Genomic DNA, 72,089 nt, shown 5'->3' on the forward strand with positions numbered 1-72,089 from the left:
GTGCTGAACCTGTCAGTTAGGATGTTGGCAATGTCTGTGGGTTTGGTGTATTTTTTGTCATTTTGGACTAATTCTGAGCATATCTGGGAATTCCCACCCAGGTTCCTAACATAAGTAAAGAAAGCCTTGTGATTATCCTTAGTGTCCTGTGCAATTTTTCTCTCGAAGCTGGCCTTAGACGATTTCATTAATGCCCATAGTTTTTTGCTAATACTGATCAGAGATGCCTTCCCTTTTTGGGATTTTGCTCTATCATGTAGTAGCTTCCTCCTTCTATTGTATAGTTTATTTATGGCTGGGGTCCACCAGACAGGACGTCTGCCTTTGGAGGATTGGGTCTTGGTTTTATTTGGGATTGCATGATCCATGCATTCCTGAAGGTGTTCATAGAATGCATTTATAAAGGATTCTGCGGTCTGGGCTGTATTTTCCACATGCCCAGGGGCTTTGAAGGATTCCACCTCGGTTTTGAGGAGTGTGAAATTTGCTTTAGAGAAGTTTTTCACTGTAGTTTTCGGGGCAGGGGCTGGAGTCAGGATGTGAATATCCAGTGAGATTAGTTTATGGTCTGATCTTACCAGTGAGGGATACACTTCTGGTCTGGAGCATAGAGTCCCCATGTTGGTGATGATCAGGTCCAGTATGTTTTCCCCTCTTGTCGGAGTGGTAACAAGTTGCTCCATAGCATTTGAGTTTATAAATTCTAGGAACCTTTGGGCTAGGGTGTTGGAGCTAGAGTAATGCTCCCAGTCTATTTTTGTGTAGTTGAAGTCACCCAATATAATGGTGTTTGGAGAGACCTTCATATTTTCCAGTGTTCTCAGGAAATCCAAGTGGAGTTCCTGGGTTTGGGAGGGTGGTCTGTAGCAGGCTATAAACTGGAAGGCAGTTTTACCCACTGTTAGTTGCACATGTATAGTCTCTGATGCTTCATGCTGTGCCACCAACCTGGAAGTGTGGGTATCTTTGACGAATATTGATACTCCCCCTACTTTTGTGGTTCGTTCCAAGTTTTGTGGCCAAAAAGCATGGTATGAGTTATAACCTGGTAGTGCTGGGGTGCTCTCGGGAGCCTTGAACCAGGTTTCTGTTACTGCACAGATATCGATGTTCTCCATGCTAAGGAGAGTTTTGAGTGTGTGCATCTTGAGGTTTAGACTTCTGGAGTTGAGTAGCATTACTTCTTAGTTTCTTATCCCTTGTGATACCTATGGAGGTGGGTTTGTCTTTTGAGACTTGCCTGAAAAAGGCACTATGGGGGTAGCAAGAGCCTTTGCCAATATCCAAAAGCCCAGGGGTAACAGGTGCAAGCCGTCCCTAGTGAAGCATTGTGGCTTGTCGAGCATGTCATCCCAGGCTTACAGGCATTGGATCCCCTTTGAATGACACCAATACTTAAGCCAATTGTTGAAATTGATCATCTTGTCTTCATATTGTGGCATCATTCTTGGTGAGGGTAAGATGCTACTCAAGGTCAGGGTCATACTGGCCTGGGCTACATGCTCAGAGAGCTCCTCTATGTCTCTTTTCATGTAGTCCAGGGAGGTACGTCTCAGGTCATTCACACCAGCATGGACAATGACTGAGTCATATTTGTACTTGCCTTGGAGTGACCTGAGTGCTTGTGTTATGTGGCGGATCCTAGCACCCGACAGGCAGCTCACCGTGACCTTCTCCTTGTTCAGCCTGGTGAGCAGGACGTCAGTGTGCCTGACGATAGAGTCACCTATTACAAGTGTATCAGGTGTGTTGTTTAGCCTTAAGGGCTGTGATTGTTTGGCACACTGGCTTTGTGAGCTATGTGCTACACGTGTTTTGTTTTGAGGTAGCGGTTGCTTGGGTGTCTGCTTTGGTGGTCTCTGCTGCTTAGGCAGATTTTTATTTAGAGCCTCCGAGTATGTTTTTGTGTGTTTATATGTTTGGTTTGCTGTCGTGGTAGGTCTATGTGAGACTGGAATTGTAGTGAGTGTGGTTTCCTTCTCCCCCTGACTGGTTTCGCCAATACTGAATTGAGAGAGCTTAGCCTCCAGTATGGCTATATGGTTGCATCTCTCACATGTGTTGGAATTTGTTGGGAGGAGGAGAGGATTGTCTGTGTACATGAGGCAGTTGTAACATTGCCTCAAGATTCCCAGATTCACCAGCTGGACCAGAGAGGAGATTGACAACTGACCTTTGGACATGCTAGAATAGTATTGGGAATTCCTTTATAATTGAAAAAAAAAGGCCAATGGGGAACAAGGTACTCAAGGGGAGTTTGTGAGGGTGTACTGCTTTTAATTTTTTAGTGCTGACTTATATAATGGTTTTAGTGAGCAAGTGCCAGGTAACTTAAATGCAATGTGTTACAGGTAACTTAAATGCAAAAATGACAAACAGTAACTTTCTTTCAAGTGAAACAAGGAAATAAGTACAGTAAGCAATGCAGATATCACTAGGGATCCACAGAAACACTGAAAAGCCGCGTTTTAGGTGGAATTAGCATTTCAGGGAAATAACAAGCAAACAAACAACAAGCATACAAACAAAGCTAGATTCAGCAGGCCTGGATCTAGTCTATGCTACAACAAACAAGGTGTACCAATTTCAGTAAGAAACAGTTCAAATATGCAGGCAGTATAAGCCTTTAACCAGAAATTCCCAGCTCAGAAGGGCAGAGTCCAGCCTCTCCTCCCACAAGAGTGCAGACCACAAACCCTTTTAATGTAAAATAACTGGCCTGAAGCCCAAGTGCTTAAACCAGAATTAATACACTTTTAGAATAACAGACACTGAGCCCTCAATCAGCAGTTCCCAACTTAGAAGGATGTAAGCTACCTGTCCTGCCTCTACAGTGCAGACCACAAACCTTCTTAATGTAAAACAACTGGCCTGAAGCCCAAGTGCTTAAACCAGAATTAATACACTTTTAGAATAACAGACACTGAGCCGTCAATCAGCAGTTCCCAACTTAGAAGGATGTAAGCTACCTGTCCTGCCACCACAGTGCAGGCCACAAACCTTCCTAATGTAAAACAACTGGTCTGAAGCCCAAGTGCTTAATCCAAAAGACTTAGAATGATAGCTACACTTTAATCAAGTTACTGCCAAGCAGTAATAAATACAATTTAATACTTTAAATTATATATATATATATATATATATATATATATATATATATATATATGTGTGTGTATATATACATATATATATATATATATATATATACACACACACACACACACACACACACACACACACACACACACACACACACACACACATATATATATATATATATATGCCCCAGTCATAGCCCCAGCACTGCTCGTATATCTTTCTTGGAGACACTCAGCCGTGCTCGAGACTCAGAGTATCTTATCTCCTCATTATTTCTTGACTTTTCCAAAGGATTCGATATTGTCTCCCACACACTTCCTCTGACCAAATTTTCCAGTTTAGGCTTATCTCCCCCTACCCTAGGCTGGCTTTCCAACTACCTTACAGATAGGCAACAAGCAACCAGATGGCACCAGTCCCTCTCTCCTTTCCTCAGTATCAGTACTGGAGTCCCACAAGGGTCCATAATAGGTCCACTGCTCTTCAGCATTTTCATTAATGATTTCCATACCAGCATACCCCACGCTAATGTCATCCAATATGCAGATGACTCCACCATCATCTGCATGGGCAAGTCTACTTCAGAACTACTTATACTCACCCAAAATGCCTTTTCCTCCACTGAAACCTGGATGTATAATAACCATTTAGCCCTAAATGCTAATAAAACCAAACTCATGTTAGTCACACCCCAAAAAACAACACCTCTAACCAAAAATGAATTTACCATCAACTCACTCAACAACACTTGCCCTGAAGTAGTCCCATATAACAAACTTTGGTACTTACGTATTTTCGCAACCACATTTCCAAGGGGCAGAAATGTCCAAGGTTTTCATGAAAGTATGAATACTAACCTGAAAAGAGTTGGCTAAAGTATGAATTACTACTGCATCACATTGTTTATATGTCTGGAAGAGGAATAATGACAAAATTCCTCTTCCTGGCTAGCGCCAATTCGCTGTGTGACTTAATGAAGAATGCAATTCAGATGCCTGCTGCTTTTGAGTCCTGCAAAGAAGGACCTGTTTCTTTTTTACATTTTTTCTACATATTTCCTAAGCATCTCATATAAAAAAAAAAACACATTCCACAAAAGAACTATGCAGAAAAGTGAATAAAAAAATGTAATATTACAGGTAAAAACTGCTGTCTACTAAATCTCCCTACTCAGGCATGTGTTGTTTTGTTCCCAAGTGGGACTTGTGTGCTAGGGGTGTTAAAACCTTATCCCGCTTCATGCAGACATAGTTCTGTACATCTGAAGTTGTTGACTATCAACAGGCAGTTACAGTATGAACACTGAGGACTAATTCATTGAAATATGTACGAAATGTAACAATCGCAATTCACTGTGTGGCCACGTAAAGGGGTTTGAAATGGGCCGGTTGTCTTCTTGTGAGCATGCCAACATTTATGAGTTGTGACATAATGGATGGCTGAGAAGCAGCAGTCATGTGGATCGCTCAGGAAGGAACACTACTAGGGAGAGGAATTTTACCGTTATTCCTCTTCCTACACGAAAAACAATCTCACTGAATAAAAGTTAACTGACGACACACCCCTTCTTAGGTTAGCAGGCACAGTTTGTTGAAAACATTACAAATTAGGGTACTTTGGTAAAGTGGTTACGATAATATGTAAGTACCCAAACTTTTAGGGGGTCATCATAGAAGAACACCTCACTTTCAACCAACGTATTAACACAAACATAAAAAAAACATCAGAAACTAGGCATCCTGCACAGGCACAAAGACTTCCGAACCTATGCAGCAAGACTATCCCTTGCCTCTTCCTTTCTACTTCCATCCTTGCTCTATGTTTCACCTCTCCTTACTAATATACAGTCCTCTCTTAAATCCAAACTGGACTCATGCTACAATAAAATAGCAAAATTTGTAACCAGCACCAAACACTCCTCCCACCATTGGGTATCACTGCAACGTCTAAACTGACTAGAACTTCCCCAACATCTAACATATGTGAAACTAACTACAGCTCATAAAGTAATCTATAAACCTTCTAGTTGTCCTGCCCTCTCCTCACTATTCACCATGTATAACCCAAACAGACCTCTGTGATCAGTCAAAAAGGATGCTCCTTAATGTAGCAAAACCTAACCTTTCCGCCAGTCAAATGCGCTACCCATGTGCTATAGCAAAACTATGGAATGCTTTCCCTCCTTCTATTAGGTCTACTAGTAACCCTGAATGCTTTAAGACTTACACCTGTTCTCCCACTGGCTATGTACATGTACCAGCACTGACTATAAAAAACAATATTCCTAGCCTTCCTATGTTTCCTCCCCATCTCACTTATGGATCAGAATCCTGATATATACCTTCAGTGCTTCCAAATTACTAAGACCAATATGTGCCCCCAACCACACACAATCTACCGTATCAGTTACCTAGCATATCTTCACTTTTAATGCCTATATAACAACATCTCTATAACTAGTATTATATACTATTTTATGATGATTAGTGATCAGCAGTATGGTTTCCTGCTGGGAAAGAGCACTACAGATGTGATGTTTGCTCTGAGAGTGTTGATGGAGAAGTACAGAGAAGGTCAGAAGGAGTTGCATTGTTTTTTTTTTTTTGTAAACTTAGAGAAAGCATATGACAGGGTGCCTAGAGAGGAGTTGTGGTATTGTATCAGGAAGTTGGGAGTGTCAGATAAGTATGTAAGAATGGTACAGGATATGTACGAGGGTAGTGTGACAGCGGTGAGGTCTGCGGTGGGAGTGTTGGTTGTGTTTAAGGTGGAGGTGGGATTACATCAAGGATCAGCTCTGAGCCCTTTCTTATTTGCAATGGTGATGGACAGGTTGACAGACAAGATCAGACAAGAATCCCAGAGGACTATGATGTTTGCAGATGACATTGTGATCTGTTGTGAGAGTAGGGAACAGGTGGAGGAGACCCTGGAGAGGTGGAGATATGCTCTAGAGAGAAGAGCAATGAAGGTCAGCAGGACTAAGACAGAATATATGTGTGTAAATAAGAGGGAGGCTAGAGGAATGGTGAGGATGCAAGGAGTAGAGGTGGTGAAGGTAGATGAGTTTAAATACTTGGGATCAATAGTTCAGAGTAATGGTGAGTGTGGAAGAGAGGTGAAGAAGAGAGTACAGGCAGGATGGAGTTGGTGGAGAAGAGTGTCTGCTGTGATTTTTGACAGACGAGTACCAGTAAGAGTGAAAGGGAAGGTCTACAAGAGGGTAGTGAGACCAGCTATGTTATATGGGTTGGAGACAGTGGCTTTGACAAAAAGGCAGGAGTTTGAGCTGGATGTGGCAGAGTTAAAGATGTTAAGATTTGCACTGGGTGTGGCAAGGGTGGACAGGATTAGGAATAAGTATATTAGAGTGTCAGCCCAGGTTGGAAAGTTTGGAGACAAAGCCAGAGAGGCAAGATTATGTTGGTTTGGACATGTGCTGAGGAGGGATGCTGAGTATATTGGGAAAAAGATGCTAAGGAGGAAGCTACCAGGTAACAGGAAAAGAGGAAGGCCTAAGACAAGGTTTATGGATGTGGTGAAAGAGGACATGCAGGTGGTTGGTGTGACAGAGCAAGATGCAGAGAACAGTAAGAAATGGAAACAGATGATCCGCTGTGGTGACCCCTAATGGGAACAGCCGAAAGAAGATGATGATATACTATTTTATTGTATCATCTATTCTGTAATATAATGTAATGTTCTGCACCATCACTGCTTGATTTTTGTATTTTGATTCTGTAGGTTTATCATGTTTTGTAGAGCTTTTCTCCCCAGGCCTTTACTGAAAATGGGCTCAGCCTGGCCCAGTAGACCTACTGGTAAACAAATGCAAATAAATAATAAAACAAATAAATAAATAGCTGATTAATAAATAAATAAACAAAAGTCAATCATGTAAACACTAGCCAGACAAACAAGTGCAGCAGAGAAAGTAATTATCAGTAGTGATGACCATAGAAAATCATAGGTTCATAGGAGGTCACTAGGCTACCGGCCCTAGAGCCATCACAAGCCTACCCATGTTAATCTCAAGCATCTCCATTTGTTCTTTTTTTGAGTAGTGCACAGAACGAGCGCATGAACAGAGTGGGTCTGTGATCAACATCGGCTACTTCTGTCCATGAGGGACATGGGTGCCACCCTACGGGCAAATTTGCAGTCTGCTATCTAATTATCTAGGTGGCTTTTGAATAGGGTTAGTGAGAAGCTCTGTTTTACATGAATAGGGAGTCTATTCCAGAGAAGCATCAGTCTCTGGGAGACATATCTGTCTCCAGCATGTTCTGTTAAAGTCACAAACTAGGTTGAGATCCCTAGACCGAGTGACTCTTGAGCCATTTGACTTGTGGATGTGCAGCATTTCCATCAGGGCAGGGTCTGAGACAGCTCTGTATCCCAGACAGAAATCACCTATCAGCAGCCTATAAAATACAGAGTAAAGTGACAGGGCTTTCAGCCTGTCGACGTAGGTCATGGTTTGGAGTCCATGTATTTTCTTAGTAAGAAACCTCTGAGGTCTCACCAGATGTCTGGTGTTGTACATGCAAAAGGGTACATTATACTCTATTAGTGGTCTGATGAGGGCTGAGTACAGTGGTGTTATGAAATCCCTTGACCTGGATGCTATGCCCTTACTTATGAGGTGTGCTACATAGAAGGCTTTCCTTACCACTGTGGAAACTTGGTGGTAAAAGTTCAGATTGCTATCAACCTGTGTTCCCAAGTCTGGCACCACTGGGTTGTTGTCAATATTGTAATTTGAAGGGAATTCCATTTTGACAAAAGGAATAATAATGTATTTTTTTTTTTTGCATTTAGTTTTAGACCATGGCTTTGGCACCAATCATTTGTGTTAGCCCTTCTTTTGATATATTGGCATCATTGCCAGACTTAATGATTGATCCCAGTTTGGGCTTCGGAGAAATAGATGTAAAACAGTAAGAGGCCAGGCACAGACCCCTGTGGTACAACACTGGTGGCAGGTCTACTGGTGGAGGTGGAGTCACCAATTGTGACAGAGTGTGTTCTATCGGTGAGCCAATTGGCTATCCATCTAGTAATGTAAGGGTTAATCCCTATCTGGGAGAGTTTGTCAATAATGTCAAAGTGGGGAATTGTGTAGAAAGCCTTGGCAAGGTTGAGATAGACTGTGTATATTATCTTACCTTTGCCCATGGCTTTAGTGACATTCACAAAGAAGTCTTCCAGGTTTAATAAGCATCATCTACTCTTAAAGAAGCAAAGCTGGGTTGGGTCAAACATTTGGAGGTCGCCTATGTCCCTGTTAATATGGCCCATGATAATTCTTTCCATGGCCTTGCAGATTATGCTGATTAGACTTATGGGTCTGTAGTTCAGTTGATGGACCCCTTTGTCCAGGAGGATTACTGTTGCTGTTGTCTGTTCTGCAGGAATATATCCAATGCTCAAGCTATTGATTAAAGGGAATGGCAAGTGGGTCCACTAGGCCTTGTTTTTGATTGTTTAGTAAACAACCTAAAATATTATCTTGTCCTACTGAGGCTGTGTTTTTGGCCTTATTATTTGCAGAGATGACCTGTTGTCTAGAGATATTAGGTAGAGGGCTGGTGTCAGGTATGCTTTGGGATATGGTAGGTGGGGATAGTGAGGTGAAGTTTGTGCTGAATCTGTCAGCTACCAGGTTGGCGATATCTTCCAGTGTAGTATGAATGATCCCATCTGCAACCAGTTCAGCACATAGCTGGGCATTCCCTTTTAGACTTTAGACGTAGTTATAGAATGCCTTATGATTATCCTTAGCTATGGATGAGATTTTAGTTTTGTTATTTGCTTTAGAAGACTTTACAAGATTTCTGATTTTCTTGTTTAGGCTTAGGAGAGAACTCTTCCTCTGCATAGTGCTATCCCTCTTGCTTTTGGATAACAGTTTCTTCCTGTTGATATATAATCTGTTTATACTTGAAGTCCACCACAGTCATTTGCTTTTACGGGAAGACCTTGTTTTGATCCAGTCAGTTACAGCAGAGTTTATACAGTTGCTTAAGTGCTTGTACAGGGCATTTGCATACACTTCTGCATAGTGATCATTGATGTCTTTAATTGCAGTGATATGAAGCTTTTTATACCATCACTTAGTAGGTTGTAGTTAGCTTTGGTGAGGTTTTTTATAATTTTGTTCCTGTGAGGGTGTCAGTTCCAGTAGATACTTCAAATGAGACTTATTTGTGGTCTGACCTAACCAGTGAGGGCATCACACATGTGGAAGTACAGTGACCCCCCCATGTTGATGAGTACTATGTCCAGAACAGTAGAGCCCCTAGTGGGGGTGCAGACTATCTGTTCTAGAGCATTTGTGTTAATAAGGTCCAGTAACCTCTGGGTGAGCATGTGTTTGCTCATGTATGTCCACCGGGCTATGGGAAGAATTAGATGAAATCTCCCATGACTGAGGTGCCGGACTATATGGCAAGGGATTCCAGTAAATCAAGGTGGGCAGTATGCTTACCCTGGTTCATGGTGGTGGACCTATACCTAGCAATGATGTGATATGGTACTTTCCCAAAAGTTAATTGGACATGGAATAGTGCGAGACAGTCATGTTGTCTGACCAGTCTTTAAGTGTATTTGCTTTTAATGAAGACGGATACACCTCCACCTTTGGTTCCTTCATGCTCATTTTGAAGTCTGAATGTGTGGAAGGCATGTAACCTTGCACAGCTGGGGTGCTCTCAGCAGCCTTGAACCACATCTCGGTAACTGCATAGACATCAGCATCCTCCAAGGTAAGGAATATTTTCATGGAATGCAATTTCATGTTTAAACTCCTAGCATTAAGCAGCATAATCCTGAGTTTGTCTTGATTAGATTGTGTTATGTTGGAAAAGTTGTCATTTTGACATCGCCTAAAAAGGCACTATGGGGGTGGCAAGGGCCTTTGCTGGTATCCAAAAGCCCAGGGGGACAGGTGCAGACCATCTCTAGCAAAGCAGAATGATTTGTCTACCATATTCTCCCAGGCTGACATATACTGGATCCCCCTGGACTGACAACAGAACCGGAACCAATTGGTAAAGTCAATGATTTTTTGTTTATACTACGGCATCATCCTGTGTGAGAGTAGGCCTAATACTGCTTAGGGCTAGGGACATACCTATCTGCTACAATTTATACAATTACTTAGTGACATCAGTGCTTATATTTACAGTGATATTGTTTCTGTTGTATTAATTTTCTTTTTTAAGGCTGTAAAGGCTTGAACAGACAGTGGTCTCAGCAGGAAAGAGAACATGATGACCGGGAATGGAGCCGTACAGTACCAGAAAGGCCGAGTCTCCTAAAAATACACTATGGACATGAAGAGAGCACAAACAGAATAACTGACATACAGAAACTGAAATAAAAGAAGATGGATTTGAAGATGTTAAAATATACATTTCATGACACGTAACGGAGAACAGAAATTTACAAATGCAAGCATTACAGAAATCAAGACAAGCAGGTAAACATCTTGCATGTTGTTCTTTGCTGGTCTTTAAAACTGGACAGGAAACTGTACTGAATTTAACATACTATTCACTGTGCTCCCACTATTTAATTACTGTACCTCTGAGGTTGGCCAACTTTGGAGGAAATGTAAATAGCTTATTTTCAGTCAGATCTAACTATTCTCCATTTCTTCATAGTTTGGTGAGCTGGCTGGCAGAATAATTAATTAGATGGGATTGTGAGGCTACATGGCATTGTCTTAACTTCACCTCAATCAATCATTCAATCAATAAATGAATGGATAGAGGGCTGAATAAATAAATAAAGTACACATTTTTGTATATTTGTTCCTTCTCTTCCTGAGTCCATCAAATTATTGTTGGAGCTCTGTCTCACTCATTCCCCTCCCACGACTGACCATCACTTAAAGTTGTTCAAAAGGTAGCCTACTTGCCTTTGGTGTTGAATGCTGTGAGTTCTATTCTCACACCAAGTAGATGACTTGCAGACACAGCAATGAAGCATACAGAGGCAGTCCATTCCTGAGTGTACCACCCTAAGGTGAGATGTTAAACTGAAGCCCCATCTGTCTGAGTCGGTGGTCTCTTGGGTGATTTTAAGATATCTTAAGGCACCTATCAAAAAGGGTAGAGAAGTTCCCTGGTGTCCTGGCAAAATATCCCCCGTTCAGTATGAAAACTGCTTCAGGTCTCCCCTGAAAATTGTACACCAGTGAGACTAGCCAGTCAAGAAAGTGTAACTAAAAACAAATAAGTTAATAAAACAAAGTCTTATCACATACCCCTTGAAAGAGGGCTTCCTCCTTCCTGATAGAATTTGCCTCATTGCACCTTATCTTGTGGTCAAGAGTAGGTAAGAGCAGTCCAGCTCCAATGGCCAACTTTTCTGGGGAGGAGATAGTTCCTATTTTGTAATAAACCCTGAGCCCTCCTCCACATGTAGGGGGGAAACCTGCTGTGCTGTCCTCCAAAGTATGTGCACATTTCACCTATGGGTTTTCATAGGTTCATAGGTAGGTACTAGGCTATTGGCCCTAGGGCCTATACAAGCCTAGCCCAAAATGTACCCTGGCTTTCGCCACCCAAGAAAATTATTTTCATGTGCCCCTGTCAAGCAGAACCCCAGAAGTGATCCCCGGGGTGAATTTCCTATCACCCATCCAATCATCAAGATTTTTCTTGAAGAGTGCTAATGAGGAGCTCTGTTTGACATAGATAGGCAGTCTGTTCCAGAGTATGGGAAGTCTCTGGGACAGGAATCTATCCCTCCAGCATGTTCTGTTTATTGTGGTTTATTGTCATAAGCATGGGCTCATCCCTGACCCACAGTGCTTCATGCTGTGCACCCCGTCGTCTGATAAGTCCCAACACTACAGCTGGTTGGAATCCCTGTCTCATCCCAGAAGAAGTGAGCAGATTTAAGCTGGTCACTCCCACCCCAGCACTTTCAGTGTATTGAGTGCTTGTCAGTCCTGGGTGGTCTGTAGTGCAATTAAGGCATTATCTCCCTGTGCTACAAACTAGCACGATATACATGTACTTTAATTTTAAGTATTGTTGTCTATAAGTGCTGAAATAAAAGAGTTTTTAGTTCTGCCATGATATCTTAGCTAGAGTTCTTTGTTCTCTGTGTGGCTTCATATGAAATGCTGCCACCAATGTATCCCACAGTTAGCCAGTTCAACAACATGAAATAACTGGGTAATATAGCTTTAAGAAAATAATGATTTGCCATGCGGGTCATGTGACTTCCTGAGTCAGGGCACTTGCAAACAGTACTTTCAGGAAGTAGCAGCATGTGTCTCTGATGTCTGTGCATTGCTAAAGCCTCATTCCTACACAGTGTGCCTAATGATGCAACATACATACAACTGGGATGTGTAAATATATTAAAAGGAAACACTAATAAATGAAAAGAAATTATGGCAATGTTATACTGTACTGGTTCACCGGATGCCCAGTAGCAAGCTCTGCCCAAACCCCGCCCAACATCCAACAGGTTGACATCAAACAGTAGACATGAATAAACATTGTCACGTGTTTCTCGGCTGCATGAATATTCATTTAAACAAGGGGTTCAAGTGTAACTTGTGTTTTAAACTTTGCTATCTACAACCTTATATATAATCTCCTTTGTCTTTTTGATGGTAACTACTAGCTGTAATATGCTCCAGGTTTAGTTTGCCTGGCTGACTGCATTTTTGTCTTTGAACATTCGGCATGTTTTTTTTTTCTCCTTAGCTCTGAGTTTTCAATCCTGACCAGAACGACAGATTTTCTGACAGCCTTGGCAGTGGGGGCACAAATATTAAGTGGATCTGATCAGATATTAAGTGGATTTGATTTTTGTGGCAGTAGCATGCTGTTTGCAACCATTATTGGAATTCTTACTTGATTTGCGACTGTTGATCTTTCATTTCATAAATGCTTCAATGAAATATTGGATTTTTTTGTACTTTACAGCCTGCTTATAAATAGTAGGTTGCACGTTTTGCTGTTTGTGTTTTGAGTTTGCGAGCTTGGTAAGGCCTTTGTAAGGGTAACAAGTTTTCTTTCTTTCTTTATTTTCAGGAGTAACGTAGATGCTGTGATCTGTGTTTGAGACATTTACAGTTTCACACCACACACAAGGCCAAGACAAGGGTGTTGTAAGCATGCTAACACTTTACGAGACCGTTGCCTCCTCTACTAAAAACGGGTGAAATGATTCATGTTCAAGGAAGCGTGGATGTTAACACACCCCAATTATAGCTTCTAAGGCTTAACTTTATTTTGTACTATGAAGGTTAGTAGGCATGAATTGGGTACAGTAATGTGTGTGTATCTGCTTGCTTGCTTGTGGGCTCATTTACATTATGCAGTCATCTGTATAATCTGCAGGAGTTTAATGAACTGTGAAAATGAAACTGTACAAGTGTAGGTCAGCTGTGTTTCACTTGCCACTTTACGGGTTTTCTTCAATTACAAACAAATATTACATTTTCCCTTTGCTTTTGCAGGGGGGAGAAGCCCTCTGCACCCCCCTTCTGGAGGGCTGTGCCCCCACCCCCTGCTACTTCAATATACCAACTCCCAGACTGCACTACATTGAGGAAGAGGGTAAACAAAGATGACACAATGAATAATCCTGTTGTCACAGGCAGTCTCATATTCCATCCCTCCTCCTCAAGAAACACTCAAAAGTCACGTGTTAATCCGCCATCAATGTATGCAAGAAAAATCTTGATGATTGGATGGGAAATAGGAAATTCACCCCGGGGATCACCTCTGTGGCTCTGCTCAACAGGGGCACAGGCAAATAATTTTCTTAGGTGTCAAAATCCAGGGTACCTTTTTGGCTAGGCTTATATAGGCCCCAGGGCCGATAGCCTAGTACCTACCTATGAACCTATGAACCTGTGAACCTATGAACCTATGAACTTGTGAACCTGTGTCACTGCCAAATTTGCATTGCATGCCAGTCATGCATAATTTATGTAACACATCTCAGGCATTAGGCTTGTCAATCACTCTGACCATACCCATTCTTCCGCAAAACAGCTGGTGAGCCAACAAGATACAACAAAACCAAAACATAACCGTAACCAGGAGTAATTAATATTTTCTCAATGAACTCACAGTGCTTTCATCTTGTAAAGACTTCTGTAAGATATGTAAAAAAATAGATTGCATGATTCTAAAAGGTTCAGAAAATGTAAGAATCAATCCTGCAAGACTCTGTTTCAACATATTTTTAAAACTGATTATATTTAAATGTGAAGCATGTCTAGCATTCCTTTGTATCTAATTACTTTTCTGTTTCTTTTCTGCTGATTTTGTTTAACTTAGAATGTAACTTGTCCTCTTAGTTGCATGTTTTGTGATACATTTTATACTGGTGTTTGAAAGATGAAAGTGTGAGTTAATTAAAAAGGGATTCATTGTTCCTGGTTACAATACTGAGTCAACTTTTCATTGACAGATGCCAGAAGACAAGGAACTGATGCTAGAATGGGACTTAGCGATGCAAGAGAAGATTGAAGGCAAACATAGGCATTTGTTTTGTATTCGACTAGACAGAGCACCTGTCACACTGCACAGAGCACCTGTCACATAATATGGTCCACATTACTTTTACTACTCCGGTTATGCTTTATGGATAGCTAGTTAGTGAACGATTAAAGCAGAACTGCTTACTTATGCATTTATTTATTTTTACATACAGTCTCTCCCAACCCAGAAATTATAAAAACAGAGTTGCATTTTTGTCGTTCTGTGAGTACATTGCTACTCCATTTTTGTTGTTATGTGTGTACATAGCTACTCCATTTTTGTTATGTGTGTACATAGCTACTCCATCAGCCTTAGGATATATATTCTTCAGTTTTTGATTTGAATTGTCAGCTGTTAAATAACAAAGTGCTCTGAAACTGCAAGAAAGGTTGTAATACAACTGCAAGTCTTGGATTCAAAGATTTGAGCTCCTTCGTACTGTAAGGAGCCTTAGAAACAAACCAGAGTAAATCAAGTTTGTGACATTTCAGCAAAGTAAATACTTTTATGATAAGTCTGGTGGAAGAGGAAAGTAATTTGACAGCAGAAAGCTAAAATCTACCCATATAGTGAGCTAAGGAAGACTCTACCTTTTGTCACACATCTCTCTCTCTCTCTCTCTCTCTCTCTCTCTCTCTTTTTTACCGGGAATCAAGAGGCAGAGGATACTGTTGGGTCATATGTGACTAATTTGAGATATAGAGCAAATTACTAGGAATTTGGAAAGGCAAGTGATGTATTGGTCATAGATAGAATTGTTTATGGTATAAACATCATTACATAAGTGGGTAATGAGGAAACTCAAACATAACACTTAAGAAAGCTATATGTATAGGTACAGGTATAGCTATAGGTATAGGTATAGGTATAGTTATAGGTATAGGTATAGGTATAGCTATAGGTATAGGTACAGGTATAGCTATAGGTATAGGTACAGGTATAGCTATAGGTATAGCTATAGGTATAGGTATAGCTATAGGTATAGGTATAGGTATAGGTATAGGTATAGCTATAGGTATAGGTACAGGTATAGGTATAGGTACAGGTACAGGTATAGGTATAGGTATAGGTATAGGTATAGGTATAGGTATAGCTATAGGTATAGGTACAGGTATAGGTATAGGTACAGGTATAGGTACAGGTATAGGTATAGGTATAGCTATAGGTATAGGTATAGCTATAGGTATAGCTATAGCTATAGGTATAGCTGTAGGTATAGGTATAGGTATAGGTATAGGTATAGCTATAGGTATAGGTATGGCTATGGGTATAGGTATAGGTATAGCTATGGGTATAGCTATGGGTATAGGTATAGCTATGGGTATAGCTATAGGTATGGGTATGGCTATGGGTATAGCTATAGGTATAGCTATAGGTATAGGTATAGCTATGGTATAGCTATGGGTATAGCTATGGGTATAGGTATAGGTATAGTTATAGCTATAGGTATAGCTATGGGTATGGGTATAGGTATAGCTATGGGTATATAGGTATGGGTATGGCTATGGGTATGGCTATAGGTATAGGTATAGGTATAGCTATAGCTATAGGTATAGGTATAGCTATAGGTATAGCTATAGGTATAGCTATAGGTATAGGTATAGCTATAGGTATAGGTATAGGTATAGATATAGCTATAGGTATAGGTATAAGTATAGCTATAGGTATAGGTATAGCTATAGGTATAGGTATAGGTATAGGTATAGTTATAGCTATAGGTATAGCTATAGGTATAGCTATAGCTATAGGTATAGCTATAGGTATAGGTACAGGTATAGCTATAGGTATAGGTATACGTATAGCTATAGGTATAGGTATAGGTAGCTATAGGTATAGGTATAGTTATAGCTATAGGTATAGCTATAGCTATAGGTATAGGTATAGCTATAGGTATAGCTATAGCTATAGGTATAGGTATAGGTATAGCTATAGGTATAGGTATAGCTATAGGTATAGGTATAGGTATAGCTATAGGTATAGCTATAGGTATAGGTATAGGTTCATAGGTTCATAGGTTCATAGGTTCATAGGTTCATACTAAGCTATCTGCCAGAGGGCATTTACAAGCCTAGCCCATAGTTTTGTGGCTTACGCCACCCCTTTAGTATGGGGAACTATACCCATTATTTTGCTGTGCCTCTGTCGAGCAGTGACACTGAGGTAATCCCTGGGGTATATCTGCGATCTCCCATCCATTGGTCAAGATTTCTCTTGAACAAGGCCAGCGAGGTGCTCTGCCTCACATATACCAGGATTTTATTCCACAGCATAGGGAGTCTTTGGGTGATGAATCTATCCCTCCAGCATGTCCTATTAATAGCCGTGTCGAGGTTTAAGTCTCCCTAGGTATAGGTATAGCTATAGGTATAGATATAGGTATAGGTATAGCTATAGGTATAGGTATAGGTATAGGTATAGGTATAGGTATAGGTATAGCTATAGGTATAGGTATAGGTATAGCTATAGGTATAGGTATAGGTATAGGTATAGCTATAGGTATAGGTATAGCTATAGGTATAGCTATAGCTATAGGTATAGCTATAGGTATAGGTATAGCTATAGGTATAGGTATAGGTATAGGTATAGGTATAGGTATAGGTTATTCAAGTGATCTGTCAAAGTTGCAACTAAAATTTTATCTGATGGCATGCAAGTCTACAGAACTTACATAGACTCCAAAGCTAAAGAAATATGTTATTAAGCTATCTATATAAATAATAAAAAATGATGCAACTACACATGGTTGCAAAACACATTGTTCAAATAGTGGCAAGTAAAAAATACTATTGGCAAGAAAAGATGCAAACTATAGCAAAACATCAGGTTTGAAGGGTGTACTCTTCTGGCTCATTAGACAAACATATTTATTTGAATTTGCTAACCAAATGGGTGGGCTGGTTCATGGAACTTTTTCAGCCATTACCCCAGTCCCCAGTATACAGACATGCAATCATTGTAATAAAAAATATTATAGTATCAATAAATTTCAAGGATACATGCAAATGTTACTATTGCAACACTATAATACATACTTCATATAGACAACAGAAACACTACACAGAACAGAAAAGAATAGACAAAAGAGCAAAAACAGAGCATCAATGACCTAAAGACTTAGAAGCATGCCACATATGAAATGCTGTAAATACCATCTGTGAATACAGTGCAAAGAAATGTCAGGAAAGTAGTCATGAAGCAATGAAGTGAGACCAAAGATCTAAAGCTCTGTTTGAGAAAGATGTCCAGACAGTGTATTTGAGCTTGACACTGGAGGATACTGTAACACAATGCCTTGGTTTTGAGCTGCAATCTAAGTGAGTCTGCATATTAACATTTTTCTTTTTCACTGCATAAACTGAAGCCTGTGGGTCAAGACTATCTCAACTGTATTTATAAAAACGAGGTCTGAAGATGGCCCCTTTGTGAAATAGTAAAGAGACATAATTGATTATGAACACAATATAATTCAAAGAGTAAAAAAGGAAAATGTTAATTACAGTCACTGACTGAGGAATCTACTGATTAGACTGGAAAATAAGACAAGTAGATGATACAGCGAAGATTTGCAAAGGATAATTAGCATGTCAATATTTCACAAAGACACGCTTAAAGGCCACACAGAGCACCCCGGCCATGTAAGGCTACAATACCTTCCACGCATTCGGACCTCAAAATGAGCATGAAAGAACCAAAGGCAGAGGTGTATCAAGCTACCACTGTCAACATTGACTCCTATACAGAGGCATACACAAATGCCCTGTATAAACACCTATAGACAAGGTCCTCACAAAAAAACAAGCCACCCTGGTGGACATGAAGCATAAATAAGTTATACAACAAGAGGAAGAAACTAAAGTCTAAGAACAAGAGGGAACTAATTCAGCAGAGGAAGGACAACCTCTACAGCTTGAACAAGTGAATTAGACATCTTGTAACGTCCTCTAAAGCCAATTATGAAGCTAAACTAACATCCCTAGCTAAGGATAATCACACGACATTCTTTAGCTATGTGAGAAATCTAAAAGGGAAGGCCCATCTTTGTGCCAAACTAGTAGTGGACAGTACCACTCATACTGACCCTGAGGACATTGTCAATCTACTAGCAGACAGATTTGGTGCAAACTTCACCCCCCAGTCCCCAACAGACATACCCCAAAGCATACCTGTCATGAGTCCTCTACATAGTATCTCCAAACAGCAGGTCATAATTGCACTCTCTATGGCCAAAAACACAGCCTCTATTGGACCAGATAACATCCCAGGCTGCCTACTAAATGATCTAAAACTGGACCTAGTGGAACCACTTTGCACTCTCTTCAACCACAGTCTAATTACTGGCTTTGTCCCAGCAGAGTGGAAAACAGAAACAGTAATTCCCTTGCACAAAGGGGGTCCATCAACTGACCATGGGAACTATTGATCTAACTGGCCTTATCTGCAAGGCAATGTACAAAATCATCATGGACCTTATCAACAAAGACATAGGTGACCTTCAAACTCTTGACTCAACCCAATTTGGCTTTGTTAAGGATATATCATGCTTATTTATCCTGGTGGACTTCTTCAAGAATGTCACCAAATCCCTGGATGAAGGCAAAACAGTACATACAACCTATCTTGACTAAGCCAAGTTTTTTAACACAATTCCCCACTTAGGAATCATTGAGAAACTCACTCATCTGGAAATTAACCCATATGTCATGAGATGGGTAGCCAACTGGCTCACCTACAGAATGCATACAGTCAAAGCTGGGGATTCGACCTAGAACATATATACCACCTATATAATGCCTCTTCATGCAACTGTATCTTTGACCACAAATGTAAAATGTATCTTTGACCACAAACGTAAAATTAATCTTCGTCTAATTGTTCTTTTTTCCTCCTCCTGGCATTTCTTCTCCTTTACTTCTTTGCACCGCCTCTTTCCAACACTTCTCTTCTGATTTACTTCTTTTGCATTTCAAATGTATGTGTATTTCATTTTTGCTTTTTTGTGTGCTAAATTAAGTGTGCAATTTGTTTGTAATATGGAGCTTTTCTCACCGGGCCTCCACTGAAAATGGGCTTTTGGGCCCAGTGGACATCCCCGGTTATCAAACTGGAAATAAATAAATAAATAAATAAATAAATAAATCAGCAGTCCAGTTACCAGTGGTGTACCACAAGGATCTGTGCTGGGCCCCTACTATTTGGAATCTATTTCTCAGAAGTCCAGGTGAAAATAGACGTTCTGTGGCTTACCAAGTTCGATGATGACTGCAAACTGGGTGCAATCACTGAGTCCCCCAATGAAGCTGACACCCTACAAAAAGGGCTTACATAGACAAATGATTGGTGCAAAAGCCATGGACTTAAACTAATTGCAAATATATGTGTTATCACCCATTTTAGCAAAGGGGGAGTCCCTGCAAATTATAATATTAACAGTACCCCTTAGGTCAAAGCCTGTGGTGACAGATTTGGTAGCACAGGTCAATAATAACCTTAAATTTGATCACCATGTATCCACAGTGGTAAGAAAGGCCTTCTATGCTGCACATCTCATAAGTAATGGCATCGTATCCAGAGCTAAGGATGTTATAACTCCCCTGTACTCGTCCCTCATCAAACCATTAATACAGTGCAATGCTCCCTTATGTATGTACCTCACCAGACACCTGCAGTAGCTGGAGAGACCTCAGATGTTTCTCACCAAGAAAATTCTGGGCCTTCAATACATGACGTACATGGACAGACAGAAGGCCTTGTCACTGTACTCTGTATCTTACAGGTTGCTAAGATGCCTACAGACCTGTCTCAGACCCTGCTCTAATGCAATGGCTGTATACTGTATCTTATAGGCTGCTGAGAGGCCTACAGAGCTGCCTCAGACCCTGCTCTAATGTAAAGGCTATATTCTGTATCTTATAGGCTGCTGAGAGGTCTACAGAGCTGCCTCAGACCCTGCTGTAATGGAAAGGCTGTATTCTGTATCTTATAGGCTGCTGAGAGGCCTACAGAGCTGTCTCAGACCCTGCTCTAATGGAATGGATGTATTCTGTATCTTATAGACTGCTGAGAGGCCTACAGAGCTGCCTCAGACCGTGCTCTAATGGAAAGGCTGTATTCTGTATCTTATAGGCTGCTGAGAGACCTACAGAGCTGTCTCAGACCCTGCTCTAATGGAAAGGCTGTATTCTGTATCTTATAGGCTGCTGAGAGGCCTACAGAGCTCTCTCAGACCCTACCCTAATGGAAATCCTGTATTCTGTATCTTATAGGCTGCTGAGAGGCCTACAGAGCTGTCTCAGACCCTGCTATAGTGGAAAGGCTATATTCTGTATCTTATAGGCTGATGAGAGACCTACAGAGCTGCCTCAGACCCTGCTCTAATGGAAAGGCTATATTCTGTATCTTATAGGCTGCTGAGAGGCCTACAGAGCTGCCTCAGACCCTGCTGTAATGGAAAGGCTGTATTCTGTATCTTATAGGCTGCTGAGAGGCCTACAGAGCTGTCTCAGACCCTGCTCTAATGGAATGGCTGTATTCTGTATCTTATAGACTGCTGAGAGGCCTACAGAGCTGCCTCAGACCGTGCTCTAATGGAAAGGCTGTATTCTGTATCTTATAGGCTGCTGAGAGACCTACAGAGCTGTCTCAGACCCTGCTCTAATGGAAAGGCTGTATTCTGTATCTTATAGGCTGCTGAGAGGCCTACAGAGCTCTCTCAGACCCTACCCTAATGGAAATCCTGTATTCTGTATCTTATAGGCTGCTGAGAGGCCTACAGAGCTGTCTCAGACCCTGCTATAGTGGAAAGGCTATATTCTGTATCTTATAGGCTGATGAGAGACCTACAGAGCTGTCTCAGACCCTGCTCTGATGGAAAGGTTGTATTCTGTATCTTATAGGCTGCGGAGAGGCCTACAGAGCTGTCTCAGACCTTGCTCTAATGGAAAGGCTGTATTCTGTATCTTATAGGCTGCTGAGAGGCCTAGAGAGCTGTCTCAGACCCTGCTCTAATGGAAAGGCTGTATTCTGTATCTTATAGGCTGCTGAGAAGCCTATAGAGCTGTCTCAGACCCTGCTCTAATGGAAAGGCTGTATTCTGTATCTTATAGGCTGCTGGGAGGCCTACAGAGATGTGTCAGACCCTGCTCTAATTGAAAGGCTGTACTCTGTATCTTATAGGCTGCTGAGAGGCCTACAGAGCTGTCTCAGACCCTGCTCTAATGGAAAGGCTGTATTCTGTATCTTAGAGGCTGCTGAGAGGCCTACAGAGCTGTCTCAGACCCCGCTCTAATGGAAAGGTTGTATTCTGTATCTTATAGGCTGCTGAGAGGCCTACAGAGCTGTCTCAGACCCCGCTCTAATGGATAGGCTATATTATGTATCTTATAGGCTGCTGAGAGGCCTACAGAGCTGTCTCAGACCCTGCTCTAATGGAAAGGCTGTATTCTGTATCTTATAGGCTGCTGAGAGGCCTACAGACCTGTCTCAGACCCTACTCTAATGGAATGGCTGTATTCTGTATCTTATAAGCTGCTGAGAGGCCTGCAAAGCTGTCTCAGGCCCTACTCTAATGGAAATGCTGCACATCCACAAGCTAAATGGGACAAAGTTCACTCGCTCTAGGGATCTTAACCTAGCCTACGACATTAACAGGACATGCTGGAGATATAAAAATGTCTCCCAGAGATTGCCGGTCCTCTGGAACAAACTCCCAATTCACATAAAACAGAGCTCTTCAATGACCCTATTTAAACTTAACTTAGACAACTGGACAGGAGACTTTAAATTTACCCCAGGGGTGTCACCTATTGTCCCTCTTTGATAAGGGCTGTCAGTGCTGATCATAAACTCATGCTGCAAATATAGACCATGCAACATGGTCAATAAGGGAACAAGGGTATAACATGGCTAGGCTTATAAAGGCCCTAGGGCCAACAGGCTATTAACCTCCTTTAAACCTATGACTAGAGACAGCAATTTAATCTGCACATTTACTGAGGGTGTTAGAACAGCATTGCTTGTGTCCAGTGCTAAATCAAAAACAGCACAGAAAGAACTAGAAGGCAGTGAGACAAGCCTCTGAACTAAGTGGAGAGCATAATTTTAAAGCTCATTCAGACAAAATGAGTTAGAACAGATTGGAGATTGTATGTGCATCTGTTTTAGCAGAATCTCAGAAGCAAAATCTAAGCATGGTATTTATAGTTATTTACACAAAGCATTTAGGCTGTTTGTGATGTTCGTGAATGAGCGCAGCTGAGCTGCAATTAATAGAGGACATTTCCACAAATGTACAAAGACCACAAATAAGCCTATGCACAAGTGTTAATAATGAAATTTAAATGAGTAATTAATTAATTTATTTATTTAGTTATTGACATTTGATTACCAGGAAAGTCCGACTGGGTAGAATCCCATTTTCAGCGGAGGCCTGGGGAGAAAAGCTCCAAACTGCTACAAAACTAAGAGCAACAATTTAACAATCTTTAAAAATAAAACAAAAACATCTTCAGTTTAAATAATTATAATAAATTAGACATAAGCATTGGTTACATCATTAAGGAATGATGTAATTCTACATATGCTAATGAATTATTCTCTGCACTATTTGCAATTTATAGTGGAATTTTGCCACTTGTTCAAGGTGTTTGCAGATATGGTATATAAAGGCAACTCTTGCCAAATCTATTGGAGTTGCAGTCTGTAGTAATGCTGTTACTTGTTGCTAGATTTGCTATTTACAGGTGTGAGTTGCATGTATTGGCTGGAACAAAAGCACTCACTGGTCAAGAAGGCAAAAATATAAACAAAGGATAATTCATTATAACTTTGGCAATTAAGAAATCCTTGGTAGCTTCAGAGTTATCAGGGACATTATGAAATGCCTTAGTGGGTATGTTTAATCCCTATAGGGGTACTGGAGGAATTCATGAATTTCCCATACCTGTGGGCACTAAGGTATGTATAGCCCTCACTATACTTGTCATGTGGACCTTCCACAGGCAGACTGGGGACAACATTGGGGATCTCAGAGACTTCTGCCTCAGGTATACGTCAGCAGTTCCTTGATGTCCTTTCGACATGTGTGGATCAGTACAGCTACCTCCTGGTGTCACCATAGGACCACGTCAGGATTCTGAGGGTGTCTTATGAGGTTGTGCATTTTTCTGATGTACGTGGTGCTATAAATTGCACCCATGTTGCAATTATGGTCCCCTCTAGTCCACAGGGCATGCATTGCCACAATAAGCAAGGCTTCCATTCCATAAATTGCTTAGTAGTGTGTGATGCATGGGGGGGGGGGTGTCACCAGTGTCCCTGTCCAATATCCTGGCAGTGCACATGATTCCCATATCTGACACACTGTCCCACTCTACCTCCCCTTCCTTCATGGCAGGATGGCCAGTGGTCATCTGGTTGGTATTTGGAAAAATAATTATTTTTTATATCATATTTAAGAAGTTAACCATGTTAAAATATGTAGCTAAATATTAAACTTTTTTTGTTTTTTCTCCCTCACGCTTTTCTCTCCATCTCTTTTTGTCAGGTGTGATGGATATCGACTGGACCCCTGGCTCATGACACCAGTGAGAAATCCAAGTGGAGCAGCTGAAGGGACGTATAAAACATTTCTGTCCCAGACCCATGGATATCAACTGGACCCATGGCTCATGGTACCAGTGAGAAATCCAAATGGAGCAACTGAAGAGACATATAACACATCCCTGTCCCAGACCCATGGATATCGACTGGACCCATGGCTCATGATACCAGTGAGAAATCCAAGTGGAGCAGTTGAAGAGATGTATAACACATCCCTGTCCCAGACACGTATTGTCATCAAGATGATGATCTTTAGCCTCCAGCCATTACAGGCAGAGCTCGATCCAGCACTAGGTGACTTAGGCAGTCACTTAGGGCCCAGTGGCTTAGGGGGGCACTGGCTGGGGGACTGTCACAAAAACTTACATTCCTTCTGTAACAACGTACTCTGACTGCCACTTTACTCATTCGGCCTCATAAATGTAACTATGTTCAAATCATCATCATAATCATCATCACCAGCGCTCATTCTGCTCCTGATATCTTCCAAATTTATTGGTACAGTGCAACTGTTTGTTTCTAATGCTGAACCTGTAAAAATGATTTGAAAACATTCCTAATAATGAAACAGCAGGCACTACTGTATGGTTATAAAGGGGTGAGTGGGACACTTACCATGCACACTATCTTCATTGTCATTCTATGCTGATGTACAACGTTCACCTAATAATATTTAATTGTCACATGTCTACTGTTAGCATTCAATTCTCTATATAAATACATATTTATAGTTTTTACACCAGCCTTCATGAGAGCCAAATGTTGCTGCTGCTGAGTTTGGTAATAGCCAGTGTCCACATGTCCACACCACTTTCGGTTATCCCTGTGCCACCACCCTCATAGATGGATAGAAGGTGTCCTTCATCTGGTGTTAGACAGATAATTGTTGGACAATTACATTCTGCCTCACCTTGCTTCTAGCACATCCTACCATATCATTTGCCCTCTTCATGTACTGTGCTAATGCTTGATTTCTACTACCCTCTGCATTAATGTTGAGAAGTATTTGACTCCAGTCCTCTTGCCTTGTTACCAAATCGAAATTTTCCAAATGTCCTAAGAGCTGCCATGGGGATATGATTTTCCTCATGGCAAAAGTTATCCTTTCTCTGCTCTGATCCTTTTATTTATTTATTTTCCATCATTACTGCATGCTGAAAAGGTGCCGCACTCAAACAGTGAAAAGTTTTGATGTAAATCAGCTTTTAAACTAAGAAACACTAGCCCAGTGTGCCTGCCAGCATCATAAACCATGTTAGCTAACACAAACCACATAATTACATATAGACATCTAAATCTAGACAAGTACAATTGAGATATATTATTACAGTGTATTCAGATCATTAAAGCAATCAGTTTTCTGACAAAATGCAGTTTTCCCCTCTATCATTGTCATGTATTTATAACACTGCCCTTTTTTATTCACCATTGTCACTCAGGAACCTTACAGTAAGGACACATGCATGTCAATGTCCTTAGCACTGCAGGACTTCACAATGAATGACTGCATTCATAGCATGTTTGCACAGTCACTAAATTATACCAATGCAATGATTATTTTCAATGATCAGTTATCATTACTGCTCCTTTTGTACTGATATCCCACTTCTAAATGACACAAAATTCCATCTGTCATTCATTGCCATCATAATATGCACATCACATATGTTAAGAAGAGCATTCTAATTATTTTTAAGTATTGCTTATGAAATTATGATATTTTTAAAATGTTTTCCTCCTTTAAAAAGTCTTCTGTATCATAAGACATTTGACAGGTATGAGTATTGGTGAATTAATATGGTGAATTTAAACTTTTCTGTATAAATTTAGGGCCATTTATTTGCATATATTTTATGCAAATGAGGCCTGTTTTCATTTAGCTTTATGAACTGTAGCAATGTGCAAAAGTGTACAGTAATGTATGGGTGTACATAGGTCTCAGGCGATCATGAACAAACATCAAGACTGGCATGAGAGAGTTGCGGACAACTTCACAGTCTACAGTTTTCCTCAGCAGTCCCAAAGTGTCACAGTAATGTATGAGTAAATGACTTCCTTTAAGAAAAAAATGCATATTGGTTAAACCAAACTTGCCAGTAATATCAATACCTGGTATAATCCTATGCTAGTAGACTGTGTTTGGTTAAGTTGATGTCACACCCTGTAGGGAGTGATTCTGAATATGTGAAATACAGCCCTGCCCATACCTTCTTCATTCTGGTTCTGGCACCTTGTTTCGTGGTATAACCTATGAAGGTACAAGGCTGCACTCAAGCTGGTATGACAAATAGACTATTATCCTGCTCTGTCTTCTCAATAATTCATATCAGGACAAGATTGAGGTGTACATACATGGCACCACCTGGAAGAAAATAGATATTTGGCAGGAGTGAAGTTGGGTGAGAACCTGTCATCCCTGACAGGTATCACCCACTCGGAGCAGCAGTGCCATCACTGTCACAATGATATGAGAAACGTAGAGCTGTCCAGCTGGCTGAGTGGGTAGACTAGGTAGTGGAAAGAAGGCCAGAGTTCTATAATAAGTACAAATCTTTGTTTCTTAATGCTCACTATTTTATTGAACAATAACACTATTATATTAAACAAAGCAAGTATAACTACTTTGTATAAGTGGAGCTGTTTCCTGAAAAAGATAGATGTAACTGCAAATATGATGTTTAATGCTATTATGAAAATGCAGAGGAAGTCAGGAATATGTGTATACAAATAATTTTGAAAAAAAAATACATTTCCTAACAAATTCCAATATGACATATGTTTACTAAAGTAATAGTTTGCATATGTAGCCTTGGAAATCATGTGCTGCATTACAAGAAGCAATTATTCATGTGTTTATAAAGGCTGCAAAAAAATTAATTGCAATTTCACATTCTAATTTAAATTATTACTATTTCATAAATTGGCTTGCTACTTAGATTATATAAAGTCAGTTTTATGTACGTCACAGAAATATTATTATAACAGTGGTTTAACACACTTGTTTGTTCAAAGGTCTTATAATTGAACTTTGCAACTTGGCTGAAGTCTCAGTCAGACAACATACCCTAGTCAGAGTGTTAGTTGGTGGAGGGGGCGGGGCTTCTATGCCAGGTGCATGACTAGGGCAAACTTTATTGAGAATGAGGACTTGTTTTACTTCTGCATTACTTATCAAATGTTTGTACAGCAAAGGAAATGCAAACATCCATGAACTGCTGCGTATTTACTTTTATTTGTGAATAAGTTCTAATTGTGGTGCTTCATACACACCACAATATCTTGTAAACAACCCCCCCACCCACATTACATGACAGGGAATATTGGCATGCTATCATACAAATTCATACAGGTATGCATAAGCAAATAAACAAACCAACTGCTGCAGTGAATTATATATATATATATATATATATATATATATATATATATATATATATATATATATATATATATATATATATATATATATATGTAGTTCCCCTTCACAAGATCGAATTACTGAAAGCTCGAAATTCACAAGCTTGAGCCCAATCTCAAGTTTCAGTAACTCGAAATTGTGCAGGGGAACAAAAACAAAGAAGAAACTGTTTTCTAAGGTATTTGCAGGCCCTGCACCTCGCACACCCCCTACTTAAATATACCAACTCCAAGATCGCACTTCAGTGTGGAAAAAGGAAATCTCCCATTCCGCGCTATATGCATAAGCACACAATGGGAGAATTTCCACTCCTCCGCTGAAGTCCGGTAACACAACTTGCCCATGAAACCAGGAACGATGCAGGGGGACCTAGACCCCTGCATACACGTAAGTATATCTCTGTTTTTTTACTTTAAACACTTCCCTTCACAATTTTGAGTTACTGAAAGCTCAAGATTCTGGGCTCAAGCTTATGAATTTTGAGCGTTCAGTAATTTGATCTTGTGAAGGGAACTATATATATATATATATATACACACACACACACACACACACACAAACATATATATATATATATATATCTTTGAAATACAGGTAAACAAGAATTCTCCTCTGTCTTCTGTTTATAGCTGAGTAAGAAATAAGGTAGAATGAGGCTGAGCAGGAAAGAAGAGTAACCAGGCTGGTGAATCCCTGGTAAGTGTGAGAGTGTAAAGTCCCTTCAAACAGTGTTTGCTAAGTAACTTTGTTACAGTATAATATATATATATATGGATATGGATCTAGGACTGTTGAACAAAAATTCAACAGTCCGAATCCACTATCACCGAACACATTTTAACGAAAGCGCTTTCACTGAAAAAGCACTTTCATTAAAGTGTGTTCAAAAAAAAAAAAAAACCTAAACATTACATTTACGTTTTTGAAGGGGACTGTACCCCCCACACCCCCCTACTTTTATGTTCTCACTCTGAGGTCGCACTACAATGGGGAAAAGGGAATTTTCCCTTATCCCCACTGTAGTGCAATCTCCACAACAGGCATACCTACGAAAAAGTGCTTCTTCGGTGAAAAGCACTTTTGCGCAAGTATGCCCGGCCGTTTCACATTTGGTGAAACAGCCGGTCGGGCATTAGTCCTGGACCCATATATATATACATACACACACACACATACACTTGCATGGGTCTACTGAAGTTGGTCAAATCTACTTTAGGTTTACATTTGTTTAGCCGACAAAACTTGATTGGCTAAACAGATGATCGAAAGGTGTGCAAGATCACACAGTTTTTGGGATAGGTAAATATGCCCTTTCCCCAAGATTATGCATTGTCAGAGTTAGTATATATATATATATATATATATATATATATATATATATATATATATATATATATATATATATATATATATATATATATATATATCATTAGAAGGGGAAAATATTTCAGGCAGTTTTTTTTTTTAAGTTTCTTTGCATACCCCAAGAGTTTTGCTTGGTGTATGAGAAGTAGGGTGTAAGCATTTCTAGATGCCGATCTTTGTGTCATTCATTATTTATTAACAGACCCATGTAAATATATATATATATATATATATATATATATATATATATATATATATATATATATATATATATATATATATATATATCAAAAAATAAATGTAGTGGTGTAGGCTAACTGATCCTCCAATAAAACGAACATACACAGAAAAAAGCAAAGGAGGGACCAGAACACAGCACTTAAAGTCCAAGATTTATTCCAAACAGATAGGTAAGCACTTTCGCAGCCAAAGCCGGTTCATCAGACAACTAGAGTGCATCATTACCAACATTTTAAAATAAAAACATCCAATCACAAACCACTATTAATTAAAGCAATAACACTTAAAGGCATACAAAGGGATCCATAGTGGGGAGGATCCTCAGTTATGCATATAAAAATAAAGAATCTCTTCAAAGGTTACAATGTTACCCTAAAGATGGGATAGGTCCTGTCATACAGTCCCCCCATGGTACATTTCCCTGTAATACCTGCAATGTTTGTCATTTTATTGATAGTGGAGTAAGTTCTGAACACCCAGACACTGGTAAAAAACTGAATTTTGAAGCTTGTGCTAACTGTAATACCACCAATCTCATTTACTTAGCTTATTGTAGGCTCTGTCAATCACTCTACAGTGGAATGACCACATGAAGATTACAAGATAGGATGAGAGAACCTTCCTATGATATCTCTAGAAAAACAGAGACTAATGCTTTAGTCAAACATATTATGACATCAGGTAGTTTACATACTTTCAAGTTCATGGTTATAGAGGTAGTTAAGTTAGGGAATAGAGGACGTCCCACTAGGAATACAGTTGAAACTAAAGAATTTGAATGGATAATTAGAATGCGGGCAAACATGGGGAAGGGTCTCAATGATGACATTATGGGGAAGGGTCTGAATGATAACATTTCTCAGACTCATTTTAGCTAACAAACCATTGGAAGATAATGTACTATTGTTGTAACTGTATGGGCATTTTATAAAGTCTTAAAGGAGTGTTTTTGAAAATAATTATTTATATTCCTCATTCATTCCAAACCTTGTTTATCAAATAAATTAAAAAGGTAATTGTAGAAATCAGTATCTAAATAGACACTTTTAGAAAATGTATAAAACCTTAAATCTTGGGGCCCAATTTAAAGCTTAATACATTCCATAAAATATGTGATCTCCAACTGCAAGATTCGCAAACTGATTATAGGTTTTCAAATTTAAATATAAGATCACAAAGTCAAAGCATTTCATTTGAAATAGTTTCAGAACAATCATTGTTCAGAGTCTCAAAATCTACTCATTTATTTAACCATCTATTAAAAGTCAATTTAGTCTGTTCATGGTTGACTGAACCATCACCACCTCTACTGCGTGTAGGAATCTTGTGACTAATAACATGTTTGTCATTAGAAATAATATTTAAATTACTAGAAAGTGAAACGTTGACACTATATTCTACCCTATTGTACTTAGTCTTTGCTTTTGTCCAACTTTGGGTTTAGATCCTAAATTAAACCACTCCCAATGTGGAACGTGCCAAGAATTGTCCCATTGTGTCTCACCAACTGTAGCCAAGGTATTCATTTCCTGTATTCCACCGTTTGCGTGATGTCCAGCAATCCGACGTGCGATTCACCCTGTTGCATCTTCATGTGTTGATCCAAGGAGTCTGTGGAAGTATTAACTTCTTGTACTTACATATAGTTATTATCTTCACTCGGTCTAAAGGTATGGGTGCTTCCCATCAAAGCGGTGAGTAAATCAATGAGCCATGGTAATTCTTAGCCATTTTAATCTCACCAGCAAGTCAATCCATATCTCAGGATAGATTTTTCGGAAGTTTAAAATCCACCCCAATATCTTCCATGAGACCAATAAATCCAACCAAAATTAAATTAAACAAACAGGAAAAAGTGGGTTGCATAGCCCAAAACAAGTAAAACAATCAATGCTGTGCTGTTGGTCTCCTAGAAGGTATTAGGTAGACTATTTTATTTTATTTATTTGACATTTGTTGACCAGGAAAGTCCAGCTAAGTCAGGAACCCATTTTCAGTGGAGGCCTGGGGAGAAAAACTCCACAAACTCAAAACATTTGTCTAAGCATAAGTACAATGGCCATTGCATTTACTTGTGGGTGCATAGCTTACAAAGTTACAAGATAGCCCAATGGACATAAAAACAGTTGAGTTTCAATTTCTTCAGTAGTTAGGCAGCCATGAAATACAGAGATAAGTAGGTTTGTTTGGTTAGATTATCGAATTCAGAATGTTGGTAGGCTAATGGTATACATTGTTTATTTTATTTAACATTAGTTTACCAGGAAGTCCGACTTGGAATTAAGTCAATTTTCAAAGGACGCCTGAGAAAAAACACTCCAGACACATGTCTTTATGACATGGGAAGAAAATGGAGGAAACTCACACTAATACAGGGAGGACATGCAGACTCTGCACAGAAGGCACCCCAGCTGAGAATAGAACCTGAGAACATCTTGCTTTGAGTTGACAACACAACCGTTGCACCACTGCACTGTCCAATTACCATTGTAAAGAAAGTCTAGTTATGAAGGTCATCTACAGGGGTGTTTAGGTAGACTTTAGCTAGATCTTTGTAAAGTGAAATAAAACAAAGCAAAAGTTAGCTTAGATGTACATTAGTAGGACTAGGAGTTAATTACAGGACAGAAAAGGGCGAGCTTCATGTTTGTGGTTAGGACTCAGTAAATCAGACAGCTGTGTCTTTAGAAGAGGGAAGAGGGGAGAGGGGAAAATGATAGTAGGGTAATTTAGGACAAAAGGAAAAAAAGAGTGAATGAAGATCTTGAATGAAATATGCAAACAATTCAAGTCAAAACATGTAAATCTTTAAAAGACATAAGCTGATATAAATGGTAGCAATATCGCTCCAAATAATGAAAAAAAAATTTCAGGAATGAAAAAATAATAAAAATGAAATGTTCTTTTTCTATTTCACAATAATCTATATAAATAAAAATGTAAATGTTCGTTTGTTCAAAATCTTAAATCTCCAAAAGTTCTTCACCGATTGCTTTGAAATGTTCACACAATGTTGCATTCGAATACGCGTGTTTTTATATACCTACTATGGATTCTATATATTTGTATACAAATATGCAATTTTATATGTTTTTGTTATAACTTTCTTACTTCTTTTTCAGTGCAATCGATCTGCTTTAGTTCATCTAAATAATGCCTCGCAGAAGATAAAACTTAGGTCATTGTACTCGCGGAGCGGAAGCAGTGCGAAGAGTAATTGCAAATCAAAACTGAGGAAGAACGGGCATCAGTGAATGAGCGAAACAGACAAAGAATGGCTCAAATAAGTACCGAGGAAGCAGCAGAGCAATGTGCAGCCAGACTTGAGGATGCACGGTTGCGAGCATGGCGATTGTGTTCTGCAGCTTTAAATCTGCTTTGTTCTCCTCGATCGACACCAGCGGACAAAATAAATGCTTGCCTGAAATACTCTACTTTGTGGCGACACGTAAAGATGTTAAAATTAACTACAAATATGCGTGTCCAGCTGCAAAACGATCGATCAGCTGAGATATTCTCACATCAATTGCTGGAAATTGGGAATGGAAAGGTGCCGGTTGATCTGACCTCAGGACGAATTTCATTGCCTCATAACTTCTGCAATTTAGTGAAGGCAAAAGAAGAATTGGTTGAAAAAGTATTTCCAAATATTCAGACCAATTATAAGAATCACGACTGGCTGACTGAACGAGCTATTCTTGCGGCCAAGAACAAAGACATCTACAAACTTAACAATATTATTCAGTCTAACATTCAAAGCGAAGCAGTCACATACAAGTCCGTCGACACTGTTGTGGAAGCAGATGAAGCGGTTAATTATCCAACAGAATTTTTGAATTCACTCAATCTGCCAGGGATGCCACCGCACATATTGCAATTGAAAATCGGCATGCCAATTATCATGTTGCAAAATATCAACCAGCCAAAGCTTTGCAACGGCACGCGGCTTGCAGTAAAAAAAATAATGAGCAACATCATAGAAGCAACAATCTTGACAGGACCTTTCAGAGGTGAAGATGTCCTCATTCCTCGCATTCCTATGATTCCAATGGATATGCCATTTCAATTTAAGAGATTGCAATTCCCAATTCAATTGACGTTTGCAATCACCATCAACAACGCTCAGGGCCAATCTTTAGAACTGTGCGGTTTAGATCTACACAGGGATTGCTTCTCACATGGACAATTATATGCTGCGTGTTCTAGAGTCGGCAAACCAGACAATCTCTATATCTGCACAGACAATGTTACAACAAAAAATATTGTTTACCCACAAGCTTTGTGAAATTAAATGTATTAGAAACGGGCGCTTTCTCTTTTCATTCTTTTCCATTTAACCAGAATGAGCGACAGCAACACGTGGCGGGTACAGCTAGTAAAAAATAAATATAAATGTTTAGTGCTTTCATCTTGTTACTGACAGGGACTTAATCAGAAATAAACATTTCTAGGGATTCATTCTCATTTTAAAATGTGCCTCTGTTATTATTCACCAAATTGTACACATAATAAGACACTTATCCCAAGAAATATCTTTAAAGCAACCTGAGGTTTCACAATGAATTCAACAATAATCAAAACTCAAGTGCTGGTTATATAAACACCAGTGTAAATAATACTTATTACAAGTCTATTAAAAAATCCAAACGTTTTTAAAGATACAATAATTTTAAAAAAAATTTAAAGTTTAGATGCCTTAATCTTTAGTACAGGTAAAATAGACATGTTTTCATTTAGCCCAGGGGGGATTTGAAGCATTCGGCCTCAATTGCTATAAAAGCTCCAAGTATTCCAGCTTGGTTTCCCAGCCCCCCCCCCATCATCGGTAATCTTGTCCAGAATACAAAACATCCTCTGTGGTGTCGGTCAAACAAGAACCACAAAACCATAATGAATCCAAATCACCTTTCACGGTTAACTATCTTGCCATATATTATCCCCACGACCTTTTCTTTGCAGTACTATTGCCCCAAATATTCAACGCAGGCATTATATGACTAAAGCCCTGCTGAACTACTGCCCCAGATATTCAATGCAGGCATTATATGACTAAAGCCCTGCTGAACTACTGCCCCAAATATTCAACACAGGCATTATATGACTAAAGCCCTGCTGAACTACTGCCCCAAATATTCAACGCAGGCATTATATGACTAAAGCCCTGCTGAACTACTGCCCCAAATATTCAACACAGGCATTATATGACTAAAGCCCTGCTGAACTACTGCCCCAAATATTCAACGCAGGCATTATATGACTAAAGCCCTGCTGAACTACTGCCCCAAATATTCAACACAGGCATTATATGACTAAAGCCCTGCTGAACTACTGCCCCAAATATTCAATGCAGGCATTATATGACTAAAGCCCTGCTGATAGGCACTAATTTTTGATGATATTCAATTTTTCCTCCAGAAGTGAAAATTTATAGAATCCTTTGGCAGCCTAAATCTGAAACTGATGGCATTTCCTGGTGACAGGACATGAATTCCATCGTTGTGGTATAGCTTTCTTTGCAACCAGTTGTAGTGGAAATAACAGGGCTTCTTTTCTTTGCTGTAATATGTATCTTTTTCATGCTAAAATAACATAAGCATTTCATTCAACCTTATTTCTTTCTGCAATACCTCTAAGTTTCCCCTAAACTTGTTAGACTTAAATATCATCCAAGCACCCACGAGAATCGTATCCCTTCTTCTCACATCCAGCAGTGAGAATCACCATTCAGAAACATGCTTTGTAACTTTTAAGTGGTGTAAAATATCTGTGCAAACCCTTTCCTGCAAATATTTTAAATCTTTCTGGATTTGCGGCATGTCTACTTAGCACACCTATCCACTTCAGCATGTTCTCATCTATCCAAGCCTTCAATAATACACTCCAGTCTTGCTTAACACTCTTCATAACATGATGATTTAAATATTTTAACATGTTTCATACTGTGTTTCCTATTCCTTATATCATGGGGCTATCAGTCCTTGCCTCGAATAGTAAAGACGCATTTTATATGATGCACTTTTCAATAGCAAGCAAGCCTTAATTTTGCAAGTGTGAAAAGCTTTGTAAAGCATTTCTGGGATTCAGAAGTGTTTGCATCATTGTGGCAGACAACTGTACATAACAAGTGACCACGAGCAGTGTGTGAGATTCAAAGACACAGCCAGCAGAGGTGAAGGCCAAGCAACAGAGATATTCACAGTGTATATCAATGATTGTATAAGTAGATGCTGATTAGTAATGTTATTAAATAAAATGTGAGGCCTGTGTATGCAAATGAGGTGAATCGAGATGGTGGAGGTATTCAGAAATGTATAAAGAGAGTGACATGGTTCTTTAACACTAGTGGTAATGACCACAGTAACATCATTGTGTACATCAGGGGGATCATCGGAAAAGGCTGGGGATTACCAGAGCATTAGTGAAAGTGTGTATGCAGCAGGCTGCTGTTACTGTTATGGCCCTAGTGCTGCATGTCATTGACCAGGAGGTGCCATGCCACCCAACCATCTTTAACATTTCATGGACTCTACAGCTCCTAAACACTGGACCAGGATTGTATTGACAGGGACACCGTACATGCAATGGTAGGTATGTCTGTGCCTCACTGCAGGCCTGTGGGAGTCATGGATTAACATCACTAGTAGGTACAAAGGTATGTGGAACTTTATGTATACTAGTTACCGGGACATTTCAATGATGGCCAGAGGACATAGTGGGAATGTCCCAATTATCTGCACTGAGAATCCTCCATAAGCTTCTCAATGCTGTTCTGTAGCACGTGGGGAAGCTGTCTATGTAGGAGCCACATAACATGGAGGACAGAGCTACCACAATGCATGATTTCTATGAACCCATTTTTCTGATGTACAGGAGACAATGGAGTGTACACATATTAAAGTGGTGGCCCCACCTGGTGATTTGGGTGAAGGTATGTGAACCATTTCGGATATTATTCTATTAATTGTAAGGTCATCTGTAATGCATAGGGTACCATCTACAGTGTGTCTGAGGCCCACACCCAGGCCATTACAATTACTCCTACATCTAGCACACATGCAATCTTTAAGAATGTTTTGTGGGATATGACTTCTCCATGGGGAATCTTATTGGTGATGCTGGATATACCCTGGTGCCCTGTCTGATGACACTCATAAGAAAAACACAGAGTGTGACAGACCATGAATATGAATGACTATGCCCTACCGCAAACCAGGGTCATAGTGTGTGTGTGTTTGGGCTGCGGAAGCCATGCTTTCACTGACCAAATGCATCTGATGATACCCTGCAGTATGACCCAAGCACACACACTGAAATATTCTCAATGTGTGCAGAGTTATGCAATATCATAATTAGGAGGCAGTTGCAGAAGGGATGAAAATTACAAAATAAACATCTCCCAACACACCAGGTGATGGAGACTAAGGCAACTGAGGAGTTACTGGAAGACCCAGCAGCAGGGAATGAACCTGCTAGATGGAGGCAGGAACAGCATGCAGTAGCAGTGAGGCAGCCACTAATGGACAGTATATATATACAGCACAGCAAATACATTACAGTGGCAGTAATGCATGGAAGTAGATGGAGGCCACTAATGGACAGTATATGTACACAACACAGCATATACATTACAGTGGCACTGATGCATGGAACTGGATGGAGGCCACTAATGGACAGTACATGTACACAGCACAGCATATACATTGCAGTGGCAGTGATGCATTGAATTAGATGGAGGCCACTAATGGACAGTATATGTACACAGCACAGCATATACATTACAGTGGCAGTGATGCATGGAACTAGATGGATGCCACTAATGGACAGTATATGTACACAGCACAGCATATAGATTGCAGTGGCAGTGATGCATGGAACTAGATGAAGGCCACTAATGGACAGTATATGTACACAGCATAGCATATACATTACAGTGGCTGTGATGCATGGAAACAGATGGAGGGCACTAATGGAGAGTATATATATACAGCACAACAAATACATTACAGTGGCAGTAATGCATGGAAGTAGATGGAGGCCACTAATGGACAGTATATGTACACAACACAGCATATACATTACAGTGGCACTGATGCATGGAACTAGATGGAGGCCACTAATGGACAGTACATGTACACAGCACAGCATATACATTGCAGTGGCAGTGATGCATGGAATTAGATGGAGGCCACTAATGGACAGTATATGTACACAGCACAGCATATACATTACAGTGGCAGTGATGCATGGAACTAGATGGATGCCACTAATGGACAGTATATGTACACAGCACAGCATATAGATTGCAGTGGCAGTGATGCATGAAACTAGATGAAAGCCACTAATGGACAGTATATGTACACAGCACAGCATATACATTACAGTGGCACTGATGCATGGAACTAGATGAAGGCCACTAATAGGTTCATAGGTTGGTACTAGGCTATCAGATCTAGGGCCTATACAAGCCTAGCCATAACAGTTCCCTGGATATTTCTTCCCACAATATTTACTTCCCTGATCCCCTGTCTAGCAGGGCGACTGATGTTATCCCCGACGTGAATTTCTTATTTCCCATCCAATTGTCAAGTGTCCTTTTGAAGAGGGCCAAGGAGGCACTCTGCTTGACATGTCTGGGCAGTCTATTCCAGAATATGGGGAGTCTCTGGGTCAGGAACCTATCCCTCCAGCATGTTTTGTTCATTGTGATGACAAGGTATAGATCCCAGGAGCATGGGGCTCTAAGGCATTGGGATTTCCTTAAGTGGAGCATGTCCAACAGCTCAGGGTTTGACATGGCCTTGTAAGTTAAGCAGAGATCACCTCTGAGTAGACAATATGCCACAGAGTATAGCTGGAGTTTTTTTAGACAGTCAGCATAGGGCATCTGCTTTAGGCCTGTGATTCTTTTAGTAAGGTATTTCTGTGGACTTTCTAGTTGTTGCAGATGTCTTGTGAGGCACATACCAAATGGGGCATTGTACTCTATAATGGGTCTAATGAGGGATGAGTACAGTGGGACAATGAACTCCTTTTTTCTGGATGAAAAGCCCTTAGTGATGAAGTGTGCCACATAGAAGGATTTCCTGACTGTTGTGGCAATGTGGTTATCGAAGGTGAGACCACTGTCCACCTGTGTCCCTAAGTCTCTCATCACACTTACGGTGTTTAGTGTACTGCCACCTATGTGGTAATTCACAGATACATGTATTTTCCCAAAGGGTATAACTATACATTTCTTGGCATAAAGCTTGAGCCCATGCTCTGGCATCAAGCATCTGTTTCTGTAAGGCCCTTTTGCAGAATATCCACATAATTTGGGGATTCAATAATGGCTCCAGGTTTGCAGTCATCTGCGAACTTTGTTAGCCAGAGTCCCTTAGTGTTGGCTTGTACTTCAGAGAAATAGATGTCAAACAAGAGCGGTCCCAGGACTGAACCCTGAGGTACTCCACTTGTCACCTGGAGCTGGATTTGGAGTTGGCTACTTTTACAATCTGTGTTCTGTCAGTAAGCCAGTTAATGGACAGGATATGTACACAGCACAGCATATACATTACAGTGGCAGTGATGCATGGAACTATATGGAGGCCACTAATGGACAGTATATTTACACAGCACAGCATATACATTACAGTGGCAATAATGCATGGAACTAGATAGAGGCCACTAATGGACAGTATATGTACACAGCACAGAATATACATTACAGTGGCAGTGATGCACGGAACTAGATGGATGCCACTAATGGACAGTACATGTGCACAGCAGAGCATATACATTACAGTGTCAGTGATGCAAGGAACTAGATGGATGCCACTTATGGACAGTATATGTACACAGCACAGCATATACATTACAGTGGCAGTGATGCATGGAACTAGATGGAGGCCACTAATGGACAGTATATTTACACAGCACAGCATATACATTACAGTGGCAATAATGCATGGAACTAGATAGAGGCCACTAATGGACAGTATATGTACACAGCACAGAATATACATTACAGTGGCAGTGATGCACGGAACTAGATGGATGCCACTAATGGACAGTACATGTGCACAGCAGAGCATATACATTACAGTGTCAGTGATGCAAGGAACTAGATGGATGCCACTTATGGACAGTATATGTACACAGCACATCATATACATTACAGTGGCAGTGATGCATGGAACTAGATGGAGGCCACTAATGGACAGTATATGTACACAGTACATCTTATACATTACAGTGGCAGTGATACATGGAAACCCAAAGCTAGGCTGTGCTTACCTATGCAAAGGCTGTCCACACTGTGCCTCACCCATTGGAACCCAGGTAACAAGGTACAAAGTGCGGGGCACAGTTAGCATTTGTACAGGTGGAGAGGGAGCATACTTCTGCAATGTCTTCCACAACAAAATGTGACAGTGCTGTAGAAATGGAAAATTTACTTCTGCAGAGTCACTGTATGACATAGATTGGAGGGGATTACAGAGAAATGCTTTGTGGCAGACCACTGTCATGGTTTATCTGAATGTGTGAGGCAATGGGGGCTGTAGTGGTGCATGAATGTGTGTGTGTGTGTGTGTGTGTGTGTGTGTGTGTGTGTGTGTGTGTGTGTGTGTGTGTGTGTGTGTGTGTGTGCATGTGTGTTGGGACACAGCCTCAGCAGTACTTGCAGCATTGTGATTCAGTCGAATGGATAGAGCCAGGATATGCATAGTAGATGCTTAGACATCCCATGTGCATCCTGACCCACAAGACCTGACTGCACTAGGAGATTCTTGGGTAGTAACATGGCTCTGGATTGATGCAGGTTTACTGTGTGACTGTGAGTGTCATGCCTTGCCAGTTGTATCAATGATGTGACTACAGTGACTTCAGGGACACCTTATCCGGCCCACTGGTACCTCCACACTTAATGTCATAGTGGAAACTCTGGCACTGCATGACTATGACCTTAACTATCTGTGTTCATGTTGGCTACCATCCTTGGATGCAGCTGTAAATCTGCTGAATGGACTATACCTATCATGTTGCATAAAGCACTGGAAGGGTCTGTCTTGCACCAGAATATTACTGATTCTATAAAAATATATCACACATAACACATATAGGGCATGCACTCCCTGAGATCGTCCTGCTCACCCTGTGGGGCATGCACTCCTGAGGTCATCCTGCTCACCCTGTGGGGCATGCACTCCCTGAGGTCATCCTGCTCACCCTGTGGAGCATGCACTCCCTGAGGTCATCCTGCTCACCCTGTAGGGTATGCACTCCCTGAGGTCATCCTGCTCACCATGTGGGGTATGCACTCCCTGAGGTCATCCTGCTCACCCTGTTGGGGCATGCACTCCCTGAGGTCATCCTGCTCACCCTGTGGGGCATGCACTCCCTGAGGTCGTCCTGCTCACCCTACATGAAAATGCAGCTGTGGTGGTGGTACTAACGTGAGCCTTCACACATATGTTGGGTCATATCCACTGACGCTGCTAATTTAGTGGGAGGGCAGTACCCATGTCGTTGACCAGTAAGTACACCCCCCCACTCTATGTGTCTTGTGGCAGACATTGATATCCAGACCCAAGCCATGGGAGAGAAACACAGTTGCGATTGCGAGTGCCTACATTAATCAGTCCTCTCTATGTAGTGTGTGTTTCATGGGTGTTCATAACCACAGAAGCTGTGTCCATGGGCTGAGCAGGGGGCTCTGGTCTACATAATCCCTGTGTCCAGCACAGTTACTGTACTCCTTGACAATCCCAACTGTTCACCACTATCATCATCAGAGTCAGACAGTTCTTAAACATCAGGTGATGGAAGTTTCATGGTGGTTTTACCAGTTAAAAGAATCACCTGTGAACACAGCAAATTGGTAAATCAGATGCTCCACTAAATAAAATACAAACTACTACAGCACTCAACTTTCCTCACTTGTCAATAGGAAAACAGTTCTTAGTACTTAAATTAATAAGCACCTATCCAGGCATGTCCATGGGTCAGCTCCCATTGTTTACTCCTGTCCACCTGATGAATCTGGGCATCTTGGGGTAATGTAGCAATTGCCTCATGTACACAGACAACCCTCTCCTCCTACCACCCAAAACTACAACCTGTGAGAGATGCACTTATATAGCCAAACTGGAAGCCAAGCTTTCTCCTGCTAAGACTCGTCTAGACAGTCAGGAAGAGAAGATAAACACCTGCACCACATCACACTCAACACATAGTCCATCAAAACCTACGCCACCTAAACCCACACATAGTAACACAAAACATACTCCTACATTCACGGAGGCTGTCAATACAAATCTGCCCAAGCAACAGAGACCTCCCAAGCTGAAATGCAGACAACCACCACCCCCCAAGACTACTCAAATGACACAGCCCACAAAATCAGTGTGCCACTCAACCTCAGCTCATAAGGCAAAACAAAGTATCCAACACACTAGTCATAGGTGATTCTATAGTCAGGCACACTGATGTCCCACTCACCAGGCTAAACAAGAAGAAAGTTACTGTCAGCTGCCTGTCGGGTGCCTGGATCCACCATGTAATGCATGCACTCAGGTCACTCCACAACAAGTACAAATATGACTCTGTCATTGTCCATGTTGGTGTAAAGGACCTGAGATGTACCTTCTTGAACTACACGAAAAGAGACATGGAGGAGCTGTCCGATCTTGTAGCCCAGGCAAGTATGACCATAGCCATGAGTAGCATCCTGCCATCACCCAGAATTATACCACAGTACAAGGACAAAATGATTGACTTCAACAATTGGCTAAGCTTCTGGTGTCATTCTAAGGGGATCCAGTATCTGTCTGCCTGGGATGACATGATCAACAGACCACAATGCTTTGCCAGAGATGGCCTGCACCTATCGCCCCCTGGGATTCCAGATACTGGCTAAGGCTCTTGCCACCCCTATAGTGCCTTTTGTAGGCAAGGTTCAAATGCCAAATTCACCACCGTAACAGGTACAAGCAAGCAAACTCTGAGGGTAATGCTACTCAATGCTAGAAGTCTAAACCTCAAAATGCACTCACTCGAGGCACTCCTTAAAATGGGGAACATCAACATCTGTGTAGTGACAGAGACCTGGTTCAAGGCTCCAGAGAGCACCCCTGCATTACCAGGCTATAATTTATACCATAACTTTTGGCCACCTAACCTGGATCAAAACACTAAAGGCGGAGGCATGTCCATATTCATTAAGGATATCCACAACTCCATGCTAGTTGCTCAACATCAGGGCCGGCCTTAGCTGAAATGCAAAGTAGTACTCCAGCACCCCTTAAGCCCCAACCACACCAGTGTCTCTTAAGCCCCACCCACACCATACTCCTGAAACACCCTTATAAGCCACACCCACATGAAGGCACTCCCCAAGAAAGCCACTCCAGTCATTTCCTTCAATTATTTAAATGCACAGGAAGAAAAGATACCGTGTAATATAGTTAAACTGCAAGTGAAAAAAAGTGGATTTTTTTTAATAAGCCTGCTTTATCTGTTGCTCCTTCACACATTTTACTGTAAAAGTCATGCCCTCAGAAAATACAAGCCCATGTGACTTCTTTCAAAGGGATGCTTAAGTTGATCTAAACAGTTTAATTTACTTTGGGTAGGCGAGCAAGCCTTACAGCTCAGTGAAAGTAGAATAGCAACCTCTCTCCTCCCTGTGTACAGTAGCTTAAACTAGAACAGCACAAACACAGATAGACTTAGCATAAGCAGTAAACTTCTCTGCCCTTGAAACGGCATGAAAACCAACATTCATAGAAAATGCATCTGGCCAGTGGAGGATTAGGTTTATCTTTGGGTAATTTTCAAAATAGACACCTTGCACACATTTTAGGGCAATGCGCACATGAATTTGTTATTTTATTCATCTTTCTGATTGTATTAAATTATATTCCTTGTATAATACAGCACCACTTGTTAAAATGTGTTTTAAAATTTGTAGTTTTAAACATTTTAATAAGCAATGAAACAAAGTATAAACCAATGACAAAATTACCCATTTCAGAAAATTTCAACCATAAAAGGCAACCCAGACTTCTGTCATGACAATCCACCAATATCACTCGATACACAATCTCTACAGAAGTAAAATCATTGGAATAATTCCACATTAAAAGAAATCTGTAACTAATGAAGAGGAATGAAATGGTTGCTACTGGCAAACAACTTTAGACCTCAATGATTCATCTACAAATTCAGTGCCTGTTGCCCTTGCATTAATCGATATTACATTAAAAAAATTGGTAAACTGGTAATAAACTGGTTAGGGTTGGGAGGGTGGCCTAATGGTTAAGGTGTTTGCCTTACAAACACAAGGTACAGGGTTTGAGTCTCACAAGGGATAATTGGCTAGGCTTAAAATGGCTCACAAGGGCAGTTAGCTTAGTACTAAACTATGAATCTGTGAATTGCAATAGGAAATTACTAAAACCGACAAGTTCATAGTTTCTAGGCATCTCATACAAAAGGAGGAAACTCAGGAGTGTGGAACCCCTATTCCTCCTTGTAATACACCAAATAATCTGCAATCATATCGGGAATCCACAGCCTTCTGCACCAAAGGCAATTATGCTACTAACACCGCTTTCAAACTCTACAACAATATGCCATTTGATAAAACAGCTGCACATTGAAAATTGACTTAGCATGAGCAGCTGTAAACTTTCCTTTGAAACGTAATCCCTTGAAAATACACCAAAACTCAATCCCTTGAAAATGCACTGAAAACTCCATTCCCTGAAATGCACTGAAACACAAACTCCTTTCTGTCAGCAGTCTGGTAGGTGGTGTAAAGCAGTGGTTCCCAAACCTTTATGGACCAAGACCCACTGTTGAAAATGGTAGTTTTCATGACCCATTACTCACATCAGCATGCGTAGCACTCCTGGTCCTCCTTAAAAGAGAGGCCGCCGGCACCATGGAGTGTTTTTCCGGGATTTAAAGAGACTATGTAAACTGCTCTCATACTTTATTAGCAAAGAAAATCATGGTCAAATGAGACCCTAGGCAGGGTAATAGATTGGGGCCTCCCAAGCAGTCCCTCGTGCAGCAGCCCCCTCCCCAGCCATACCAGTGTTTCATTACTTGGCTATTTCTCCTCAGTTACTGTGAACAGTGTTCAGACCTCAGTGTGTATACAATTAGGTATTTTCTGCCATTGAAACAGCATTAAAACCTACATTCAAATGAAATGCATCTGGAAAGTGGAGAATTAAGTTTACTTTTGGGCTATTTTCAAATTACAGGCTCCTTGAACACATTTTTATGGCCATGCATTCATGTATGTGTTCTTTGATTCACCTTCCTGATTGTAATAAATTATATTCCTTGTATAATACAGTACCAGTTGTTAGTATGTTTTAAATTTGTAATTTTATCATTTTTCCAGCAAACAATGAAAAAATACATGAACCAATAATGACAAAACTACCCATTTCAGAACATTTTAACCATAAAAAGCCACTCAAACTAGTCATTACAATCCACCAGTATAAATCAATATGCAAGGAAGACCGCGGTGGTGCAGTGGTTAGCGTTGTCGCCTCACAGCAAGAGGTTCTCTGGTTCGATCCTCGGCTCGGCTGGGGTGCCTTCTGTGCAGAGTCTGCATGTCCTCCCTGTGGTCATGTGGGTTTCCTCAGGGTGCTCCGGTTTCCTCCCACATCCCAAAAACATGCTGTAAGTGGATTGGACATGCTAAATTGGCCCTAGGCGTGAGTGTGTGCATGCCTTCCGTGGAAGGTTGGGCACCAGGCTGGCAACTTGACACCGTAAAACTTCACTGCCAATCATGAGCAGACAGGTGATCCACTGTGGCGACCCCTAACCGGGAAAAGCCGAGAGAGAGTATCAATCAATAAGCAAAATCTCTGCAGAAGTAAAATTCATCCAAATCCTTCTACATTAAAGCGATTTGTTAATAACGGAAAGGCTGTTCCTGCAAACGACTACACATTTCAGTGCTTCATCTACAAATGCAGTGCCTGCTGCCCACGACAAAATAACTGCCTACTTGACATTAAAAAAACTGGTAAGCTGGTAATACTGCAATAGGGAATGACTGAGAAACCGACAGCTAAGCATCCTATACAAAAGAGAACACTCAGGAATGCAGAACCCCTATCCCCCCTTAAAATGCAACAAATAATCGGCAACTAAGGCATTACATACCATATCTCTCATCCTCAGTGATTTGCCAGAAAACCATAAATTCTATGAGGAACAGGCAAAAATCTGGACACTTGAGAGGTATGCATACCTCTCAATCTCTTAGTGCAAAAAATCTGGACAAAGCCTAAAATAAATGTGGATGCAATGGCCAAAAAAAAAAAAAGGGACAGTTTAAGTATTGTTCTTTTTAACTTAAAAAGTTGCTAGAACACTTACTAAAAAAATATCGTGTTGTAAACTCTTCACTGCCCATTAAAAGCACAACACACGTGGCAAATTTTATAGGCACAATAAGACATTGTGAGCTGCATACTGACTAGATATTGATACACTTATGGAGCTGAAATTAACACAACACATGCCTTCATGGTTTGCAGTGCTATTTAGTGACCTCAATCCTCCCTGATTTGTCAGAAAACCACAAATTATGAGAAAGACAAAAACTATAATGCAAAATCTGGACACTTGAGGGGGACTTCATATTTTTGGTCCATTTTCCATAGTTATGGTTTTCTGGAAAATTAATGGTAATTCTTTCAAGACTGAAGTTAGAAAATAATGACAGAGATTTGAGTTTCAGACTTCATACCTTTCAGAATATCCAAGACCAATGCAAAACCTATCAGCTTTCTATCAACTTTCTAAGTTTGTAAGAGCAATATTTAAAAAGTGTCCCTATTTTAGGGCCTTTATCCCACTTATTTATGGTATCACACACACACACACACACACACACACACACACACACACACACACACACACACACACGCACACTCCTCTTTCATACATGTGACTAGTTTAAATTCCACACACTCCTACTCTGCTCTCATACAACACACACACACACACACACACACACACACACACACACACACACACACACACACACACACACACACATGCATTTTTCTCTCTCATACAGAAGTGAGCAAAACCACTAGTTTAAGTTATGCACACATACTAGTTTAAGTTATACACACAATAGTTTAAGTTATGCACACACACTAGTTTAAGTTATGTACACACATATCTACCACAGCAGCACATGCATACCATGACTCTCTCACAAAGCAACACACACAGACATACACACACCTACTCTCTTGCACAGCAACAAAGACTTTCTTCCAAAGAAACGAACGGCTAGATTAAATTCCATACACACACACACACACACCTACTCTCACACAGTAACACACACACTTCATATCTAATACAAACAGAACAGCGAGTTTAAATTCCATACACATACATACATACCCACACACATTCTCTCATACAGAAATGAACAGTTTAAATTACACATAGAAACACACACATACACTTACCATCTTTATAACCCAAATGAAAACACACGGAAACACAGACATAACTCTTCGCTTGAACAGCTGGCCAGAACTGCAGAATGCATTTTGATGACATTGGTGTTGTGACGCATGCAAGTTTCTCCTTAAAGAAGATTCTCGCACTAAAAACTAAAGATTTTTTTAAGCCTCCTGGCTAACCTGCAGCTGTAAGTGGGAGGTGCTTGCCTCGCCTCCCCTCCCCCAGCCTGCACCCTCTGGTTCCAGTGCCAAGAAGAGCACAAACTTTATATTAATTATAATAAATACATACACACATAATGCGCCCTTTACAAGGCCGGCCTGTATGGCACCCTAGGCGGTTGCCTAGTTCAGCTATGCCTAAGGCCGGCTGTGCTCAAGATAATGCATCCAAAATTATCCAAGTGCAACTAAAACTGGGAAAGACAGCAATCTAGGTTGTAGCTTGTTACAGATCCCCCACCATGCCCAGGATTCCCACTCTTAATTTCTTAAGATACTGGAAAATATTAAGGTACAACCCAATACCGTAATTATGGGCGATTTCAACTACCCCATCAACTGGGAAAACTACTCATGTACCAACTCATTCGCTCAACATTTTCTGGAATTCATAAATTCCAGTGCCTTGGATCAGCTTGTCCACACCCCCACCAGGGGCATCAATATCCTGGACCTGGTCATTACCAATATGGGTAACTGGTGTTTTATGCTAGAGGTCAATTCCTCGCTGGTCAGATCAGATCACAAGCTAATCACCCTAGACATCCATATCCCACTCCCACACCGCCCCCCCCCATTAAGGAAACCACCATCAGAAACTACCCCAAAGTCAACTTCATGCTTTTTAAGACAGAAGTGGCACTTCACGACAGCCATGCATATGGAAAATAGAGGTATGACTGCTGAATCTTACACAAATGCACTGTATAAGCACATACAAGAGTGCATGGATTGTGTCATTCCCAACAGAACCAAGATGCTATCCTCCAAAAAAGGAAAGCCAATCTGGTGGTCCCCTGTCATAAACAAAGCCTACAACAGAAGGAAGAAGCTGTTGCAAAAATTAGTAAAATCCCAAGACTGGTGGAACTCCCTGGTCAGCCTCAGCAAGAAGGTGAGATCCCTCATAAAATCCTCCAAAGCCAGTTATGAAAATAAAATTGCCACTGACTCTAAAGACAACCACAAAGCATTCTATAGCTATGTCAAGAATCTCAATGGCAACACTCAGATCAGCTCTGAGCTACAGCACAATAGCACTAAATATACAGAACCAATTGATGTTGCCAACATCCTGGCAGATAGGTTCAGTGCTAACTTTACCCCGCTCTCACCCTCCAAAGGGCTCATCTTAATACCAGAAGAATGCAAAGCCCTTGTAATCATGGATGAACAAGTAAAGACCGCACTCTCCAAAGCCAAGAACACAGCATCCATAGGACCAGACAACATCCCAGGCTGCGTACTTCACGAACTGGCACCCCAACCTAAGTACCATGATCAGTCATAGCCTCCCTTCAGGCTATGTGTCTACTGAATGGTGCACAGTGATGGTTATCCCACTCCACAAAGCGGGTGCCACCATGGACCCCAGAAACTACTGCCCCATTAGCCTGATGAGCCCGGTCTGCAAGGCCATGGAACGTATCATCTTGGCGCTTATAAGCAAAGACATGGGTAACCTCCAAACCCTGCAGCCCACTCAGTTTGGGTTTGTAAAAGGTAGATCATGTCTACTAAACCTGATTAACTTCTTTGAAGCAGTCACTAGAGCCGTTGACGAGGGCAAGGTAGTGTACACAGCCTATCTTGACCTTGCCAAGGCTTTTGATACCATTCTCCACTCTGGAATTATAGATAAACTCTCTAAACTGGGCATAAATCCCTATGTCATAAGATGGGTGGCCAATTGGCTCACTGACAGAACCCACACAGTAAAAGTAGCTGACTCCAAGCCTGACTTCAGACTAGTGACGAGTGGAGTACCACATGGTTCGGTCCTGGGTCCTCTCCTGTTCGGCATCTACTTCTCTGTAGTGCAGGCCAACACACAAGGTCTTCGGCTAACAAAGTTCACATATGACTGCAAACTGGGACCCATAATCAAATCATCTAAAGATGTAGACATTCTACAAAAGGGCCTCACAGAGACAGATGCTTGGTGTCAAAGTCATGGCCTCAAGCTCAATGCCAAAAAGTGCACTGTCATCCCCTTTGGGAAAAACTCAGTACCCATGAACTACCACATAGGAAGTAGCCCACTAAACACTGAAAGTGTGATAAGAGACCTCAAAACACAGGTGGACAGTAGTCTCTCTTTTGAAAACTTGTAGTAATTGGTTGTTTTGGACAATTTCTAGCTCTTTTGAAGTTCCCTGTTTAAAATCCGCCTCTGAGCGTTTTTTTCTGGCTATACTACTCAGCAACAGCTCCTCCTGGTCCTGCAGAGTGGTCCTAGCAGCAGAGAACTAAGAAAAGTGACTACTTTCCTGATTTAAGTATTTTCTGCTGTTTTTTACCTGAAATACCTTCTCTTGCTTACCTTGAACAAACTTAAACTGTTTTTTTAACTGTTTGTTGCATTATATATTATTTGCACTTAAAGTTTCATTTAGTCGAAAATTGGTCGAAAGTTGTTTTTTATGTTTGTTAATTTAACTGTTGAGGCTGCCCACTAAAGTGTGCTAGCCTGTGTAACTGATTTACTACTGCTTCCTGTATTTCTGTGTGCTTTCTATCTCAAAAACAAAAAAAAAAAAAATATCCTTGTTTTCCCGCCTCTCCTCGACTAGTTTAGACCAGTATACAGGCTTTGCTGTATTCTGGGCTGTGGTGTAGTTCCTGTGGTGTCCATTGCCTTACTTGGATAGAAGGAAGTTTCTTTGCTCACCAGTGGGAGTAGGGAGCCTTGAGCAGCCTATCTGTCCCTGAAGGAGTGACCTCAGCACAAGAGCTTGTAGTAATTGGTTGTTTTGGACCATTTCTAGCTCTTTTGAAGTTCCCTGTTTAAAATCCACCTCTGAGAGTTTTTTTCTGGCTATACTACTCAGCAACAGCTCCTCGTGGTCCTGCAGAGTGTTCCTAGCAGCAGAGAACTGAGAAAAGCGACTACTTTCCTGATTTAAGTATTTTCTGCTGTTTTTTACCTGAAATACCTTCTCTTGCTTACTTTGAACAAGCTTAAACTGTTTGTTTAACTGTTTGTTGCATTATATATTATTTGCACTTAAAGTTTCATTTAGTCGAAAATTGGTCGAAAGTTGTTTGTTTGTTTGTTAATTTAACTGTTGAGGCTGCCCACTAAAGTGTGCTAGCCTGTGTAACGGATTTACTACTGCTTCCTGTATTTCTGTGTGCTTTCTATCTCAAAAACAAAAAAAAAAAAAAATATCCTTGTTTTCCTGCCTCTCCTCGACTAGTTTAGACCAGTATACAGGCTTTGCTGTATTCTGGGCTGTGGTGTAGTTCCTGTGGTGTCCATTGCCTTACTTGGATAGAAGAAAGTTTCTTTGCTCACCAGTGGGAGTAGGGAGCCTTGAGCAGCCTATCTGTCCCTGAAGGAGTGACCTCAGCACAAGAGCTTGTAGTAATTGGTTGTTTTGGACCATTTCTAGCTCTTTTGAAGTTCCCTGTTTAAAATCTGCCTCTGAACGTTTTTTTTCTGGCTATACTACTCAGCAACAGCTCCTCGTGGTCCTGCAGAGTGGTCCCAGCAGCAGAGAACTGAGAAAAGCGACTACTTTCCTGATTTAAGTATTTTCTGCTGTTTTTTACCTGAAATACCTTCTCTTGCTTACCTTGAACAAGCCTAAACTGTTTTTTTAACTGTTTGTTGCATTATGTATTATTTGCACTTAAAGTTTCATTTAGTCGAAAATTGGTCGAAAGTTGTTTGTTAATTTAACTGTTGAGGCTGCCCACTAAAGTGTGCTAGCCTGTGTAATGGATTTACTACTGCTTCCTGCATTTCTGTGTGCTTTCTATCTCAAAAACAAAAAAAAAATCCTTGTTTTCCCGCCTCTCCTCGACTAGTTTATACCGGTATACAGGCTTTGCTGTATTCTGGGCTGTGGTGTAGTTCCTGTGGTGTCCATTGCCTTACTTGGATAGAAGGAAGTTTCTTTGCTCACCAGTGGGAGTGGGGAGCCTTGAACAGCCTATCTGTCCCTGAAGGAGTGACCTCAGCACAAGAGCTTGTAGTAATTGGTTGTTTTGGGCCATTTCTAGCTCTTTTGAAGTTCTCTGTTTAAAATCCGCCTCTGAGCGTTTTTGCGCGGTTGTGCACATAGGCAGCACCGGTTAAACAAGGTTAAACTTTTCTGGCTCCACCAAGTCTGCTCTTCAAATTTTCCCTTAAGAAAGCTCTACTCTTATAATAATCTAGTCTAATCACTTTATAATAAGCCTAGCACTTGTTCTCAAAATCTCTCTTCTAAGTAAGCACTCGCTAACTAAAGTAAGCACTACATCCACCTACCTTCCCCGTGAGTACCCACTTCCCTTAAAGGCACACTCCCTGTGAGTACCCACTTCCCTTAAAGGCACAGCACTCCCTTATAATATTTTAGCATGTCGAGTGGTAGATTGCTGGCATCCTCTCCGGTTCAGCTGGTTAATCTGGGAATCTTGAGACAATGCTACAATTGTCTCATGTACACAGACAACCCTCTCCTCCTCCCAACAAACACAAATACATGTGAGAGATGCAACTATATAGCCAAACTGGAGGCTGAACTCTCTCAACTCAGGACTGGCAAGACCAGACAGGAGGAGAAGGTAACCACACACACACCAAACCCAGACCCACATAGACCTACCACAACTGCAAACCAAACACATAAAAACACAAAGACATACTCGGAGGCTCTAACAAAAAACTTACCAAAACAACAGAGGCTCCCAAAGCAGACACCCAAAAATCCACCACCTCAAAACATAACACATGCATCATATACTTCAATAAATCAGTGTGTCAAACAATCACAGCCCTTAAGGCCAAACACCATGCCTGATACACTAGTAATAGGTGACTCTATACTCAGACACACTGACGTTCCGCTTACCAGGCTGAACAAGGAGAGGGTAACGGTGAGCTGCTTATCGGAAGCTAGGATCCGCCACATAACACACACACTGAGGTCACTCCAAAGGAAGTACAAATATGACTCCGTCATTGTCCATGCCGGCGTGAATGACCTGAGACGTACCTCCCTGGACTACATGAAAAGGGACATAGAGGAGCTCTCTGATTATGTAGCCCAGGCTGGTATGACTCTGACCCTGAGCAGCATATTGCCCTCACCAAGAATGATGCCACAATACAAAGACAAGATGACCAGCTCAAATACTGGTGTCATTCTAAGGGGATCCAATGCCTGTCTGCTTGGGATGACATGCTGGACAAGCCACGCTGCTTCGCAAGGAACGGCTTGCATCTGTCACCACTGGGCTTCCGGATATTGGCTAAGGCTCTTGCCTCCCCCATAGTGCCTTTTTTAGGCAAGGCTCAAAAGACAAACCCAAATGGAAAAAATTAAGGGTAATGCTGCTCAATGCCAGAAGTCTAAATCTCAAGATGCAGGCTCTCAAAGCACTCCTCAGTATGGAGGACATCGTTGTCTGTGCAGTAACTGAAACCTGGTTCAAGGCTCCTGAGAGCATCCCAGCGCTACCAAGCTATACCTCGTATCATGCGTTTCGACCCCAAAACTCGGGCCAAACCAAAAAGGGAGGGGGAGTGTCCATATTCATCAAGGACATCCACACCTCCAGGTTAGTGGCAACACATGAAGCATCAGAGACCATCCAGGTGCAACTAACCATAGGCAAAACTGCTATACAACTGGTAGCATGTTACAGACCACCCTCCCAATCTCATGAACCCCACTCAGCCTTCCTGAAGACATTGGAGGATATGAATGTCTCACCAAACACCATCATATTGGGAGACTTCAACTACCCTAACATAGACTTGGTGCATTATTCTAGCCCAAACACCCTAGCCCAAAGGTTCCTCAAATTCATAAATTCAAATGCAATGGAACAGCTAGTCACCCCTCCCACAAGGGGAGATAATATACTAGACCTGATCATCACAAACATGGGGACAAAGTGCTCCACACCGGAAGTATACCCTTCACTAGTGAGGTCTGACCACAAACTAATCACCCTGGATATACATATCCCACCTCCACCCCCAACACAAAAGACTACAGTGAAAAACTTCTCAAAAGCTGACTTTACACTTCTTAAAACTGAGATGGTATCCTTTAAGCCCACTGGGACAGTGGAAACCACATCCCACAATGTAGAATCCTTCACAAATGCTGTCTACGGACATCTCCAAGAATGCATGGATCATGCAATCCCAAATAAAACCAAGACCCTCTCCACCAAGGGCAGGCATCCTGTCTGGTGGACCCCAGCCATAAACAAATTGTACAACAAAAGAAGGAATCTACTGCACGACAGAGCAAAATCCCATAAAGAGAAGGCATCTCTGATCAGCACTAGTAGAAAGCTACGTTCTCTCATAAAAACATCCAAGGCCAACTTTGAGAGAAAAATCGCTATGGGCACTAAAGATAACCACAAGGCCTTCTTCAGCTATGTTAGAAACCTGGGCGGAAACCCTCAGATATGTTCAGAGTTAGTTCACAATGACAAAAAATACACTGAACCCACAGATATTGCCAGCATTCTGGCAGACAGGTTCAATGCAAATTTCTCCCCTCCCTCACCCCCAAAAGATTAAATACTTATCCCAGCTGACTGTAACCTCCCTGTTATCTCAGATGTCCAGGTGAGAACCGCCCTCAGCAAAGCTAAAAACACAGCATCAATGGGACCCGACGGTATCCCGGGTTGCGTGCTACGTGAACTCCAAGAGGAGCTAAACCCACACATAAAAATGCTATTTAACCTTAGCCTTACTACAAGATATGTACCTGAAAACTGGCATACAGCAACAGTAGTCCCATTCCACAAAGGAGGCACCTCTACTAACCCTGGTAACTACCACCCCATAAGCTTAACCAGCCTGGTCTGCAAAGCTATGGAAAGAATCATTATGGAACTAATAAACAGAGACATTGGGGACTTACAGACACATGATCCCACCCAGTTCGGCTTTGTAAAAGGCAGATCCTGCCTTTTAAACCTGGTTGACTCTTTCGAAACAGTCACTAGAGCCATTGACGAGGGCAAAGCAGTCCATATAGCCTACCTGGACTTGGCTAAAGCTTTCGACACAATCCCCTCTCTGGCATCATAGACAAGCTCAACAGCTTAAATGTAAATCCATATGTCACAAGATGGGTGGCAAACTGGCTAAAGGATAGAACCCATAAAGTCAGAATCGCTGGAGCCATGTCAGACTCAAAGCCACTGACAAGTGGTGTCCCACAGGGCTCTGTCCTGGGACCCCTCTTGTTCGGCATTTATTTCTCAGATGTGAAAGCAAGCATGGGTGGGTTGTGGCTGACAACGTTCGCAGATGACTGCAAACTAGGTGCCATAGTCAATACACCAGATGACACATACATCCTACAGAAAGGCCTCACTGAAATGGACAACTGGTGCCGGAATCATGGCCTTAAACTAAATGCCAAAAAATGTATAGTCATCCCCTTTGGGAAAAACAAAGTGCCCACAAACTATCACATAGGCGGTAACCCACTGAGTACATAAAAAGTCATCAGAGACCTGGGGACCCAAGTCGATAGTGACCTCTCATTTGACACCCACATTGCCAAAGTGGTTAGAAAGACTTTCTACCTTGCCCACCTTATCATGAAGGGATTCACATCCAGATCAAAGGAGGTCATTGTGCCCCTGTACTCCTCCCTTATCAGGCCCATGATTGAGTACAATGCCCCATTTGGTATGTACCTCACCCGGCACTTGCAACAGCTAGAGAGACCCCAAAAGTACCTCACCAAGAGGATCAAGGGTCTCCAACATATGTCATATGCTGCCAGACTAAAGAAACTCCAACTCTATTCAGTAGCATACCGCCTACTCAGAGGTGATCTGTGCCTGACGTACAAAGCCATGTCCAATCAGGAATTGATGGACATGCTCCACCTCAAAAAATCCAAATCCATCAGAACCACGAAAGATAAAGATTTGAACCTCAGCACAAATATGAACAGGACATGCTGGAGGGACAGATTCATAACTCAGAGGCTTCCCATACTCTGGAACAGAATCCCAGTTTATGTTAGGCAGAGCCCCTCACTGACTCTCTTCAAGAGAAATCTTGACGAGTGGATGGGAGATCGTAGGTTTACCCCAGGGGTCATCTTTGTGTCACTACTAGACAGAGGCACAGTAAACTAATTCTATTATGTAAGGGGGTCTTCACTGTGTCACTACTAGACAGAGGCACAGTATTCTAAATCTAATCTGTACACTTTTGTGCCATTACATGGAGTGGCGAAAGCCACATCACTATGGCTAGGCTTTTATTTCCTTTTTAAAGTTGCTATTTTTATTAGTATATTGATATTTTTTTCTGTGTTGTTTGAACTTGTACTATTGTATTTAGACCATGTCTTGGCGCTTATCTCCCCGGGCTTCTACTGAAAAAGGACATGTATCCAGCTAGACTAGCCCGGTCAACAAATGTAAAATAAAATAAATAATAAATAAATATAAATGCCCCAGGGCAGATAACCTAGTACCAAACTATGAAACTATGAAACTATAACCACATCATCACAGTAGTCAGGAAATCCTTCTACGTAGCACACCTCATCACAAAAGGGTTCTCCTCTAGAAAAAAGGAGTTCATTGATCATCTCTACTCATCCCTCATCAGACCCAGTATAAAGTACAATGCCCCGTTTGGCATGCATCTCACAAGACACCTACAACAATTGGAAAGGCCACAGAAATACCTCACTAAGAGGATTACTGGCCTCAAACAGATGCCATACGCAGACCGTCAAAAAACTCCAGCTCTACTCCGTTGCATATTGCCTACTCAGAGGCGATCTCTGCCTAACATACAAAGCTATGTCAAACCCAGAGCTGTTGGACATGCTACACTTAAAAAAATTCCAATCTCTCTGGCCACCCATCTTGTGACATGTTCCAGGGACCTAAACCTTGTCACCACAATAAACAGAACATGCTGGAGGGATAGTTTCCTGTCCCAGAGACTTCCCATACTCTGGAACAAACTACCCATTCATGTCAAGCAAAGCTCCTCATTGGCCCTCTTTAAGAAAAATCTTGATGACTGGGTGGGAAATAGAAAATGTACCCCGGGGATCACTTCTTCAGCACTGCTTGACAGGGGAAAATAATTTTGTTGGGTGGCAAAAGCCAGAGAACCTTTTTGTCTAGGCTTATATAGGCCCCAGGGCTGACAGCCTAGTACCTACCTATGAACCTATGAACCATAATGTAGTAAAACCTAACCTGTCAAACTTAACATCATGCCCTCAATGCACACAGATGCCTAAGACATGCAAATAACCATTTTAATAGTGCCCCCTTCATGTCTGAGTACCTTCTTGTTTACTGTCTGCTACATGTCCTTTCATGGGGAGATCAAAGGGTAATACCTGCTGTGGTCTCCTCTAACACACATACAGCCATCCACATGACCGTGTATGATGACACTGCATTAGTATATCATGAGTATGATAGTACCATATGATACTGTTATATGTAGCAATATGCGATTGTTATACACAACAATGTGTGTCCTAAAACTGAGCTTTCTTGCATTTTAATAATAGCCACCCATTCCATCAGAAAAGGGTAGTTATAAAGGGCCATCTGGTTAGGGAAGCCAGAATGGTTTCATCAGAAGCCGACTTTTTGATTGAATTTAACACATTGAAAATTATGTTTCTGAAAAGGGGCTACCCAGAACAGCTTTTTGAATGGCTGTTTGATGAAGTTTTTACTAAAAGGACTAATGGTCATGTTAAACCTATTTTATGTAGGGGCTATGTAGAACAAACGTGACACCTCTCTAGATGAACATAGGGGGAATATAAATAGAAATGATGATGTCAGAATAAACTTTATAACTACTTTTTCTATTGATGCACATGCAATTAAGAACATTTAGAACAAAAATTAGGCTATAATATCAGAGGATGATGCTATTAACACGAAACTGGGAGACAGACCTTATGTTACTTATAGAAGAGGTTTAAACTTTAAGGATTTTTTGGAAAGGAATAATCCAAAATGCCTCAATAATTGGGGGATAAGAAAGTGTGGGAGATGTCATCAGTGTCAATATATTATGGTAACTAATAAAGTTTCCATATGTGATAAAAACTATAGTATTAATGAAAAGTTTAATTGTGAAACAGGAGGAGTAGTATACGCGGCTTTATGTCAATACTGCCAAAGCTATTATATAGGTAAAACCGAAAGAATGGTCAAACAAAGAATTTATGAGCACCAATATCAAATTAGTAGGGCAAATACCACAAATGCTTTGGCAAGACATGTTTTAGAACACCCCACACATAAATTTCATTATATAGTTTTACAACAAATAGGTAGGAACATTAGAGGTGGACTCTGGGAGTTAAAGCTTGAAGAACAAGAACTCATTTGGCAAATTAAAACATACGCACATATTCCATCAGGGCTTAATGAATATTGCTTGATAAAATGCATTTTGAAATTAAAAGCTCTTCAAAGATGAAGTTCGATGGAATAATTATTTCATCAGTTAACAAATATGTTTACATTTATTTATGTATATTTATTTTTATCTGTATATGAATTTATTAAATCCACTTATTTTGGTGTTTTGAGTACTATTTTATATAATATTTTTAAAAACCATTCATGTTCATATTTTTATATAGAGAAATAAGTAATAGGAACAATGTTTGTAGGTTGTTGCTTGTGTTAAAAAGTGTATATTGTATATATATATATATATATATATATATATTATACAATACTTTTAAGTATTAGATTAAATAACACTGGTTCTTTAAAATGTCTTAACTATGTTAATTACCTTTGTAATTATTGAATTCATCTTAATTGATGGTATTATTTTAACTGTGGGATCTTGGGTTTTCATTGTCTGAAGAAGTTCATGTATTTTCTTAACGAAAGCGCTAACAATAAATTGGCTTGGATTGTACAGCTTACTACCTAATTTATGGTTTTTGGTTACAAGTTTATTTTTTTGTTTTGCTAAAACAGAGCTATGTAAAGGTATAATTGGGGGCCCATCCTATCAAAATGTTATACAGACCTGCTTCCTTTAACAGCCATACTTCACAATTTCTTGTGAGCATGCCTCCTCTTAATTATGAAAGCCTTGTGTATACCCTGCTCTGTATTCATTTACTACTTTTAATGCTTCAAAGTACTTAACAGTCACTCATTCTACACATACTTGTGTGTGAATAACTCATTCTACACATACACATGTGGGAATAATGCATTCTACACATACATGTGTGTGAATAACTCTTTCTACACATACACGTGTGTGAATAATGCATTCTACACATACATGTGTGAATAATGCATTCTACACATACATGTGTGAATAATGCATTCTACACATACATGTGTGTGAATAACTCTTTCTACGCATAAATGTGTGTGAATAACTCTTTCTACACATACATGTGTGTGAACATTGCATTCTACACATACATATGTGTGAATAACTCATTCTAGATGACATCCCGGGCTGTGTACTACATGAACTACAATATGAACTGGCACCTCACCTAAGTGTCATGTTTAATCATAGCTTCACCTCAGGTTTTGTGCCCACTGAGTGGCGCAGAGCTACAGTTATCCCAATCCACAAGGGGGGATCCACCTTGGATCCCGGAAACTACCGTCCCATCAGTCTGACAAGCCTTATCTGCAAGGCCATGGAGCGTATTATCATGGAACTTATAAACAAAGACATTGGCAACCTTCAAACACTGGAACCCACCCAGTTTGGGTTTGTGAAGGGCCGATCTTGTCTCCTGAACTTGATTGACTTCTTTGAATCAGTCTCCAGAGCCATGGACAAGGGTAAGGTGGTCCACACAGCCTATCTAGACCTTGCCAAGGCCTTTGACACCATCCCCCACTCTGGAATCATAGATAAACTTACTAAGTTGGGCATTAATCCCTATGTCACCCAATGGGTTGCTAAATGGCTTACTGATAGAACCCACACTGTAAAACTAGCCGACTCCAAATCCAGCTCCAGACAAGTGACAAGTGGAGTACCTCAGGGTTCAGTCCTGGGGCCGCTCTTGTTTGGCATCTACTTCTCTGAAGTACAGGTCAACACTAAGGGACTCTGGCTAAAAACATTTGCAGATGACTGCAAACTGGGAGCCATTATTGAATCCCCAAATGATGTGGATACTCTACAAAAGGGCCTTACAGAAACAGATGCTTGGTGCGAGAGTCATGGGCTCAAGCTCAATGCCAAGAAATGTATTGTTATCCCCTTTGGGAAAAAACATGTATCCATGAATTACCATCTAGGTGGCAGTACACTAAACACAGAAAGTGTGATAAGAGACTTAGGGACACAGGTGGACAGTGGTCTCACCTTCGATAACCACATCGCCACAACAGTCAGGAAATCCTTCTATGTGGCACACCTCATCACGAAGGGCTTTTCATCCAGAAAAAAGGAGGTCATTGTCCCACTGTACTCATCCCTCATTAGACCCATTATAGAATACAATGCCCCATTTGGTATGTACCTCTCAAGACATCTGCAACAACTGGAAAGGCCTCAGAAATACCTCACTAAAAGAATCACAGGCCTAAAGCAGATGCCCTATGCTGACCGCCTTAAAAAACTCCAGCTATACTCTGTCGCATATCGTCTACTCAGAGGTGATCTCTGCTTAACATACAAGGCCATGTCAAACCCAGAGCTGTTGGACATGCTACACTTAAAGAAATCCCAATCCCTCAGAGCTACACGCTCCAGGGATCTAAACCTGGTCATCACAATAAACAAAACATGCTGGAGGGATAGGTTCCTGATCCAGAGACTCCCCAGACTCTGGAATAGATTGCCCATACATGTCAAGCAGAGTGCCTCTTTGGACCTCTTCAAGAGGAACCTTGACGATTGGATGGGAGAAAGGAAATTCACCCCAGGGATCACGTCACTTGCCCTGCTAGACAGGGGTCCAGGAAAGTAAATAATGTGGGAAGAAATAGCCAGGGAATTGTTATGGCTAGGCTTGTATAGGCCCTAGGGCTGATAGCCTAGTAACAACCTATGAACCTATGAACCTACATATACATGTGTGTGAACAACACATTCTACACATACATGTGCGGGGATAATGCATTCTACACATACATGTGTGTGAATAATGCATTCTACACATACATCTGTGTGAATAACTCATTCTACACATACGTGTATGAATAATGCATTCTACACATACATGTGTGTGAATAATGCATTCTACACATACATCTGTGTAAATAACTCATTCTACACATACATGTGTGTGAATAACGCATTCTACACATACCTGTGTGGAAATAACGCATTGTACACATACATCTGTGTGAATAACACATTCTACGCATACATGTGTGTGAATAATGCATTCTACACATACAAGTGTGTGAATAATGTATTCTACACATACATGTATAAACAACTCATTCTACATGGTTTACCTTTAAAATATTGCAAAGCACTTGTGCCACTGTTTATTTCCCTGACTCGAAATGTTGGAAATGGTAACATCAAATCCTCACAAGAGCGAGCCTGGTACTCAAAGGAAGCTGACACTCAGGGAAATTTGACTATGTGCGAAACAGCCAACACTTCCAGATGTCTCCACCAACCATCATACAGGGAGGCCAAGCCCCGCTGCACCCTCCCATATGGCCCCCCGCACCCCCTGCTAATTATATATACTAAGTCCGAGATTGCACTACAGTGAGGGAAAGGGTATGTTTCCTGATCCCTACTATAGTACGATCTTCACTCAAAATGTTGAATTCACAAGAGTGAATGCAAACTACCATTCTCTGTTGTGGATTCGGCATTTTTACTTTTGCTAATATGTATCTTTGAAAAGATACTTTCGAACATTATAGTGTCGCACAAGTCAGCCATGACATTCTGAAGGCAAACCTTCTACATACACATGTGTGCAAATAACTCATTTTACACATACATGTGTGTGAATAACTCATTTTACACATACATGTGTGTGAATAACTCATTTTACACATACATGTGTGTGAATAACTCATTTTACACATACATGTGTGCAAATAACTCATTTTACACATACATGTGTGTGAATAACTCATTTTACACATACATGTGTGTGAATAACTCATTTTACACATACATGCGTGTGAATAACTCATTTTACACATTGCTTCCATGAGCGGACCCTCACAGAAAGTTTGCTAAGGCATTGTGCACATGCCTGAGTACCTGCAAGGTGTATTTCACATGCCTGGGTTTGGAAGTATTGCCAGAAGATTCTCCATAATTCCCAGATTCATCCTGTTAAGGCACAGGGTCACCAAAGAGCACTATTACATAAACATAGTACACCTAAACTCTGATCACCATACTTCACACCTCTTACCCTGTGTTGTGCAGATACAAAAACATGATAGTCCATGTCCAGCCCTGCCACCCTGCCACTGAATGCACTGCTGAGGTGCTCTATATTGCATGGTAATTCCTGTGATAGGAGGCAACTCTGACTGTGAGATGCAGCCATTATTTGGTATGAGACCTGGTGAATGGCTATGGTTTCATAACGCACTGGCCATTATCTGGTATGAGACCTGGTGAATGGCTATGGTTTCATAACACACTGGCAGTTGCAGAACAACCAAGTGATGCTCTCAGGAGACTAAAATCATTCTCCATTTCTTGCTAAAGACCACTGGGACCATTTGCTGGGGACTCTTATGAGGGTCCCCATTATATGGAGGATGCCTGGCACTATTTTCCTAGGGTGATTACTGATATCACTGGATTCTACCAGACTTTTGAGCAGCTCAGGCATTATTGAAGAGGCACCAACCCAGACCATCTTTGCCAAAAGGAAGAAGAAGAAGTGAGAGTGAGAGGTCCTGAGATGTACTGTAAGCACATTTTAAAGTTTTGTTTTGCATTTCTTTAAAATGATAATCATGCCAATATCTGGTGTACCATACTCATATTGGTCTTTTTTGGTTGCATGGCTTCAGAGAACATGGTGGAGAATTGCCAGCAGTATCAGGAGATGCTGACCCACCTTTGTGGATGCAGGGAAGAGCACACCTGTTTTATAGTGTACATTATGAAGCTGTTTAGTTGTCAGAGTCACAGCCTAATTATTGGAGGCACAGACTAGTTTAAACCTGCTTGGCATCATCGCTTTGGGGAACATTTTAACACTTGTTGTTTATTACATATTACCTAATAGCCGCTTTTGTCAGCTAGCCATTTCAGCAGTTGTGAGTATAGGTAATTGTTAGATATGGGAAGTTTGTCAGTAGCAGTGCTGCACTGCTGGCTCAACAGGTAAACTCCCTGCCTTTTATAGTTCATGGTAAGAAGGTTCTGTTTTCTATTTTCACTGCAGCTGATCTAAATAAAACACAATATATTACAGCATGGCTCAGGGAGGCCGGCATCAACTGCTATCCTTTGAAAAAACTTCTTTGGGGTTCTGTTTGACTTTATGTTAGCTGCATATGACACAGAGGGTAGCTTTTTATAGTACACAACAAAGCACATATAAGCACATGTAGTCACATGGCGGTATGAAATCTTACTCACACACACACACACACACACACACACACACACACACACACACACACACACACACACACACACATATTCACTATGCAGCAACAAACTCTGCAAACATCTGGTTGTAGTAGTACTGACAAGATGGATGAATAGGTGGTAGACTTGCCTTTTATGGCTTTTAGTAGGTGGGTTTTGGTTCTGCTTGTACAGCAGGTACTTTATTTCCATTTACATGAAACAGTACATTACATCATGGTGTGGGATGTCAACTGCTGCTCTCTGCCTGAGAATTATTGGGCCCTCTAGCTGCATATGACAGAAAGGATAACTTTTATAGTTCATAGGGGAGTACATGTGCATACATAAAGATATATACTGTCACATATCAGATGACATCTGACTTTTCAGCGCACACATTCACTGGGTCTGCATTTAATACAGCTGCACATACAACCTGTTCAGGTTATAGAGGTTGCAACTCATGTTACACGTGGTTGCAGTTATATACCTGCCCAGCACTGGGCCCCATTATTACAGGCAGGCCTCTGTGGTGAGAATGCTCAAGGTGGAGTCTGATCACCCACTGGGTCTGACCAAGACAGGGTGATATTGCTCTTTATACGCACCATGTCCCCCATCATAATGTTCCCCTCTATTTTGTGTTTCCCTCCATCACTATTGTCTTCCCTTTATGTGTTGAATATCGTCTGCTGCATTGCCCACCATCTCCCTCAATGTGTTTGCACCTCTCTTGTTAGAATCGTCTGCTGCACTGCCCACCATCTCCCTCAATGTGTTTGCACCTCTCCTGTTAGACTTGCTAAAGAGACTTGAGTTGGAGACCAGGCGTTTGGAAACGAAGCTGCAGAGGCAGCATGAGAAGGAAATGCTGACTATGCCTGAGTCATGGAGGTAATGCAGAAGGGAGTAAACGGACCCCAGAAGCACAAAAGGGCAGTATATTTATTCCGCAATTTACAGAGGGGGATACATTTGATAGTTTCATTCATATGTTTGAGATGGTATGTAAACAGTATGATGTTGACCAAAGGCTCTGGGTATGGTTCCTGACCCCCTTACTCCAAGGTAAAGCTGTAACTGTGCTGTCTAAATTGACTGATCATGAATGTTTTGATTATGCTGCTGTTAAGAATTGCTTGTTAGAATGTTTTAAGCTAACACGTGAAATTTATAGGAAAATGTTTTGTGAGCATAGATGCAAGGCAGATGAAAGTGTGTGTGAATATGTCGCTGAACTGAGCACTTATTTTCATTGGTGGGTGAGTGGGTGTCGGGTCACCACTTTTGAAGGGCTGGCAGACCTTTTGGTGAGGGAACAAGCCCTTAGCACTTTGCCTGAGGACATGAGGATCTGGTTAGCTGATAGACAATGTGCTACTTCAAAGGAGTTGGAGAAGAAGGGAGACCTATACCTAGTAAGCAGGGCATCCCTTGCACAGTAAAGAGACCACCAGTACTGCTCATGGGTCTAAAAGAACCCATGGTGGGCAGCCCAGGCTGCCCCAACAGAATCTGCCAGTAGCAGGAGAAGCCACTAGTCTAGGTACATATCCAGGACCTACTGTTAAATGTTTTGAATGCAACCAGTGAGGTCATGTGGCATACAGATGTTCATGGAGGCAAGGTAAGGAACCAAAGGTGAGGGAGCCAGTAAGTGGGAAAGATGAAATGTCAATAGTAGGTTGTCTTGAGACAACAGTGGTACCAAACTACCATCCTGCAGATTTCCTGATAGGGAAGGATTTTGATGAGGCAGTATAATGTGCTTATGCAGTTACATGCAGTCAAGCTAGGAGACAATCATGTGGGTCTGGTAGCCTGGGGAGACCAAGACAGACAACATACATGCATCCAGGACTGGAGAGGTAGTTACGTCAGGGAGGGAGCTACCCTGTAGCAGTGAGACTGAAGGTGAGCTACAGCTGCTTGTGGGTACTGATGTTCCCTTGGACAGAGTGACTGCAAAGGTAGAGGTGAGTAGTGGTACCCAGGCTGACAGTGAGGCACCGCTGTCAGAGGATGCCAGACTTCCTGTGGGAGGGGATCTGGGAAGAGCTACGAAGAGAGAGTTGAGACAGACTCAGCTCTTAGACCATTGCAAGGCCTGAGGCAGGTAGCTAGTGAGGCACCTGATTATCAAGGGAAGGGGGAATCTGTATACTGGGACAAAAGGCTACTGTATAGAGAGTGGACCACAGAGGGAGTGGTAGAAGGTGAGAGGATACAGCAGTTGGTAATGCCTAGGCCCTACTGTCTGGCCTTTCTAGCCATAGCCCATGATATTCCCTTTGCAGGTCATATGGGAATAAAATGTACAAAGAGACATATTATGCAGAACTTCTATTGGCCTGGAATTTCCAGAGATGTAACAGGGTACTGCAGGACCTGTGAGCAGTGCATTAAGGTAGGCAAGGCAGGAGACAAGGTGAGAGCTCCTTTGATGCATTTGCCTGTGATTGAGAAGCCATTTCAGAGGGTAGCTATGGATATTGTGGGTCCTCTGAGCACCCCATGTTCCACAGGGGAAAAAGTATATCCTAGTGGTAGTAGATTGTGCTGCAAGATACCCTGAGGCAGTGGCTTTGCCCTCCATTGAGGCAGAAATGGTGGCAATTGAGGCAGAATTGTTAGAGATTTTCAGCAGGGTAGGTTTTCCAAAAGAAATACTGACTGACAGAGGTGCCAATTTCATGTCAGACCTGCTGGCTTGTCTGTGAAAGTACTGTGAAGTGAAGCACCTGAATACAACCCTCTACCATCCGCAGACTAATGGTCTGGTTGAGAGGTTAAACTCTACAATCAAGTCCATGCTATGGGCATTTGCAGACCAGTTTAAGAGGGAGTGGGACAAATACTTGCCCCATCTGTTGTTTGCTTACAGAGAGGTTCCCCAGGAATCCACAGGTTTTTCACCGTTTGAGTTGTATGGGCATAGGGTGAGAGGACCTGTAGATTTAATTCATGAATGGGAAGGTAAGTGTGAACCTCACAAGGAGTCTGTTGTGGAATATGTCCTAATCCTCAGGACAAGGCTCGGAGCACTCATAGGTTTGGCCCAGGAAAACCTGACAGAAGCCCAACAACAGAAAAAGGTCTGGTATGACAGGAATGCTCGAGCTAGAGAATATGCTGTGGGGCAGCAGGTAATGGTTCTCATTCCTGTCAGACACAACAAGCTGCAAGCAGCTTGGGTGGGACCTTACAAGCTGGTAAGAAAGGTAACTGATGTTAACTACATGGTAGAACTGCTAGGCAGGAGGCAGGGGCATAAATTGTACAATGTTAACATGATGAAACCTTACCATGATAGGGAGGCCCCTGTGCTGAGTATTTGCAGTGGATTGCAGGAGGAGTCTGAGGGAGATCTGGTGAGTGATCTCCTCAGTGAGGTTTGGGCAGACACCTCAGTGGAAGGGGTAGCAATGTCCCATCAGCTATCTCCTACCCATGTCCAAGAAATCCAAGCAGTGTTACAGGAGTTTGGGAACATGTTCACTGGGTAACCAGGGTTGACCCACCTTGTGCAGCACCAGGTGGATACAGGACCTCAAAGGCCTATTAGGCAGGCCCTTTATAGGATGTCTGAGAAAGTCAAACAGGCTCTGAGGGAGGAGATACAGGAAATGTTAGAATTGGGGCAATTCAAGAGTCCAACAGTCCCTGAGCCTCCCCAGTGGTGCTGGTACCAAAGAAGGATGGCAGCACCAGGTTCTGTGTGGACTACAGGAAATTAAATAGTCACACAGAGTCAGATGCTTACCCCATGCCTAGTATAAATGAGGCCCTAGAGCAGCCCGGTGGAGCTAAGTATCTTACAACCACTGTTCTTCCCAAGGGTTACTGGCAGGTGCCCTTGACACCCAGTGCTAAGGAGAAGTCAGCCTTTGTGTCTCCTTTTGGCTTGTATGAGTTCACAAAGATGCCCTTTGGGATGAGAATTGCCCCAGCAACTTTCCAGAGGCTGGTAGATCACATGCTAGCAGGAGCAGGAGGATTTGCTCTTGCTTATCTAGATGATATTGCCATCAAAAGCCATTCCTGGCAAGAGCACCTTCAACATTTCACGGAGGTGCTGGGCAGAATACAGAGGGCAGGGTTGACCATTAAGCTGAGCAAATGTCAGGTGGGTATGGCAGAGGTCTCCTACCTGGGACATAGAGTGGGGAGTGTTAAGATCAGGCCAGAGCCTGCCAAAGTGGAAGCCATTCAGGCATGGCCTGCACCTGTTACCAAAATCTATTACTTAGTGCAATATTCCCCATGACTGTAACTTATAGGCCATCTAGAGCAGTAGCAATGCAGTAAAAAAATCTCTTCTTTCAGTGCAATACATGTTGTGAATTTGTAAATTATCCATAGTGCAATATTCTAAGGTCCATAGTGCAGTACTCTAATGTTCACAATGCAATGCTCAAATGTCTCCTTCTGTGCAAGGATCAATGCAATGCCTTAAATAAGTACCTGTGCAATACTAAAGTCTTATACAAGTAAGCGTTCACTTTGAAAACTGTTGAAATGTGTTTCTAATGATGTGCAATATTAGTCTGTCTACATACATCTCCATGATGTAATAGCTAGGTGTTATATGTGTAAATATTTGTGAAAATAATATATATGTTGTCTGCACATTGAATCCAGCGACACAAAATTCTGTTTAATGATTACACTTGTGTGATTTCTGAATGACTTTTTTTCTACTTTTTTTCTCATCAGAAGTCTTAGGATATTGTCAAGACCCATGGAACTAAGACATTTATTTTAAAAACTAACCAAAAAAAGTTGCCAGAAAGTAACTGTGGGAGGGAAGTGGAGAGGGGAAATGGTGAAACAGATGGTAGGGTGGGAAGAGGCAAAACTGGAACAGAATTTTTCCTTAAGATTATTACCAATGTCCTTGGTGTAAAAAAAACAGGAAGCAACAAAAATATGTTTACTACAGATCTGTCGGTTACTTTCCAATTTTCCTGAAGAAGGACTTATTATTGTCTTATCTAATAGTAAGTTTGAGGGACTTATGTGTCAGTTTTAAACTAGACCGTGGAACTCCAACACAGTTTTTACTGACCCATTGTACTGTTCACTCTTTGTCCTAAGTACCACACAATGTGATTTGTTTGTGGCTGTTTCTATGCTTAACTAGCATTTGTCATGTCTTGATGGGTCTGCGTATTGATGCATTATGTCTGCATAGGCATGACATCCTATAGTGTGCTATTCAACGTTCTCACTTAGACCTCTAAATGACTCTCCCCTACTCCTTCCCATTTACTAAGGATCTGGTATAATGGATAGGTGCTTCCCTGTCATCTCTGTTTCTGGCCTGGTGCATGCGAGCATCCTGAGGCAGTGTGGTAACTGCCTCATGTTCACTGACAACCATATAATTTTAGACAAACAAAGTGTGTGAGAGATGTAGATATGCAATGTCACTGGAGGCAAAGCTCTCACATACACACATGAAGAATGCAAACCATGTTGACAGTGTTATACCCAAAACACTCACTACCAACACTAAGAAACAAATACATAGACCCACATATGCAGAGGTACTCACATGTAATATAGCAAAACCTCCAAGACCTCCTAAAAGTATCTTTCAATGGCCTCAAGCACACTTAAAAGAAACAGCACCTCACACAACACATAACTCTAAAAATCATAGTAGGCCTGCTTCCAAGGCCAGAAGGCAACCCACCACACAGCCAAACATTCTATTTATTGGGGATTCCATTATAAGACATTCTGATGTCTCCCCTACCAGGCTGAACAAGGAGAAGGTCACAGTGAGCTTTCTGGAGCCAGGATCCACCAGATCACGCATGCACTTAGGTCCAGGATCCACCAGATCACGCATACACTTAGGTCTTTAAAGTACAAGTAGCACTAGGATACAGTCATAGTCCACGTGGGGGTAAATGACCTAAGATGTACTTCATTGGACTATATGAAGAGAGACATGATGGAGCTCTCTGAATATGTGCCCCAGGCAAATAGGAATCTAGCCTTGAGTAACATTCTATCTTCACCAATGATGATGCCACAGTACCAGCAAAACATGGTTGTTGTCCCTCTGCACAAGGGGGGGCTTAGTTTCTGCTGTCAAAACAGGGGGATACAACATCTGTCAGCCTGAGAAGACATGATCGACAACCCATGATGCTTTGCCAGAAATGGCTTGCACTTCTCTCCAACTGGCTTCCAGATACTGCCAAAAACTTTACCTATCCCAAGAGTGCTTTTTTTAGGACATGCCAAGTTGTTAAACCCTCCAATATAATAAAAATCACTCACAACCAATTAAAGGTACTGTTACTCAATGCTAGGAGTTTACATAAAAAAACTGCATTCTCTGGAAGCATTCCTCACCATGGAGAATGCAGACATATGTGTAGTCACAGAAATTTGGTTCAGAACCATAGCGGGCACCCTTACTGTCTAAAGACACAATGCCTTTCATACATTTCAATATTCCTTAGCTCAGGATAAAAAAAGGAAGGTGGTGTCTCAGTGTTTATAAAGGACAAGTACACTGCTAGCCTGGTCCAACAACATGACTGGCTAGAGCTGTTCCATGCCCAAATAACCACAGCTGCAGCCCCTATCATATCCTTGCTAGCCACAGATCCCCTAACATGAGTCTGGAAAAGGGCACCTCCAACCTAAACCTACTGGAATCTCTTAGCATTCAGCATAACACCATACTTATGGGTGATTTCAACTACCCCCCCCCCATAAACTAGGAGGCTTATATTATCCATAATTCACTTGCTCAGAGGTTTTTGTACTTCTTCAATGTAAACACCCTGAAGCAACTAGTTAGCACCCCAGCTAGAGGTACAAATATCCTAGACCTGCTACTCACAAACATGGGGGATGCTGCTCTCTCCAGGGCATTAGTTCCACCCTGGTAAGATCTAATTACAAAATAATCTCTTGTAGTATTAAAAAGTAACTTAGAACCCAATCAGTTACCAAAACTGTTTAGAACTTTGCAAAGGCTAATTACTTCAAACTGACAGCTTATTAAACTTCCAAGCACCTCTGAACCTGAATGACACTGAGGTCTACTCCATGATGTACACAAAAAGTACCATACAGCTACATTCATAGCTAAATAGAGGAGGCAGTACCTGTCCAAGTCAAACCTATGATTACTGGCAAAAATGAATCTCTCTGGTGGACCCTTGGCATAAATACTCTGTTTAACAAAAGGAAAAAAAATCCTCTCCAAAGCCAGGAAGAAACTGACAAAACACTGCAAAAAGACAAACAAATAACAGAGCTTATCAAATCTGACAAAGCAAACTATAAGGCAAAGATAGCCTTCCAGGTGAAAGATAACCATAAAGTCTTTTTTAATTATTATGTTCATAACTTCAAGGGAAATGCTCAGCAATGTGCCAAGTTAATCACGAATGGCAACATTTACAGTCAGTGTGAAACATTAGGAAACCTGCTGACCGACAAGTTCATTTCAAACTTCTCCCCACATCGCCTCCTACCACACCAAAAGAAATATTTGTAACCATCCCCCTACTAGTCATTATGAGGGAAAAGCTCCTTACTGTGCTTGGTAAAGCAAAAAACACAGCCTCCAAGGTTCACAACAACAATCCAGGATGTTTCTTAAATAGCTTAAAACATAATATATCAGAGCCACTAGAAACCCTCTTTAATCACAGCCTCAAGATGGGATTTGTCCCAGAGGGATGGAGGACTGCAATAGTCATCCCTCTGCACAAGTGTGTGTGTGGGGGGGGGGGGGGCTAATCAACTGACAAAGGACCTGTAAGAAGCTTTCCAGTGAGCTAGCACATGTATATAAATACTGAGCATGTGCAAGCAAGACTGCCATTTTGTAGTGAGCTGCAGAGGTGTAAGCATGTATGTATGTGCCTTAGTCAGTCAGTCAGTCTGTTTATATTTTAAGTTGCTGCTATCAATTTTGATGTGGTTGTATGTAATAAAGTATATAAATAAACACACAAGCCTCTTCATCTTAACTAGTTACACAAGATGAGCGACATGGTGCCAGAATGGGATCCAGAGTTAAGACCATGAGGCACTCGGTTGAAGTTGGAAAAATATATAGGACTGGATCATCCCTACTGCTCAAATGACTCGCAAAACATGTCAGAAATGAATTCGAGGTACTAAAACTCACTGAAATGAATTTTACTCAACAAATTTAAAACAAAGCACTCAAAATGAATTTCTAGTTAAACAAAATGTCCAAAACTGTGACATATTGATAAAAATATTCAAAATAGTTATGAAGGTGTTTGAAACAATATCTGAATCACATAAAATGTATAAAACAGGGAAAACAACCATATTGTTTCGCTATGTGCTACTTTTTCACATTAACTAAAGCTATTCAAATATCCAAAGTGTACAAAGTGTTCACTAGTTTGTGTAGTATTACAGTACAGTTATTTCACAAAATACAGCCATTTCAAAGAATATTTCACAAAGTACAGTTTTTTGAAGAGTTTATTGTGCATTTGAATGTTGTTACAAGTACCTGGTGTGTGTGCATGTTTGTGTTAAAGCATTATTTCTTGGCATGGCAAAAAGATTTCACAGACTTGCTCCACTTGTATTTGATAGTAATATTGCAGAAAATTGGAGAGTGTTTGAGCAAGAGTGCAATGTTTTTATTCAGGCTGCATTTTATGACAAAGATGTACATACAAATGCATTTCTTCTGCTTAATTTAGCTGTTTCAGAAGCCATTGAAAGGAATGCTCATTTGCGTATGCACCTGCTGCTGTGTATGCAGGGGAGGGGGAAAGTGCCATATAGTGGTACCAGTTGAAACAAGGGGGAACCCAGAGTGCTTAAAATACAAATTTAGAGAAATCTGTAACCTAAATGAATATTAGAATGGAAAGCACATATTTTACACAAGAGATCAAAAGTCTGGTGGAACTTTTAAAGCATATGTAATTGACTTGAAAATAAGGCTAAAATGTGCAGATTTGGTGAATTAAGGGATGAGTTGATGAAAGACAGGCTTGTGTGTGGTATTAGAGATGATGGCAGTGAGAAAAATTTTGCATTGAGACAGTGATTTAACTTTGAATAAGGCCATAGAGATTTGTCAAATACATAAGCTCACTGAAAAGCAAACAAACATGCTTACAAATGAGAAATGCATGCTTCCAGCACCTTCCAAAGATAATGTTGATAGTATGCAGCAAGTGGTTAAAAGATACAGGCCTAAGGTCGTGGTTACTTCAGTGAAACCCAGAACTTTTCTAGCAAATTCTAAGGCATGCTCTGTAAAGTGGGCATGCTCAGTGAAGCAAACAGGTGAGCCAGCAAACTCAAAGCATGTGCCGTCACTTAGCCTCATAGTCAACTGTCGTAATTGTGGAGGAAGTCATGAGTCTAAAAGAGAAAAGTGCTTAACTTTTGGTCAGCAGTGCCACAAATGTAAAAAGTGGAATCATTTTCAAAGGTTTTCTAAATCAAAAAAGGTCTATTCTTTTACTAAAGAGAACATTCTAAGAGGAAAGTTGATAAATTAGAAAGCTGAAACCCTACTTTTTATGTTGATG

The sequence above is a fragment of the Protopterus annectens genome, chromosome 2.part1 (assembly GCF_019279795.1).
Source record: "Protopterus annectens isolate FY-2018-M chromosome 2.part1, PAN1.0, whole genome shotgun sequence".
Taxonomy (NCBI): domain Eukaryota; kingdom Metazoa; phylum Chordata; order Ceratodontiformes; family Protopteridae; genus Protopterus; species Protopterus annectens.